General features: G+C 50.2%; 1 long non-coding RNA gene across 1 annotated transcript; it reads right to left on the bottom strand.

The window, feature by feature from the left end:
- Positions 1 to 43,945: 43,945 nt before the first annotated feature.
- LOC123614415 (uncharacterized) lies at positions 43,946 to 47,903 on the bottom strand. The gene is made up of 3 exons (XR_006721765.2): positions 47,762 to 47,903; positions 47,412 to 47,475; positions 43,946 to 47,158 (listed from the first exon to the last, which is right to left on the bottom strand). It is a non-coding gene; the product is annotated as an uncharacterized LOC123614415 (long non-coding RNA).
- Positions 47,904 to 71,769: the final 23,866 nt, after the last annotated feature.

Here is a 71,769-nt window from a genome sequence, read left to right as displayed (position 1 = left end):
CAATATTATCATAGACTATTTAGCAGGCAGATCTAAGGCTGCACTGCCCCGTGCTGCGGTGGATAATTCCATGACACTGCGTGGTAAGGGGTGTTGTTGGTTGTTTGAGTCTGAATGGCCCCTTGGGCTGGATCTGCTCCCTTGTTCTGAGAGGCTAGGAGCTGGCCCCTCAAGGAGTTTCCCTGCAGGGAGTGCCATCCTTATGAAAAGCAGATCTACACTGATTGGCCCAGTGATCACCCTTTACACATTTAGGACGAAGGCCAGGTGGCCTTTCTTGTTTGTTTGTTTTTTTAACATTTTTTATTGATTTATAATCATGTTACAATGTTGTGTCAAATTCCAATGTAGAGCACAATTTTTCAGTTATACATGAACATATATATATTCATTGTCACATTTTTTTCTCTGTGAGCTACCATAAGATCTTGTGTATATCTCCCTGTGCTATACAGTATAATCTTGGCCTTTCTTGTTTTTGCTTAACATTATTCATTGGCTTCCTTTTAACTGGCTTTTGACATTGCTTCTTATGCCCGGGGAGGCCACAATTAAAGCATTTTCCCATAAACCCTTTATTTAATTTTAAATTTGCCGTAGCCTGAGCCATCATATTAGCTTTAAATGACTCAGTACCTACTCCTTGGCATAATTTAATATAAACATTTAAGGAAGCCTTGCCTTTTAAAGGGCCCAATCGCCTTCTTACAGTCAGGATTGGCATTTTTATATGCAAGTAGCTGGAGAGTGATATCTGCAGCCTCAATATTTTTACTTGTCTTTTAATAGATTCTTGGAATCACGCAATAAATTCAGGATAGGGTTCCTTTGGTCCCTGTATTATTTTTTAAAATGATGTAGCCACCTGTCCATTGGATTCGATTTTTTCCCAAGCCCTCAAACAGCATGCCTCACTTGCTCTATGGCCTGATCGTCCATCGGAAGCTGATCTTGGACTCGTGCCCAGGCACTGAGACCCACTAGCGGGTCAAAAGATACCGGAATATTCCGAGCTTGGTTATCCATTGCCGTAGTTTCAGCATGGTCAAGCCACCAGGTTCTGAACTGTAAAAATCCAGAAGGAGCCAAAACAGTCCTGGCCAAAGTTTGCTGACCAGTAGGAACAAGCCGTGATCCCTCAGCCATACTTTGTAGGAGCCCCGCAGTAAAAGGGGAATTCACCCCCTAATTCTGAACCGCTTGTTTTAGTTCTTTTTTCATTTTAAAGTGGAACGGTTCATGAGTAGCCTTATAAATGCCATTTGGGTTATTTGGATCCACTCCAGGAGCCAAATGTTCTCTCACTACGACAGGTAGAGTCACATTAAGTGCCTCTAAGTCGCCCTGTTGTTTTGCTTCAAGAATTCCTTGCTGTATTGTGGGGAGAGAACTAGTTTTAACAAGTATGGTGTCTTTCATAAGAGTCTGAGGGCGAGTTGTTTGTTTTGGCAATGAAAAGGTAGGAGGAGGTGGCCATATATCCTCCTCCATTTTTGGGGGGCTGACGGCATAGCGGGCTCCTGAGGCATGGCCATGGCTGCTAATGGCTGTCCCTTTCCATCAGGTAGGGCATAATCAGGGGTCTCTTGGTCATCATCAGAACTAGAACTATCAAATTCTTCAGTTGTCTGCAATGGCTCCAGAACCGATTTTATGAGACTCCATGTTGGCGAAACAGTGACCAGAATCTGAATCCTTTTGCATGTAATTTCTTTAGTTCTGCTCCTGCTCTTTCCCAGTCTTGTAAACTTAAAGTGCCTAATGCTGGAGACCAGGTACAATGTTTATCAATTAACGTTAACAGTTCTAGTATCTGGCCTTCCCTAGTCCGGGCTCCTCCTGCCACGAGGAGCTGCCTCAACAGACAAACACATGGTTTATATTGTCCAGAGATTGCTAGATTTCCCACTATAACCCTGAAAATTTTCCCAAGACAGTCCTTACTAGCAGTGGGTTTTCGAGGCCTCTCCCTCCTCTCGGGGTCTTGCAGCACTGTACTTCCACTTTGCAGAAATGCCGTCCTCAGTTCAAGTCCCTGTTCGGGCGCCACTTGTTGCGTCCAGCACAGCTTGGGACTTGTCTGAGGACGGGCGATGCAAGATTTGAGAAACAAAGAGACAAAGTAAAGAGCAAAGATGGGACCAGGGGACTCAAGATCTCGTGGATCGAGAGCGCAGAAAGCCTGGTCAACATCATATTTATTAGGAGTATACAGCTCAGAAAAAACTGCGATCAAAGAGGTGAGGCTTTAGATATTCCAAGCGATAAGCACTAAGTTTTGCTTGCTAAGTGATTGGTTAATTCCCAGCCTATCCCCTCCAGGAACAATCACCCTCCTCGGGATATATAAGATTTATGAGTCTACCCTGTGATTGCCTCTGGGACATCTCCAGATAGCAAATATTTCCCCTGGGTCAAACCCCATGCTTTCATGCCAGAACAAAGTTCTGTTAATGGCTGACCTGGCTTTCCAGGACCGTCCATTGTTCACCCTAAGGAAACACATGCCCTCCTTCGTGCCCTTATGGTCAATCTCAGGATGGCTCCTTCCAGATTTTCTTTAGCATAATACGTGCTATAGGTCATCTACTGCGTAAAACATTAAAACAAAGCAAGCATGTGTGTTTTAAGCAAGCAAGTATGAATATAATATTTTAAGCTCATAGAAATTTAAGTGCAGCTTGTTTTCCAGCAGCTTGTTTCCCAGCACATACCTTCAAAGAACTGACAAGCTCTGGGTGCAGGGAGGTGGACAGGCTGGGGGACAACAGGAAATCTGACCATAAAGGTGCAGCAAATGGTGGTGGTGGGAGGGAGGTGCTGTGGGAGCCCCCAGCAGAGGTGACTCATTTCATAGCTGCAAAAGGTGAAGCTTGAGCTGCGATCTAAAGGGTGAAGGGGGGGTGGGGTGAGGATAGAGAAACCAGCTGAGGGGCACAGACAGGCTGAATGAACGTGTCATGAGCCATTGTCGGGGACGGGGACTTCTTGCCTCTCAGCAGCCTTGAACACAAGACAGGACGTGAGAGACACTGCTGGAGCAGCAGGGAAGGCTTCCCATCGATAGCAGGTCACTGCCCATCTCAGGTGGTGGCGTCTGTCCCAGTCTTTGCTGCCTCCTCTGCTTCCATCTCACCTCCTCCCACCAAGTCCCTTAGAATCTCTTCGGGGGCGCTGCCGCATCCCACTCTCAGTCATGTGGTATGAATCCTCCGCTCCTGAGGTGGATCCTGATTGGCTTAAGCCATCAGCTACCCCATCCTGCTGATGTGTGATTGATTCAAGGAAGGGCGCATGACCCAGCTCTGGCCAGTGAGAGGGGAGATGTTTGCCGGGGTTTCTGGGGGAAGGATTCTCCTGTCTCCTTGGAGGGAGCTCGGGGAAGGGACCTGCACTTTCCCTCTGGCTCCATGGAGTGAAGGCATGAAGGCCGGGGATGAAGGCAACCCTGGAAGAGAGAATGTCAGAGAAACAGAGCCCCGCTGGACCTACCTCTACAGGTCTCATTTCTCTGAGCCAGCAAATTCCCAAATTGTTTAGCCTGTTTGTTGTTGCTTTTAAGTGAACACTTTCTAACTAGAGGGACAGGGCATTTCTGGAGGACGGAAGTGGATAGAGCTGGAAAAAGAGCAGCCAGTGGTGTCGGGACCTGGCGTGGGGTGGGGGTGGTCAAGTCCCCTTTGTTTTTAATGTCATCTCCATGTTCAGTACTTGTGAGTCAAGATCTTTCCCCCAGAAAATATCCCCTGACATTGCCCTGCTCTGGCTCCCGGATGGCAAGTCCTGGTCAGATGGCTCAGTTCTGTCCTATCCCTGCCCGCTGCCTGACTTTGGATCTCACTGCAGTCACACCCCCTCTTTGGGCCTCTGTCTGTGATCCATACACCAGCCCCCGGACTGCACTTCCCAAGGGCAGAGGTGATGTCCAAGCCAGCCCTGCAGCCCCAGAGCCCAGGACAGGCCCGGCACAGAACAGGTGTCAAAGGGGCTATTGACCAATCAGAGTGGGAGCTGCACCTTCCTGCACTGACCTCCCGAAGTCAGGGTCATGTGTGATGCTGATGTGAACTGGCTGCTGCTCCTCTGTCTACCCCAAGAGGCTTGCAGAGGCCTCAGCCTCGTGCTAGAGCAGCAAGAAGAGACTGAGCATCCGGACTGCATGGTGGAGACGTCAGCTCACACAGGACTTCTAGTACAGCCACTCTTCTAGACTGAAGAGGAAAAAAAAATCACCCTGAAACTCAACCATTTGCTTCCCAGCTGCAGCTGACCTGGGCAGTCAAGCCTAGGACCCCCTCCTCAGTCTGTTCATTGGTAGTCGGGGGAGGGAGAGTAATAGTGAGGGGACAAGGCTCAAATCGTGAGATATATCAGTGGGGGTCAGCCCAGGTTTCTTCCTTTAAAACAGGAGAGCCCCCACTGGGTGGCTTGAGCTGCACCTCAGAGTACAGGACACGTGTCTGTATTCACAGGCAGGAGCAGAAAAGGCTGGGGTGGAGGGACCCACCTTCATCCGTGGGGAGAGGGGGCGGCCCGAGGAGCACAGCAGGTGGGTTGGGAGCCCAGGGTCTGGGGTGGTGATCTCAGGCCCGTCTTCGGCCTTTCTAGGACTTGGGTTCCTCTCGGGCAGGCAGGATGCAGGTAGAATGCAGAGAGGAAGAACCTGGGGTGGTTACAAGGTTAGGAAGAGCCCTCGTGAGATATCCCAACACTCATTCCTGTATTTATTCAGACCCAGTATCACCAACAAGGGGGCTTGCAGTTGCTAGTGGAGAAGACGGACAATAAACAGGGAATCACACGAAAATATGTACTGGCCCAATTGTAATAAGGGCTATGAAGGAAACCAATTGTAGATGATTAAAGGAGGGAGTAATTGACATTTATTTTCCATTTATCTTAATCCTCATCATAACCCAGCAAGGCAGGAGTTATCGGAGGAAGCTGAGCTCAGAGAAGGTCAGCAACTTGTCCAAGGCCACAGAGCTTATAAGTGGTGGTTGTGGAAGTATTGGGACCCCTGACAAGCTAGGTCTGTTCCCAGAGCCAACACTCTTGGGACCACATAGGAGTGGCCCTCACCCCCACCCCCACCCCCAGGCCAGCCGTGTTGGGAAGCTGTCAGCAGGGCTGGCCTGGAGACACTGACTGGCTTGGTTTGGGGGTGTTGTTCTTTTGCATGTGGCCCAGTCTGGGGCTAGATTTAGTGTCCAGGGGAATCCTCTCAACTCAACAGCCCTGAAGTTTCAGGAGAAGCTGAGCAGGTTAGGGTGGTCCTGCTTTCCAGCAATGGGCATCCTGTTGCTTGCTCAGTGACCTGTCCCATGGAGGGGGTGGAAGTCAGGGACTCCAGTCTCCAAAGAGCAGACGGTGGGCCTTCCATAGCTAAATCCCAGAACAGCTTTCAAGGAAGAGAAACCGTGGGTGAGTTTGTATCTTGCTTCTATCTCTTACAAGCTGTGCAATCTCAGGCAAATGACTTAACCTCTCTGAGCCTCTTTTCCCCCATATATGAGCTAGACTTACTCACGACAACTTACAGAGCCTATGCTATTGAGCATCACATAGTGGATTTCCTTCCCCTTTTCCTCTCAGCTGGACCCCATGAAGTGTGATTTTCTCATTTCTGCCCCTCCACTGAGGCATTCTAGAAGCCCCCACCTATGGCTCTGTGACCTGGGGCAAGTCGCTGAAGCTCCCTGGGCCTCCATCTCCTCACCTGTAAAATGGGGAGGATGAGGGTCCCTGCCTCACGGGCTTCCTGGGAGGCTGACAGGACCACCCACACAGAGCACTTAGCAGCGGGGCTGAGGCCGTGCGTCACGCGTGCCAGGTCACCTCGTCCAAAGCCCTCGGCCTCCACTGACAGGACAGAGCTTGGCCTCAACACGTTGAAACCATAGGTCCCTCCAATCCTAACACCGTCCAGCCTCCCGCTGCCCTGGGAGCCCCATGGCCCATGTTTCTTCTCCCATTTCTCAGATGAGGCCTCCAAGGCTCACTGAGGGTCAGGGCCGGGCTCAGTGCCTCCGCAAGGAAGCCCTCGGACAAGGGCTTTGGACGCCAGAGTCCTGCTCTCACCAGCACATCACAGGGTAGGTTCTGCCCATTTAATGACACCGTTACTTCTGCACAGCCCTCGGCCATGGCGGTGTCTGTTAAGCCCCTGTCCAGCAGAGGTCAGCGTGGGAAGGTCAGCGGGAGCCCAGTGACAGGGAGCAGCCAGGCCCCGCTCTCAATTAGGGCCTTGCCAATGGCCTTAGCATCCATCAGCGTCACGGCTCCATCTCCCGGGTGCCCAGGATATATAACACGTCCCAATCAGGGGCCGGCAGAGAGGTGGTGAGAAGTAATAATTGCCTTGGCAGGTTCCTGCAGCCAGATTTATCATGACATAAAGAAAAAAACGTAGCTCCTGGCAGTTAATAGGCAGCTGGCCTGTCTGTGCTTATAGAAATCCTGGGGTGGAGCGGGCGGGGGCTTCTACCCTACATTTGCTCTGCCCACGGCCATGGGCAGGGCCTGTCTGGCCCATCCATCTTCTTGTGCTCCAGGACCCCTGGTCTGAGAGGCCACCAACTCTGACACATTTCATAACATTTGAAAATCAGTGCCCAGGCCACAGATACCCATTTGGTGTTGTATCAAGGGGTCCCCTGGCTTTCAGTGTCACCCAGACAGGCCACGGAGCAGAGCAGTTAAAGGCCCAGGCTTTGGAGTCAGCCTGACTGGTGCAGCAGGGAGCACAGATGAGCCATCCCCACTGGGCTCTGACATCTTTCTGGGTGTTGTTTTTTAAACTATGCCTTTTGGAGGGGGCACCAAGATATAAGGAAAGAAGCCCTTTCCTGGCTGTGGGGCTTTGGACCAGACACAGACTGCCTGAGCCCGGTTTCCCACTGCTGGGATGGAGAAACAGTCACCCTGGGGTGGAGATCGGACGGGGTGAGCCCAGGATGGGGAGCACGCAGCCCGGGGCTCGCGCACAGCACCTGCTCAGGAGTAGCTGGCCAGGCCGGAAGGCTCACGTCACACCGCTCTGTGCTTGTCCATTTCTCCTGCTCCCTGAGCACCTGCAGGGCTGGGACCTCAGAGCCAGCACAGGCAGCACACACGTTTCCTGAATGGTCACAGGAATGAGGAGCCGGGTGGTGTCCGGTAAACCAGAGGTTATCTCTGAGGACAGAGAATAGGCAGAGAGGTGCCTTCAGACCCCCGTTCCATTCCTCACACCTCAAGGCAGGCGGGGGCTCACACCCATTGACTGGCTAACAGGATTTGTCCCCTCCTATTTGAAGACAATCTCAAAGCCCCTCATGTGGGAGAGAAGGGCAGAACCATTCTTTCATCCTCTGCCTACTTCTGCCTCTGCACACATGACTGACAACCTGGGTCACTGGTCAGTGCAGACCTGCTCCCAGAAGATCCTCTGCGCAGATGCTCTGCAGGAGCCCCGGTGCTCTGCCAGCCTCCTACCTGCGTGTGCCCTCCTATTTCTGCTGCGGGTAAGGAATCTAAGAGATCTTGTTCTTGCAAAATCCCTTAGACATTCTAGTGTCGTGTCATTTCAGTATTCACCAGGTCCTGCCATGTAAGTCAGTGCGTATCTTCTCTCTGTCTGTCTCTCTCTGCCTGTATCTCTCTTGCTCACTCGCTCTCTCTCTCTCTCTCCTTCCTTTCCCTCACCAACAATATGTCAGGACAATCTGTCCCCTCGCAGAGGGACCATCAAACAATATCGAGCAAAATTTCAACACATGTAACCAGACTCCCTGGCCTGGGTACATAAGCAAGGGCCGTCAATAAAGCTGCATGTGGCCGAGCCTTGCCTGGTTCACTGCTTTTCCAAATGCTCTGCATTTGCTCTGCTGAAAACAAGGTCCCTTAACGACGGGCATTTCATCTTTGCGGGAGGACACGGCTGCGGGGAGAGGGGCGCACAGGCAGGGCCGTGGGAGGCTGGGCAGCGCCGTGGCCGGGCCGCTCGTGGCCGTGGACTTGAGGTGTGCGCCTCACCGGGCAGAGCCTCTGTGTCCTCGTCAGCAGAGGGGACAGTGACAGCCCCTTCCTTGTTTGGAGGGTTCAGAGAAACGTACCAGGATTATCAGCACAAGAAATGATGGAAAGCTCTGCCCCCCAGTCTCACCTGTTGCCTGATTCCCCACTCGATATAAACACAGCGTGGGGCAGGACCACAGGAACTATCTGGTCAACCCCTTCAATTCATAGCCGAGGAAACTGAGGCTCAGAGAGGCAGGGGGGCTGGCCCAAGGTCACATCTGCAAGTAAGGGCAATGGGCTCCTGCCCCAGCCCCAGCCTGGTCCTGCACCGTCTCCGGCTGCCAGGTCCCGCCTCACTGCCCTGGGTGCCCCCTCCCCTCCCAGTCAGGCTGCAGCTGCACCTGGCTCTTGATTTTCCTGCTCATCCCAGAAAACTCTGATTGTGAGTCATCATCACTGGGTTTTAATCATCCTGGAAGCTCCCCAAGCACTTTCCGAGGCCATTTGTCTGTTCCATCTTCCTCACAATAAACAGGTTCAGAGTCATTAGTTTCCGATCACAAGAAACCCCAGGGCTCCTGGTGGTGTCCACATACTTTCACTGCTCTGACGACTCCTGCACAGGGGCTGGAAAGGTCCTTAGAGGTCAGGAGAGCACCCACTGCACAGGATGGGGAAACAGGCTGGGGTGGGCAGGACTTGCTTGGGGTCAGACTGCAGGTCAGAGGCTCCCAGCCCACTCGTCACCATTGCCACCTGCTAAGCCTTAACTACTTGTGAGACCCCGTTTCCCATGGGGTCGCAAAGGCAGGTTCACCCATTCCTCACCTACATTCCGCCCATAAGTGTGGAGGCGTCACAGGGATCTGTACAGCTCCCAGCTTCCCCTTTCTGGTCACTTCAAATAAATAACTTCATTGTTGTAAAATGGTTTGTTCTTGTTGCAAAAATGACACCAAAATGTTGAGTCTAAAATCTCTAAATGCACCCCAGGAAACACCATTAATAGAATCAGAAATATTTTGTGCCAGGCCCTGAGACAGGAGTCAATGCTGAGTCCAGCAGACCCTGCCCCTCCCATGCTGCTCTCCCTCAAGGGAGGAGGGCAGAACTGCCCCAGGTACCCAGAGTCAGAGAGATATGTACCACAGCAGCACATGCAGCAACTCCCGCTGGGCCCCAGGGGGTTATAAACAACATTTCATTTCATGATGCCTGAGGGTAGGGTTATTATTTCCATCTAGCAGGTAGGGAAACTGAGGCTCAAGCCTCTGGACACCAAGTTCCATGGCCCCCTCCAAAATCTATTCCCTTTTGGGTTCCCAGTTCACCCTCACTGACTGACAGCTGAGCTGGGCCTTAGGGTTGCAGAAATGGATGGCATGAGTGTGGCAAGAGGAGCTCCCAGTCAGGGGAGGAGATAAACCTGCCTCTCCCAAAACAGCCCAGATTAGACAGTGAGATGGTATCTCATAGGCACAGAAGACAGCAGGGCTCAGAGGACCAGCCTGGAGCCCCAGGATATGAGGCCTTCCTGTCTTCATCACCTCAGTAGAAGCTCAGTTATAATGGAAAGAAGGAAGGAAGGAAGGAAGGAAGGAAGGAAGGAAGGAAGGAAGGAAGGAAGGAAGGAAGGAAGGAAGGAAGGAAGGAAGGAAGGGAGGGAGGGAGGAAGGGAGGAAGGGAGGAAGGAAGGAAGGAAGGAAGGAAGGAAGGAAGGAAGGAAGGAAGGAAGGAAGGAAGGAAGGAAGGAGAGAGATTGATAAATTCTGACTTGGGCCAGGGGAGGAAATTTCAAGAAAGCTAAGAACATTGATAACTGTGCCCCTGCCTCACTGTGTGACCTTGGGCAAGACCCTTGCCCTCTCTGGGCCTCCGTTTCTCCTTCTGTAGAACAAGTGAATTGGTCATGAAGGACCATGGCCACTCGCCCTTCTGAGCCTCTTCCATTCGAGGCAGGAGGAGAGTCAAGAGACCCCAGCTGGTCCCTGCACCGACTGCAGCCACCAGCCTGACACCATCCAGGATTTGACAGGGTACATGTGCCTGCACCTTGGGATGGAACTGCTGGGATAGCACTGATGAGGATGCATGATGCGAGTAAGCAGCAGGACACCGAGGGAGACAGGGTGACAAATGATCAGTGCAGTCATAATCCGGAGCTCCAGACAAACACACAAACGACTGTGACCAGGGCGGTTATAACAGCCAGTGTTACCGAGCTCTCTTCTAAGCCCCTTTACTTCAGTTATCTCATTTACCCAACAACCCCCCAGATAAGTAGGTCTGTTAGTTAGCACTCTTTTATGAGAGACTAAATCCAAAGTGCTCACAGAGGGGGTTCAGTGTTCCATAGAACTGGGATGAGCAGAAATAGACCTGCCTCAGGCATGGCTGGATCCAGGGGCTCAAATAAGAGCACTGGATCTACTTTTTTTTAACATTGCCTTATTTCACTTCTCTCTGTCTGTGAGGAACTTGGGATAGACCTCTCTCTCCCTTTACTGCTGGAATTCTTCACGGGAAGGGTAAGGAGAGGAAGGAGGAGTCATAACCTTTGGCAACACCAAGCTTGCATCACCCCATCTGGGACTCCATACAGAAGAAAGAGCTAGTCTCTGCCCCAGTAGCCAGATATCAGATCCTGGCAAGGATTCTGATTGGCCTGATTTGCGTCACAGGCCCACTCCTGGGACCAGTCACTATTTCTAGAGTTCGGGATACTGGAATTGGTCTGGCTGGGCCTTTAGCTGTCTCAAAGGATAGGAGATGGGGTGGGGGCTGTGATTAGTAACCTGGTCTGGATCTCTTGGCCTGGGGAGTGCAGGAGGCTTAGTTTCCTAAAGAAAGAAGGGCTAGACACTGAGAGGAGACGGGAGAGGTAGCGAGGCAAAAAAGACAGCATGTGTCAATTACAGGATTGCATCCTACTTTACAGAAGAGGAAACTCTGTCTTAAAGAATCTAAGTAACCCTGGAAGACTAGTAAGTGGCAGAACAGGGACTCAGAAGGCCCTTCACGGACAACCGCTAAGCTACAGTGTTTCCCACGGACCCCACCTCTGTTCTGTCACAGCTCCAGCTCCCCACAAACCTGAGTTCCAAAAGGTTTCAAGCCGTCATTCCAGCCAGAACAGGACAGTTCTCAAAGCTCAGACACTCAGGCCCCTGGACAGCCCTGGATCTAATCTTCATGATGGATTTAATTTGAAGTTCCCTTTCTTCCTCCCATCCCCAGCCTGACCACGGTGCACAGAGCCGGCTGCTGCCCGTGGCAATTTCTTGTTGGCTAAGCAGTGCTGAGAGTGAGCTCATCACAGAGAATAGAGGCCAGGGTGGCGTTGTCGGGGGTCAACATTAGCAGGGAGATACAGGGAGCATTAAGGCGGCTATAGTGTGAGCTGTCTAGCGTTGCAGCACATTCTCCAGTGAAGCGCACAGCTCAGAGCACTCAGACACAATCAAAGCCTCTCCACCCCTCCCTCCCTCCCTCCTGTCCCAACCTGCTGCTTTCATTTAAGGGATGTTCCACAGCCCATCACAGCTGAGCCTCGGTCCAAACCCCTTCATTTTACAGGTGAGAAAACAGCCCTGAAATGCCTGGCTCTTGTTCAAGGTCAGAAAGTGAACTCAGGGTGAAGTAAGAACCTCCCAGGAAGGGCATATCTGGTGCCAGGCACTGTGATGGGCACTTTCATACCTTACTTAATCCAATCCTCAATCAGTAATGATTCTTGCTTTATTCGTGGGGAAACTGAGTCTCAAAAAGGTTACCTGCCTCTCTCAGTATCACCCAACTAGGAAAGAGCAGAGCTGATATTGGACTGATTTGTTTGATACAAAAGTCAAGTCCTGACCCAACTGTGCTGGTCATTGGTCCAGTTGTCCCTTTGCTCTCCCCTTGATGACTGCCATCTTTGTGATGCTGACCCCTGCAAGTGGCATTTCCCAGGGTCCCTGGACCACTAGTCCCAATTAGCTTTGGACAACGGGAGGTGCTAACAGAAGACTGGGGTGTCGGAGGTCAGGGAACCTGCTTACCTCTCTTTCTCTCACATCAGCGGCAGCAGCTGCAGTGGCCAGAGGCTCTGGCAGCAGTAGGGACTTTGGCGATGCCAGCAGCAGCTGCAGTGGCCCCATCTCCCCCAGGGGCAGCAGCAGGAGCGCTCAGTCCTTCTCCCAGTGTTCCTCTAGCCCTGGGCAGCAGCCGATTCTGAGTTCCTAAGCCCTGGGTCCCTTCCCATCCCTTTTTGTGCCTTCACACTATCAACTCTTCCACAACCAGTGTCTAGAACGACACTCCTCTCCGTGCGATCACTATTGGAGTTTCTGTTTTGCTAAACAAACGTTGGGTTTGCCTGAGATATGTCAATTGAAGGCAAGACTTCAGTAGAGCAAGGGGCCACTGCACCGCAGCATTAGCATTGGTACCAATGACGCGAAGTTTGGGGAGTGATGGCTACTTCTCACTGTTCCAGAAAGAAAATGACAAGCTTGGGACTTCTTTAAAGTCCAGATCAAAGTATCCTCAGAGAAACAGAGATTTAGGAAGGCCCTAAATAACATCTTACTTCTTGTAGCCACAGGCAAGACACAGCTGAAAATCAAGCCCCAGATTTAATCCACGGCATAGTGCAAGCCAGTCCTGCCGAAGGCAGAGTTACAACCTAAGTTGAACTTGACTCCCAGCCTTGCCAAATCCCATATGTGAAATCAATAAGGCATTGACTGAAAAGGAGAGGGCTCCTGAGAAGTGGAATAAGAACTCAGAGGACTCTGAGAACCATGAACCCCCAAGAGACCAGGCTGCTCTTCCTCCCACTAGGGCCCCAGGATTGAGCCTCTAATGATCCCCAAATTATCGGTGACAGATGCGGTAGCTACGGAACCAGTGACAAGTCCCAGTAGCCCAGACCCTCAGGATATTGGAGTAAATCTTTGCACCCTTCCAAAGATATTCCCATGGAGCATCAGGTGACCATGAGACGTTTGCATCCCATCATGAAGCAGATGTTATCTGAGCCACTGAGCCATAAATTTGGACTTGCATGACGATAACTTGTCACCAAATGGAAATGGTGTGTTCAAGTTCATACTCCGGTAGACCTCAAAGGCACAAGTAAGTTGTCTGCGCAAGCAGTTCATACTCTCCCAGCACCTGCTCCTTTAGTGGCTCCCTTCACTCACACTGATGATCTCACATAAGGCTCCTGATGACCAGTCAAATGACGGACAGCAACGAAGTCCCGATTGCTCACTGATTCTACCTGATATTCTGCATCATCTGAAAGTGGGTTTCTGCAGTGTTTCAGCCCCACTCAGAAGTACCCCTGAAAAATTGCAAGGAAGGAAAATTCCCCCTGTGTTCAGAACTTGGAGCAGCACATCTGTTTGTCTGAGTGGACAGATGGCCACAGGTAAAGATCTGTATTGGTTCATAGGTCGCATCTAGCAGATTGGAGAGGCGACAGGGGGTCACGGAAAAAACAGGATTAGAAATCAGAAGTACAGGTGTCCTCCAACACAGCTCAGCTCTTGCCCAGAGGAGGCCGCCGGACTGAGAACTGAGAACACAGGACACATGGGTTTGGCCAGGCGATGCTCTAGGAGGGGCGGTGCTCAGGTGAACCCAGCTGACCCAGCCCCGCCCTCCGGGAGTTACGTATGGTAAATGTTAAGTAGTAGCTGTACCTACATTTTCGTGCATGATCTCATTTAATCCTCCGAGGAGGAGCTGTGATGATGCTATATTACAAATGAGAAACTGAGGCTCGGGGGAGCTAAGCGGGTGGTCCCAGGAGCAGGTAGAACTTGCACTCATTTCCCTCTGACTCCCCATCCCGTGTTCTTAGCCCCTGTGGTATATGTGGGAAGTGATGTTTCCTGGGGCTGTGGGAATCACCTTTACATGGATGCCTGGTGAACCTGACCCTTTTGACCCTTCTGTTACCTCTCAGTTCCTATGGAATCAGTGCTTATGGGTGCCGCCTGGAAGCTGGGGTTTGTGATACACCCTTCACTCATCCTCCCGGCAGCTCTGCCAGTGGGATGTCATTATCTCCATTTCCCAGCAGAGGAAATCGAGGCTCAGAGGATGCCTGGGGAGAGACAGCAGGCAAGGGACAGAGGCAGAGACAGAGCTGCAAGGGTTGGACTATCCTCCTGTGTGCAGGTCTCCCTCTGGACAAGGATGCCACTGAGTCCCTTACATTCCACAGAACTGAACTAGACTCTCAGGTCCCTACCACCACCTATGAGCCCTGCAGGACTATGCTCCTGCCTGTCCGCCTCTCCCCTGCCCACCTGCCCTTGTCCCTGGGCTTTTTGCTACCCTTCAAATACACCACACCTGCCCCTCACTCTCCTTCAGCCTGGAGTGCCCCGCACCCTGCCCCAGCATCTCCGTTGTCTCAGTTTCTCCCTTTATGCACGTCTCTAGTAGAATATGACATCCCCTGAGAGCCTGCCCTGAACACTCTATCTGAAATACAGCCCTGCCTCCGGCCCTTGCCCTGCTTTGTTGTTCTCTGCAGCCCTTACCGTCACGTGCTTCTGTTCACTGTCTGGGTTTCACTGTCCTAGGCTGGGCTGCCCTAGAAGCAGAACTTGAGAAAAGGACACTGAAGCAAGTATTTATTGGGGAGTTGCAGGCAGCTCTGCTAGGGGTGCAAGGAAGTGAGACAGGGAGAGAAGGGGGCACAGTCAAACCAGCTGCCACGGTGGGCTCCCAGAGTTAGTCCCCAGGGGGACCCTGATGGACAGTCCAACTCAGCCTAAGGATTAGCCCACCTGAAGGGCGAGGGAGCTGGGGCATTTACACCCCAATCCCAGAGAACCGTTGGCTGAGAGCTGCTACCAGAGGCTGTCAATTCCCTGGCACATCTGGTCTGCCAACCATTCAGGCAAAGTGGCATTCCACAGTCCTGAGAAGAGCCTTCCTTCTTGGACTCTAGGACATGGCTGTCCTGCATCAGCCTTTATGGGATTCCTGGGCATAATCTGCTACAACGAGACAAAGCCTCAGGGAGTGCCTGAGCGCTGGGTGTGAGGTGCCAAGAGGCCAAGGACTGGGAGAGGGAGATGTTGGCAGGAGCCAAATCTACACCCTCAAGTGGTTCTGAGGGTCGCTCCTCTGGCAGTTGGTGACAGTTCCTGCTCTCCCACCTGGCACCAAGAGGCTGTGTGACCTTGTGCAGAGCCCCCACTGGAAATCAAGGGAGTCTGAGTAGATGACCCTCCAGCCTCCTCCCACTAGCTCCCAGGCATTGTTGTGGCTCTGGACATGCTCAGAGCTCTCCTGGGCGCTGTCCCCTCCAGACCTGGGGCTCCATCAGCATAGGCCTGAGTCTTGCTGCTCTCATTTCTCTTCTGTCCAGACTGCCCCGCGGCTCGGGCCTGACACCACTTGGAAGGAAGCCTCCCTGGCACAGAGCCCACAGGGTCACCAGGGGCTGTGGCCCTTCCAGAATCGTGAAAGCAGGGCTCCCACAACGGCAGCATGGGTGTGTGACCGAGCAAGACGGATCGGAAAGTCGCAGCCATGGCATCCATCAGCCGGTAGGAACTGAGCGGTCATCCCTGTGCACACACGGGACCAGATTCACCAAATATCAGACGCCCCCCAGGGAGTCTAGACCAGCAGCCCTGCCCCTCCTGGTTCTGAGCGCTGGAGGCTGAAGTGCACGGGGCGAGGTGAGTGCCCCCAGGTCACAGGCCAGGCAGCACCAGGCCTCGGACGAGAACCCACCCAGGGCTCCTGACTCCCACCCTGGGCACTTCCACAGCGTCCGCCACCCGACGCTGCTCTGGACACACCAGCGGCATCTCCATCACTCAGTGCACCTCCTCCTGGAGCCATGTCTGTGTCTGATTAAATAACCACCCAGGGGAGATGATGCCACCGTCCCCAAGAGGAGACCCCACGCATGAGACGAGGACTACCACCCCCACGTTCCCTGCCAGTCCTTAACCTCCACGCCAGGGAAGCTAAAGTTCACAGAGGTTCCTTTTTATCCTCCAAGAATGTTGTCTAATGAGAACCAACTGGCATTTTCTGTACTTAACACATAATAACTAGTCATATAAATCTAAATTGTCCCTATAAATCTATATTAAATCCCCATGTTTTAATGTATTTAGGACACATAATTAATAAAGTATTAGCACGAAACCATTACTAATCTGTTTACTTCAAGCCGACTTTCATTTTCAAAGCCTGTATTTCTCTGCAGTGTGGGGGTGGGAAGAAGGAGGAAACGCAGGGTCCCATGGGCACTCCAAAGCTACCTGGACCTCCCTGTGTCCAGCCACTTCCATTCTCTGGGTCACCTCCCTGCCTGATGCCTAAGGAGAAGGTAGCAAGAGAGACCTGCAGGTGGAGAGAAACCGGGGGAGAATCCAGCTCAGCCAGGAATGTGCTGTGTGACCTTGGAAGTGTTTCTTGCCCTCTCTGGGCCTTAGTTTCCCCTTCTGCAAAATAAGGGAAGGGCTAGATTGCCACAGAGGGCCTTTTCAGTAACTATGGGGAGGGAGTTGTGGGTGTGGGGAGTTTGGTCCACGACTTTTGAGCAGTGTGTGACCTTGGGCAGCTGACTTAACCTCTTTGTGCCTCAGTTTCCTGGTCCGTATACTGGGGAAAGTGACAGCACCTACCTCACAGGGTTGAGGGATCTGGACCTCTTTTCAGGTGAGAAAAACAAACCTCTTTTTTTTTCAAGACACTTTCTGCCAGATGCTCTGTCACTAGCAGGCAAACACAGTCCTAACCAATGCAGATAGACCTGGATTCAAGTCCCTAATTTGACACTGATTAGCTGGGTGACCTTGGGCAAGTTGCTGAAACTTTTTGAACTGCAGTCTTTTATGAAACATAATTCCTTTATTATTGAAGTGGAATTGACAGTCTTTACCTCATAGGTATGCTCCATGAGGGGAGGGACCGACACTTGCTCAGTGCACGGCCTGGTACAATAGGAAAAACTGCTGAATGTGGCAAGCGCTTACCAGCTGCAGACATCAACCTAGGCAGTCTGCATGAATCGTCTCCCTCAATTCCTATCACATCCCTTTAAGATAAGTACTAATATTAACATCCCTTTTTTTGACAAATAAGAATACTGAAAACAGAGAGGTTGAGTCACTTGCCCTGGGACACACAGCTAGCAAGCAAATGGCAGAGATGGGATGTGAACCCAGGCAGTCAGATCCCAGGGCTCACACTCTTAACCACTGTGCTCTGCTGGCCTGGCATCTAGTAGGTACTCAATAAATGCCTGCTGAGCAGACGAATGAACACATGGAGAGCAGTGCTGGAGGACACAGGGGCTTCTGATCCAGCTCCTTCCATCAGTGCCTTGGCTTGTGAGGGGCCCCTGAGGAGACCCTGGACCCAGTGGGCAGTGGGCGGAGCCCCTAAGCCCACTGCCCCCCCACACACATCCCTACCCCACCACCACCCCCACATCCCCTACCCACACACATCCCTACCCCACCACCACCCCCACATCCCCTACCCCCACACATCCCCAAACCCATCCCCACCCCCACCCCAATGCACACACATCCCCACTCCCCTGACACACCCCCAAGGCTACATCTCCCCCAGGCCCGCAGGCCCTTAGGTGTGTCACCGGCCCATCCCAGTGCTCAGACACCTCCTTGACTCCTGTGATTGAGACAACACGATTGCTCTCATGTTCACTTTCATTACTTATTGATTTTCTCTGCCTTGTCTCAGCCATGTCCATTTTTATCTCCTTAGAGTAGTAGAAGCCATTCGGGGGAGAAGCAAGAGAGTATAGAATTCTACAACCACAAACAAGGACCTTTATTAATGGGGCCGTTGCCCCTGACGGGGCGAGAGAAGGGGCCCACACATCACTCTGGCCACCTGTGCTGGGCTGGGAGAGCCCGAGGCGGGGGCTGTCATCCAAGCTCCCACTGAGGGGCGGGGTGAGCTGGGCTTCCGGGAAGCCCCTGGTGAAGTCCCGGGTCTGGGTCTGGGATGGGAGTGTCGTCTGGGGTGACCAGAGGAGAAGGCCCTGGGGGTGACTGCAGGGGAATGTCCAAGGGGGAGGTCGAGGGGAGGTGGGGGTGGGAGCCTCAGCAGAGGTCAGACCAGGTCGGGGGTGACAGGAAAGGAAAAAGGAAGTGAAGCCAGAGGCCAGATCCTGATGGAAGCAGAGACTGAACTGTGCTCCCAGTGCCCAGGGCCTCATTCACCCTCCCTCACCCCCTAAGGAACGTGTCTCGGGCTCCACCAGGCAGGGTGCGTTAGGCTGAACCTACAGTCTGAGTCCCCATCCCCAGCACTCCCTCTGAGGTGAGGCTGTTGGGGGGTCAACCTCTGCAGACCCCCAGAGGGAGGTCCTGGGGGAGCCCTTCCTGGAGGAGAGAGAGCACCGTGTTGAAGGTGGAGGCCTGGGCCCACCTCTGGGTCCACCATCTCTTACTATGGACCCTGGGCAAGTCCTCACCTCCCTAAGCTGGGTTTCCTCTTCTGCAAGGGGAGAATAATAGTACCTGCCTCTGGGAGGGGTGGGGGAGGGCGGGTCACGGGCTCCAGGGTATGAAGCGCCTCACACAGTGCCCGGTGTGCACAGGATGGCGATGGTGATGATGATGGTTGTGAGGCTGGATTAAGTCAGGCTTCTCCAGAGAAGCAGAACCAGTAGGGTATGTGTGTGTGTGTGTGTGAAGAAAGAGGAAGAGTTAAGGACTTCGCTCACATGGTCGTGGAAGCTGACAAGTCCACAACGTGCAGGACCGGCTGGCAGGCTGGACCCCCCGGGAAGAGCCCATGTTTCAGCTCGAGTCCGAAGCCCCATCCGCTGGCAGAATTCCCTCTTCTTTGGGGAAGTCAGTCTTTTTTCCCTTAAGGCCCCCTGCTGATTGGATGAGGCCCACCACACTGTGGAAGGAGATCTGCTTTACTCAGAGTCTCCATATTTAAATGGAACTCTCATCTGAAAACGTCTAGACTGGTGCTTGACCAAATCTCTGGGCACCGTGGCCTAGCCAAGCTGACACACAAAATGAACCACTGTGATGGTGATGAAGGTGATGGCAAGGACAACGGCGATGATGACGGTGACCGAGGAGGAGGAAGAGGGTCAGGCGGTGCACCAGGAGGGCCATCTGTGTCCAATGGCTGGAGGAGAAGACAGAGACGCAGGACCCGCTGGTACCCATCCCTGCAGACCCGCAGGCTGCTCTCTCCACCCCCGACACTGGGCCTCACTCAGCATCCCCGTTCCTGGGTCTCAGAGGACACCAAGACACCCAGGAATCTCAGGGCTCAGGAGTCACCTCCTCAGGGTTTGGCCTCCCAGCCCCCTGCCTGCCCTGGTGGGTGGCAGCTCATGTCCCAAGGCCGTCAGTGACCCCTTGCCTCGTGGTGATACTGCTGTAGGGTGGCCACAGGGTGGCAGGGCTGAGAGCCAGTTCCTCCCGGCCTCTCTATTTAGGGACCTAGCTTGCTCCCACCAGAAAAGCAGATGGGGCTGACAACCTAGGGATGCCACACCTGCCCCCCACAATCTGTACTGCTACCGTCCGTTGCTACGTTGAAGATACAGGAAGCGCGTGGCTCTTCTGAATTCCCTCAAGAAAGACGTGGAGGCCAACTGGGCTGATCTTGAGGTACTAGTACTGTGCTTCCTTCCAGGGAAGGTCTAAGGGCAGAGGCTGGGGGGACAGGCGTAGGCAGAGCGTGACAGGTGTGAACACGGTGCAGCCGGTAAGGCTCAGCCTCGTCGGCTTGTAGTGGCAGACCGCAGCAGCCCTGCGCTGAGATCAGCTTGCTTCGCTGATCTAGTTAGCAGTGAGGATGATTAAACACTACACCCCAGCATGAGCCTGCTCCCCTGAGAGCCCTCAACTCTCCTCCTGGTTACGTATGAGATAGTTCCTCTCGGCAAGGCCAGAGTCAGGGAGCCGAAAACCAGAGACGGAACTGTAATTACCAGTCTGATTACTCTGCGGGAGTGAATAAAAAATAAAATAGAAACCATACGACCCCCCACCAACAAATAAAAGTAATTGACAACATTCTGAATTATTTCTTTATTTCTGCTCTATTTAAAGGAACAAGGGCCTTTTTATTCTTTACTCCTTCCCTCCTCGTAGGGTTCCACTTACTCATTAAGGTCATTGGCTGAGCACCTACTTGTGACAAGCACGTGCTGGGGGCAAGGAGAAGTGAGACAAAGTGCCCACCAACCCAGGACTCACAGTTCTTGAGGGACATGGCAACAGTCACAAGGACACCTCGGGATGGGATCAAGCATGCCACGTACAGGAGGCATGCGTGGGAGGATAATGAGGGGGACTAACTCAGACAGGGGTCTTAGGGACTGATATTTAAGTTGAGACCCAAAGGAGCTTGTCACCTGAAGAGTGGAGGGCAGAGTGAGCTATGGAGCAGTAACAGCATGTTCAAAGGCCCTGGGGTGGGAAGGAAGGTGTCAGAGGGACTGAGGAAGGGCACTGGGGCAGGATGTATGAGTAAGAAGGTAGCACAAGGAGGAGGAGAAGGCAGCAGCCAGACCCTGCAGGGCTTATGGCGTTGGCCAACAGGACTGAGTTTATTCAAGTTTCTTGGTGACATTGAAGAGCTTTAAGCAAGGAAGTGGCTTAATACATCTGGGGCTGTCGCGATTGCCATGATTGACACTGTGTGTAGGGCCTGATTGCCTCCTCACAACCCAATCACCAGGAAGGTCTGCAGCCCTTGTGTGGAACAGTCTGGAGCCATCTAGAAGAGGCAGCACAGTGTAATGGGGAGCAGGGACAGAAGCCGGACCTGCAGCTACAAAAGCCGCTAGGAATCGACAGAAATTGTGGCAGAGGTTTGGAAATCCCTGGGGCTCAACCCAAGAGTATTGAGGTCACAAGGACCTCCTGGATGTCTAGGACAAGACCCCCTCACTCTGTACAGCCTCCCAGTGTGGGACGTGTTCAGTGCAGGTCATATGTGCGGACGACCTGACCCTCTGTGTTTCACATAAAGAGTATGTCTTCTCCCTGAGCAAACCCATCTGTCCCAGGGAGCCCGGGGAGAGCAATTTCCTCCCCAAGACTAAGCTGGCGCAGCTTCGGCAGACAGCGGGGGAGAGAAGAGGAGCACCCGACAGACCTGGGCCAGGTCCCAGCATCACATCCTAACTGTGCACATGTGGACAAAGCTCTCCCCTCCTTTGAGCCTCAGTGTCTGCATCTTCGAAAAGAATACGTCTAACCACCACCTGGGGGTATTATCCTATTCAGAACACACATAGGCGCATGCACGTGCATGTGCGGGCACAAAACCACATAATACAAAATAAAATAAAACTAAAAAATACCTTGTGATCTAAATCGTCTAGCCCTGCTCTCTGAGTGCCCAGAACCAGGGCTGGGGGTGGGGGCAGAGAGTGGGGAAGGTGACATCATGGGCTGTACAATTTTCAGCCTGGAGAAAAGGTTGTCCACAAAAGGGGTTTTTCATCCTTGTAAATATTTCAGCTGCAGCCAGGATTGTAACCTAGCAGGACCCCATTGTCATCGGCGACCATCTGATATCTGTAATGGTGTTTGTAACTGCCTAACTGTATAATGGTTTAAAGGGTTTTTTTTCATGCTCTTGCTGACCAGGGTTAAGCTGGAGAGGAGGGAGGCTTGGGTGGCCCACCCAACACCCTCATGGTGCTGGGGGATCATGCTCAGTGCCCTACTTTTGACCCCAGTGCCCTCCTCTTGACCTCAACACCTCAGAAACAGCAATTGGGTGTTTCTGCATCTTGTTGTTCATAACTTGCCACAACTGCCATAACTGCGTATGTCTGCAGTTGTTTTTGACCCCTGTGGTTTCCTTGTATCCTGTTGTTCTAAGCTGCAGGCTGAAGCCTGCTTAAAAGGCTAAAAGCACTTATTAACCTGACTTTAAAATGCATAAGTTTTTCTCTAGAGCTCTTTTCCTTTGGACCACCTTCCTATGCACCCTTTGTTCTAGGTACAAAAATATAAAGAAAGCCCAAAGCCAGAGATAAACTTCATACCCAGAGATGAACTTCATACCCAGCAGAAAGAAGGGGAGCCTTGCATCTGCAAAAACAAGAACAACTTCACAACAATTTGTTACCCTGTATAACTGGGGAAATGCAGTGCCAGGCCTGTAAAAGGCCCCACGAGGGAGCCAGTTTGGCATTTCTGCTGTGACATCTCCCTCTTGGAGCACCCCCTTTCCCAGGCACTCCCGTCTTCTTCTCACTCATAATCATTTACTGAGCCGAGCAGCTGACTGAGCCGAGCAGCTGCTGTAGACACCGGGCTGAGCTGGGGCAGCTGGCATGGGTGGAGGAGGCGCCATCTATGGCCAGAGACAGCAGAGATTCATCAGACACCTGGCTTAGAGGAGGGTAGGCTGCCCTGAGGAGGGAGGAGGGGATGAAAGAGGCCTCCATAAGCAGAAGTGGAAACAGAATCCATCACGGACCCTCCCACCTGGCTGCCTCTGGTGTGCCGTCACAGCCAAGTCTGTCTCCTTGACCCCCTCCAGTGATCGGCTCTGGAACACTCACCTTGAGAATTCACCTGAGTGGGTGCAGGTTCCAGACCCTCTGATCTGCAGTGGGACCCGTGCAAGCAGGTTGAAAGTTAGAATGTCCTAGGATAGGACGGGCTTTAAAATATCCAGATCCTGAAGTGGGACCCAGGCCTCAGTACTGCTGAAAATCCCCAGGAGATTCTGATGTGGAATCAGACTTGAGAACCAGTGAGTTATACCAACTGCCTCACTGTACAGATGGAGAAACTGAGGCTGCGAGGGCCTTAGCACTGCTCCTCCCTGGGGTTTCCTATCCCAGAGAAGCCCTGAGAAGCCCCCTCTCTTTCATCACTCCCTCAAAGTTGAATTAAATCATTCCTGTCCCCATTCATTCACCAAATGTACCCAGGCCCACTGTGCGCCACCCTGCACCTGGGACCCAGCCGTGACCGAGGCAGCCCCGTCCCTGCCCTGTCACCGCGGAGCTCTAGCAGGGGAGATGGGACAGGTGAGTGCAGAGGTGATGAAGCACAGCTGTGCTGAGGGCCGTGCTTGGCGCCCGGAGCTGCAGAGCAAGCAGGGGAGGGGAGGGCCCGGGCGAGGGGACAGAGGTGCAGGGGCCCCCGGAGGTGGGGAGAGATGAGGGTGCTCCTTTACAGAGGGAGGCCCCCAGATCCTTAGCACTGAGACTCCTCACCAGCTTTACCGTGAGCCTGGGTCCTCCTGACCACACTCACCTAACTGAATGCTGTGACCTCATGTCCAGTCTCTAAAATACTGTGATTAATGCAGCCCTGGACTGGCCCCACCCACAAGCCGGGCTGTGCCCTTAGACCCCTGTGCTTCCTCCCGCTGACCACCACCCCCTGACCTTCTCCTTCTCCCCTTTCCCAGCCTCCCTTGCGGCCTGAGATCCCCCGCTGGGTCCCCCACTCCTTCGGATGTTGAGGGTCTCCTGAGCGTCCGTGGGGACCTGCCTGTATTTAATCCCACGTTGAGAGGCCACTGGCACCTCCCAGTCCCTTTGGGGACAGTGTCCTCCTGGGTAATCAGGCATCATCACCCTCACAGGGCCACCAGAGCCAGGGGAAGGTATGTGAAGCCCTGACACTGGCCCTGCTGGGGCGGCCCAGCAAGCAGAAGGAGTGTCATCCTGTGAATCTGCAAGGACTCCGGCGGCAACCCTAAGGAAAGGATGTCCTATCCCATGAACCTCCGTCCTCAGGCAGAGGGGCCCCTGCCCCCCATCCTCCAGTCCCAGATGCGGGCCCCCCTGGAACTGGGCTGTGTGACTGGGCTGTGGTCAGAGCCCAGGAGTGTGTTCTGGAAGCCCTGGTAGCGGCCAAAGGTGGGGGGGGGGGGCCTGGGCTGACGCAGCAGAGGGGTGTGGGCTTCAGTCAAATCCGTTTTCTCTCTGACGCTAGTCCTGATGCTGCCTCTGGTCCTGGGTGTGCCCAGGCCAGTAACTCTGAAAACTCTGGGGGACAGGGGCCGCCAGGGGATCCCACAGCCCTGTGGGCATCTGATCACGGTGCTGCTGCTGCAGTGACAAGGACCAGGCTGATAATCACTGTGCCGGGCACCGCGCCACCTCTACATCCTCCATCTCCCGCATTCTCACAACAGCCTCGGGAGGAAGGGTCCCATTTAAGGTGGGGAGACGGAGACTCAGAGAGCCGCTGTCACTTGCCTGTCTCCAGTTTGGGTCCCTCTTGGCTCTGTTGTTGCCTGGAACCTCCCAATTTTCCAGCTGACACCACCTCATCTGTAAAATGTAAAATCTGCCTATGTTCTGAGGGTGGCATGGAAATGGTGACGGTCCCTTTTAGAGGAAGTCTGTGGAGGCGGGTGATGGAGTACCAGGTAGTCCAAGGCCAGCCTTGTCTGAGGCGTCCATTAGGGAACAAATGCGGCCCAGCTGCAGACCGGCTTGGGATGCGCTGAGGAAATTGCTACAAGGACAATGAAGTGAAGGGAGAATCCATCAGCCCGGGGCGGGTGGCGGGGGGGTGCTGCCCGCCGCTTCACAGCTCGGCTCATGAGGGTGAGCGATAAGGCGTGGGGAGGACGGGGCCTCCCAGAGGCTCTTCCTAAGACAGGAACTGCTGGATTCAGATGATTCTCCTGATTCAAATTTGTCCTAGATTTGGAGATCCAATTCCAGGAATTTTTTTTAAACTGCTGGCAATAGAGAATCTCTATTTCTTGTGAACTCGAAATGGTAAGGAGGTCAGTCTGGAGTTGTGGGGGTCTTTAGGAGGAGAAGGGCTGCCTTAAGTTCAAGCCGAAGTGGTCTGGGGCACCTCAAACCCACTTTGAAATGATAATGATGATGATGATGATGGTGATAATAATAGTCCTATGAAACAGGCATTATTATTCCAGCTCTACAGAGTGAGAAACTGAGACACAGAGAGGTTAAGTAAGATGCCCAAGATCACACAGCTACTAAGCCCACAAAGCATCAGGGAGGTGCAGTGAGGCCAGGGCAGAGCAGAGCCTAGTCACGGGCTCCTCGGGTTCTGGCCTCACTGCTTTTCCTGTCCCACCACACATTTAGAAGCCAGGTCTTGCTGTTCCTCAAATATACCAGGTGTACTCCTACTACAGGACCTTTGAACTTGCCTTCGCCTCTGTCCAGATAGGAACTTTTTTTTAAAATGGCGTTCTCGTTTTCTTACTCAGGTCCTGCTCAAGTACTCAAAGGTCTTCTCACTAGGATGATCATGGATCGAGGAGGGCTGCCCTGAAGAGGTGGCCCTGAGGCCAATCAGAAGCCTGGAGGTCACTTGTTGGAACATGGTGGAGGGGACTCAGATGCTGATGGAGGGTCTGGCCAAGATAATAAATAAATCCTAAAATCTTGTGATTCTGACTTGAAATGTATGGTTTTAAGATTCTATTAAGTGATGATTCTAGGACCGAGAGGGTCTAGGACTCTGGATTTTGGGTCTGTTGAGTGCTAAGGTGCTCAGATCTCATGTGTGCGCCTTTGCTCCTGGAAGAAGGGCCCTCAGACTCTTCCTTTCGTTGGGAGTAGGTTTTCCTTCTTCCTCCCTCCTTCCCCAGTGCTGTGTGAATGTGGATCTTTGTGGCGTGGAGAATGCAAATTTATTCGGCAGTTCCAGAGTGAGCCGGTTGCCTTATCTGCATGTTCCAGTTTCCAGAGTAAATATTAGAAGACAAGTCTGCGGAGATTTTTCTGTGTGTACACGAGTTAATTCCTCCAGCCGGGGGCTTGTCCAGACACGGATTTTAACACAGGGCGTCACTCCCACACTCACTGCGAGACAGGGCTAGTGACTAGGGTTGCATCGAGCCCAGCAGAGGAAGGAGGGCCCCTGTCTCCTGAGGAAGGGAGTGAGAGGGGCCTTTGTGTGCAGAGGCTTCCAGCTGAGGTGGGACTCGGGGGAGGGAGAGGAGCCCTAGCAGGTCTGGGCCCTGTGCGCGTGGATGGGGCCATTCTCTGCAAGCATCTGGGGTCTCTGCGTGAAGCCCTGGGTCTGGGCTTACCTGGGGCTGGTGCTAGAGGAGCTCCCCAGCAGGGCGGGAGGGGCAGGGCAGCCCCCACCACGGGGTCAGACCCCAGCTGGGCTCCGAAGTCGGACAGCCGGGGCAGATCTCACCAGCTCAGCCATGTGACCTCTTTAACCCCCGTGGGACTCAGTTTCCTCAAAGGGACCCATGGCCCTATCCTCCCCATCTGCCTGGTGGTTCTAAGAGCTAGAAGAGACCACCAGGCATGGGGCACATAATGAGCATCCGTCCTGCAAATGCTGGATTCCTCATAGATCCTCATAATGCCTGCTGGGGGCCGGACTCTGTGAAGCACTTTATCCAGGTTCCATCCTCACCCCAGCCCAGGGAGAGGCGCTGTCATTACCCCACTCACAGAGGAGGAAACCGAGGCACAGGGAGCATAAGCAAGTTGCCCAGTGTCAGGCAGGTGGGCTCCAAAAACCTGTGAACAGATTTAAAAACATTTAAGTTTTTCCAGCAACCTTCCTAGCTGGGTGCGCCCAGCCCTGGCGCCCTATGGCCTGGCCCTCGTTCCTCTGTGACGAAGCTTGGGTCATAGCTCAGTGACAGTGGGATGCAGTTGATGCCTCCAGGCCTCTGCTCATGCTGCACCCTCTCCCTGGAACACCCCTCCTCCCTCGTTCATCCAGAAAACTCCTACTCACGCTTCAATGCCCAGGCCAGGCACCGTGTTCTCTGTGGGCAGCCCCCACCCACCCGCACTGCGGCCTCCTTTATCACCCGGAGAGGGCTGCAGCGCAGGCAGACTCCTGTCCTCAAGATCCACTGCCCTCTCTGTCCCCTCGTCCCTTCCGTCCAGCAGCATCACTGAGTTTGACCTCTGTCCAAAGGCTCACCTTCTGGGAAGTATAATTGCCCCCATTTCAGAAAAACTCCCACTCACAAGGTTTTGTAATTTCCTGAGGCCACAGGCAGCAGGTAGCGGCTGGGGAACTCTGACCCCGCTCCAGGCCGCAAGTTGCCCCATGAATGGGGTGAATGGAGAAAAGGTTCCCCTCGGGAGGCCAAGGTGCCCCCTCCCCTCATCCACGTCTGTCACCCCTTCCTACAGCCTCCTTCCTGTCGCAAAGCACACCGATGCTGGTTAGTCATGCTCGTTAACTATGAGCGTTACCTGAGCTTTACCAGGATACGTCTGCACACCAGGTGATTAACTCAGAACAACGGCGATACTCGTAGAACATATTAATACCCTAACTTGGAGGGAGGCCTTTCGATTCTTTTTACTCTTCGCTTAGAGACTCTCCAGTGGCTGGTGGCTCAACTTTCATCGATTAGCAAACCCTTAAAAGTTTATGACAAGTTGAAATTAATTGGCCGCAGTGAGAGGTGGGTTTGACCCTGGGCACATTTCCGTGGCCCAGACAAAGTGAGCCTGGAATGAGGAAAACTCTATAAAGGAAACACCAGCCATGTGGACCCTGGGGCCATGTCCCTCGGACGCTCTCACGGGATCTGTCCAGGCCGGGTTCAGGCCGCCGTCCTCGTTCACCTGCACCGAGGCCCCAGCTTCTTGACTTGCTGGCTCCATCCTACCCTCCTCTCACAGTGACAAACTGGCCGGAAAGCTGCCCTGGCCCCCTGGCTCCCTAAAAGGACTTGGCCTGGCACCTACCCTTGCACCTATCAGCCCACAGTGGCCCTGCCCAGCCGGGCTGGGCACACCCAGAGTCAACACCCATCCTGTCTGCAGAGCTGCCGGTCCCCACAACCTTCCACCTGACCCGGACAGAGGGGCCGGGAACCACATGGGAGTGAAGTCACTTTCTTGACACCTCCTGGCTTCACATTCCCTGCCCTTTCCTCCATCCCACTGTGGGCAGGGCCCAGATGCCGTCTGTCCCTGGTTCCAGCATAGCCCACGCGCAACACCAAGTCACGCGGAGACACAGGTCTGCCTGCACCGGCATGAGTCGTTCAGACCTGGGCCAGCCTGGGGAGCCAGTGTGGACCTCCTAGGCCTCAAACTCCCTCTTCCCCTTCTCTGTCCCCTATGGTCCACACCACCTGGCTCTGCGTATCACCTGCAAACTACACAACTCCAGGTGAGAACAGGTCTGGATCCACAGGCAGAGGCACCAGAAAGGACTCTGGCATGGAGGCCAGGGGCCTGCGAGCTGGTCCCAGCTCCACTACTGGCCTTGGTACCAGATGATGGTGACGGGGATGACAGTGATGCCACGTGTCGCTGGAGCACAGAGCTTGCTGGTACCGCCCCAGGTGCCTCACACGCATCTTCTCTCCCCACACAACAACCTGTGCGAGAGAAGTATCCTTGGTCCTGTCTTCCAGACAAGGAAGCTGAGTCACAGAGGAGTCAAGTGTCCCGGAAGTTCACAGTCCCAACCACGAGGGCAGCAGCGCTCCAGGGGCCTCATGCCTCCCGGTGTCAGGACAGGGATGCTGTCCTGACACAGCCTGAGACCACCTCCCTGCTGGCAGTTGGACAGGAGCTAAAGCCTCCCTGTTGTGGTTTTTTGTTTGCTTGTCTTTATTGAAGTATAGTCGATTTACAATGTTGTGTTAGTCTCTGGTGTACAGCGTAGTGATTCAGGTACATGTATATATTGTTTTTCATATTCTTTTTCATTATAGATTATTATGAGTTATTGAATACAATTCCCTGTGTTATACAGTAGGACCTTGTTGTTTATCTATTCTGTATATGGTTTGTATCTGCTCATCCCAAACTCTGAATTTATCCCTCCGTCCCTTCCCCTTTGGTAACCATAAGTTTGCTTTGTGTCTGAGTCTCTTTGTGTTTTATAAATAAATTGATTTGTGGTTTTTTTTTAGATTTCACATATAAGTGATATCATATGATATGTATTTCTCTGTCTGACTTCACTTAGTATGATGATATCTAGGTCCATCCACGTTGCTGCAAATGGCATTATTTTACTCTTTTTTATGGCTGAGTAGTATTCCATTGTATGTGGACCACATCATCTTCTTTATCCAGTCATCTGTTGATAGACATTTAGGTTGCTTCCATGTCCTGGCTATTGTATATAGTGCTGCTATGAATATTGGGGTGTATGTGTCTTTTGGAATTAGAGTTCCCTCCAGATATATGCCCAGGAGTGGGATTGTTGGATCCTACAGTAAGTCTGTTTTTTGGTTTTTTGAGGGATCGCTATACTGTTTTCCATAATGGCTGCGCCAAACTACATTCTCACCAACAGTGCAGGAGGGTTCACTTTTCTCCACACCCTTTCTAACATTTATCATTTCTAGACTTTTTAATGATAGAAAAGCTCCTTGTTGACTTTCCCAGCTGATCTTCTGCTCCACAGTTTGGCCTGCTGGCTGCTCAGGGCCTGTCTCTCTCTCAGCCCCAGATGCCTTTCATGTCTCACCCAATTCCCTTGGGAGGATGTGTCATGTTCAGTTAAGCATCCAAACTGTGGACACAGACAGGTACCTCGGCTATCCCGGGAGGCTCTCCCGGCACCTCCCTCACAGCTGCATGGGGGAGGCCAGGCTGCAAGGGGGCCTGGGCCCGGGCAGGGTTAGGCGAGCCCCAGAAATCCAAGAAGTGGCTCCCTGGAGATCCCCCGAACCCCGTTCATAGATGCTGAGGGCTGGAGAGGGCTAGGTGGACCCTGACTCCAGGCCTGAGGCCAGATACTCCTTTGCTCCCTTGCTTCTGTCCTTTGTCTCAGCTTCTGATCCATCGGCCAGTTCTGAGGTTCTCCCTCCAAAATACACCCCACTCCAGCCTTGTCTTTTTATCTCCCACCCTGGTCCAGGCCTCTCATGTGCTATGGCCTCCCCTGGCCCCGTTTCCACCCACCCCCAGTTCCAAACCACGCCCCCTCAGAGGGGTCGGATTATGTCACTTTCTGCTTAAAAGTCACCCCTCGCCTCACACTAAACTTGAAGTGCAAGCTCCTCACAACGGGGCCTGTGGGACCTGGCCCCTGCCTGCCTCCGCTCCTTTGCCCATGCTGTTTCCTCCACCAGGAACTCCCTTCCTCCCGCTGGCTCATCTCCTGGCCCGCCCCTTCTCATCCTCAGGAGTTAGTGCCAGTGCCATCTTCTTCAAGTTATCTGCCCCAAGCACCATGCTGAAGTGGCACCTCCCCTGTGCTGGCGGTCCCCAGTGTCCCCTCCAGATCCTTGCTCCACTTGTCCCCTTGCTCTATGCTCCCAGAGCAGTGGGGGTTGGGGGTGCTGACCGTATCGTCCACTTCAAGGGGGCCCCTGCACCCTATGGCTTCCAGGTGGGTTTGGTCCCAAGGAGCCCCAGCAGGAGGTCAGGGAAGGAGGGGAGGAAGGTCAGGGTGTTTATCCCCCAAGTCCCTCCCTGAAGAGCACGAGGGCTGGCTCTGTCCCCAGACAGGTTTCACTCTTATCAGATGACCCCTCCCCACAGCCCCCCCGACCCCAGCTCTCTTCATCTCTGGGTTCAGGTCATTCACTGCTCCTCCTCTCGCCCTATGGAGCCTAAGGCAGGAAGCAGCCCCTCTTGTGGGGTTTCCTTACTCCATACTCACACCTTTGTAAACAGTCTCCTTTTTAAACTCTCCTCAAATACCTGATTTGACCATCATTTCATCCATCCCCTGCTAGGTCTCCAGCTGATATGCTGCCCACCCCCCTCAATTCCATCTCACCACCCTGTTCAATTGCCCCACAGAACTTCTCACCATTTGAAACAATTGCTTGTCCATTATTCTGTCTCCCCACCAAAATAGACGCTCCCTCTGGGACAGGGGGACTTATTACATCACAGGCCAGAGGCATAGAGCAGACACACGCCTGCACCTCCTAACAGGGCACTCAGACTTGCAGGAAAGCCTAGCCAGTTCTGTGCAAGTTCCTTGTGAAATCACACTGACTTTTAAATGCCTTCACATGGCATTTCCCAAACTGGGATCAGGTGACATTCATTTGGGAGGTGTTAACAGTTGGCAACCTTATACCGACAGTCAATATTGGCCTGGTTTTTCTCATTTCACTGAGAGCCTGTGACAATTTTATCCCAGGCTGCATGACATCAGGTTCAAGTCTGTGCACTGGCTCCGTCAGAACTGCGAGACCCTCAGCCACTGTTCTCTCCAGACCCCAAGGGGCTCAGTGTGACCACGAGCTTCATTTCATCCCCCTGCACCCAAGTCCACACCTCCTGCCCAAACTTGCCCCTCCCTCGTCTGTTCCAGGCTTGGAATTCTGGCCACACCTGCCCCAGACTTGGGATCCGTGTGACAAAGGCAGACAGGGTATCAGCCCTGGGTCAGGAATTCAAATCCTGGCCTCTGTCCTGTCACCAACTCACTGTGTGACCTTGGGCAGGTTGCTTCCCACTCTGAGCCTCAGTTTCCCCAACTGCTCCTGCTGCTCCTTCAACCTGGGGTTCCCTTCCCTGTGAGCAGGTTGGATCAGACACTCTCCTAACCCACTCCCTACTCTGCCCAGCGGCACAGATCCTGTTGACAGTCATCTCTCCTTGGGAGGTGAGAAAGGAGGGAAAAAATATCATCCTATGACACATAATTACCATGATCAGAAAGCAAAAGGCACAGCCTCACGCTGGTCACCGACAGCCTGACTACAGGGATGTTTTTGTTCCTGGCAGTACCAAACCGCCTTGTTGAGCAATATGAAACCCAGAAACCATAAAAGCTTGGTCCCTCCTCCGAGATGTGAGTTTGAGGATTAACTAAGCCAGTGAGAAGGAATGAAGCACCCCTTTGATGACACAGCCTTGGGGACATGACACCTGATGACAGGAGAGGGGATATGGGAATGGGGATCGAGCATCGCCATCACCAGCATCATCGTTGTCATGGCAACTGGCATAAAATAACAGCTTACCTCTGTCCCGAGGGCTCTCTGTGAAGTGACTCACCTGACCCTCATCACAGCCCTCTGAGGAAACAGTGTCATCACCATCTCTGCTCCCCAGGTGAGGGGAGCAAGGCTTCAAGAGGTCACGTCACTTGCCTAAAGCCACAAATTTGTAAGCGACTGTAAAAAAAAAACCATGATAAGACTGGACTCACCACAAGCTTATGCTGTTTGTTCCAATGATGCACTGACACCAGCATGGCTCTCACTGTCCCTTTTGGATCAGACAACCGAGACAAAGGCCCAGCAGATGTTAGAGTCAGGGTCTAGGAGGGAGGGCGTCATTGGTATCACACCTGTCACCTAGCACACCTGTGTCACTGGCACATCCTGGCATCTGGCCCAGGTCCTGAGGGCCAGTGTGTTGTGACTAGAGGAGGGCTGGAGGAGGGACTGTTGGCACGTTACTTTCCTCGTCACCAGGGAAGTTGCCTGAGCTGCCTTCGCAGACAGGCAGCTGTCTGTGAACATTGGAATCTGTCCCAACGTTGATGGGCTCCCACCTGGGACAGGCTGGTCCCCACCCCTGCCTGCCCTCCTTGCCCTCTCGGGCAGAGGAGAGCATCTCGGCAGTGTCGGGGGCCGCGAGGTCCCGCCACGGGGGTCAGTTGATTCCCCCAGTAGAAAACCAGGAAGCTGTCAAGAAAACAACATGGCATGACATCAATGCTGCATGGGCGGAAATGTCAGGGTCCCTCCCCCAACTTTCCTGACTTCTCTGCCCAAGACCTCCCAGGCCCAGCCTGGGGTGAGCGGGCTGGTCAGACAGGTGCAACAGGACTGTGGGTGCTCCCCACCTGGAGGGAGGTTGAAGCTGTCCGGAAAGGCTGCCCCAGGGATAAAAATAATAATAAATTAATCCATCCTCTTACCACTGAGTCCCAAATTCTGATGATGAAGCAGGAGGAGGAGGAGGTCTGTGTAAGGGTTGAATAAGGTAAAATGTATAAAGTGCTGGGGGGCAAAGCCGGACCAAGGGCGCTCATTCAATGAAGAGCCTTCAGCCTCAGAGCATGGACAGGTCACTCTCGCCCATCCCTCATCGCTGCCTGTGCGTTCTTCAAAGGCAGTTGTTCCTCCTATCGGACAGAATCATTCAAGTTGCAGGGCGTAAGGCTGGTGGAGATTTCTAAGCATGAAGCCTGAACTGGGTGGTCCTTGCACAAAGGAATGATTCTACAGTGACAGACTCTCCGTACCTGTACGCCGGTCGGACAGCTGGGGCTGGGGAGTGGAGGGTCAGCATTACCCAGGGGTGGGGATGATGGGGCGATCTTCCCAGGATCCTCAGACCCAACCACGTGGGTGGCCTCTATCAGCCATTTGCGACATTTGTCAATAAGCAACAGTTCCGTGAGGTCAGTATGGTGGTACCTGTTTCACAGGTGAGGAGGGTGAGGCTCAGGAAGAAAAAGGGAGGAGCCCACTCTCTCTGAGCTCATCAGGGGTGCTCAGGACTCAACTCAACACCCAGGACTCTGACATTTCAGAGTGCACAGAACAGGCCCCCCATGCTGGATAGATTGACTAACCCAACGGCCACCAGCGAGATCTCTTTTTGATGCTTCTGAAAAGGCACCTCCCCTCGCATCTGCCATGTGAGCCCAGGGAACTTCTAAAAATGACGAGATTAGAGGAGGAAGTGGACAGGCTCCCCACGACCCCAGTCACAGCAGCATTCACAAACGCCCGCCCACCATGAGCAGGAGGCTGTGCCTTCACACACAAGGTAGACAGTGTCTTCACATCCTGAATGTGGCATAACACAGGCGTCCCTGAAAAGCCTGGAATAGATCCCGCCAGTACCTCCCTGCCCTGCTCAGGCACCTCTGGGGCCTCAGCGGTGACACTGCTCCATTTCATTTCCATCAAGGTCCTGCTGTTTTAAAGAGGACTTTAAATAATTCCCTCTCCTGGCAAGAAATGTATGTCCCAAGGAGACTGGTACAGCTATGAACAGACGAACGAGAGAGGTTCAAGATCCCGTGGCTGTCGGACGATGACCACAAAGTGCCCTCCCCTTCCTTCCACCCTTCAGGATGTCAGTTTCCAATGACTTAGCAGATGTCACCACAGAGCACCAGGTTGTGTACAGTGCTCTGGGCACAGAGAGAAAATTAGGTCATGTTCTGTGCTTGAGGAGGTCGCAGTCAGATAGGGGCAGCTGACCCACCAGCATCACATACCATCCCACCAACAAAGCCTCAGACAAGAGTGACTGCCATTCCATGAGCACCTCCTGTAGACAGCCCTGCTGGTTTAATGCTTCTAAGTGCCAGGCCAGGTAATTCGCCCTACCTTACATTGGCAGGTAATTTTTTTTTTACAGCATTATTGATGTTTAATTTATATACACTAAACTATCTACATATTTAAAATGTAAGATTTCACACCATTAACATATGTATACACCCATAAAACCATCACCTCAATCAAGATAATGAATGATGACCTCTTTATGTCACCTCGTGCCATTCAGTAATCCCTCTCTCTGGCTCCCTGTCCCCATCTGCAATTACTGACCTCCTGTCACCATAAATTAGCTTGTTTTTTTCTAGAGTTTTATACAAATGGAATCTCAGAATGTCCGCCTTCTTGCACTCAGCACAGTTATTTGGTGATTCATCCATGATAAAGCCCAGATCAATAGTATGGACGATTCGTATTCCACTGTGTGGATACAGGTACCACCAGGTTTCACCCGTTCGCCTGCTGATGGATGTCTGGATTGTTCCTAGTTGGGGGCTATCATCATAACGCTGTAAATGCTCATGTGCAAGTCTTGGTATGGACATGCGCTTTCATTTGTCTTGGGAACATTCCTAGGAACAGAATTGTTCCCTCATACAATAGGTGTGTTGTTAACTTTTTAAGAAGCTGTCAAACTGTCTTTCGGAGTAGTTGTTCCATTCTGCATTCTCACCAGGAACGCCAGAGAGCTTGATTTCCTTCACATGTTTGCCAACACGTGGTATGTTCAGTCTGTAGTGTTTTGGCCATTCTGACAGGGGTGGAGTGGTCTCTCGCTGTGGTTCTAATTTATACCTCCTCAGTGACTACGGAAACTGAGCATCTTTTCTTTTGCTCATTTGCCATCAGTATATCCATGTGTCTGGTTCTTTGTACAGCCAGGATTCAAACCCAAGTCTGCCAAAGGCTGACTTCTAGGATTGGGCAGAACATCGTTTACCCCCAAAACCACAAGAAAAAAGCAAACACAGACTTTGAAAAGATTCCCTTTGGTGTAAACCATCTATTGGGCCCCTTGAGAATCCTGTATTTCCACGGTCACGTCCAGTGCTGAAGCTGGCATCCTCACTCCTCCATGCATTCTGACCCCTCTGCCTGTGATGTCTTATTCACTTAGGAGTCCTTGGTTCGGGCAGGTGAGATGAGGACCTTGAGGGACCAGGGTGGCTACAGGAAGGGGGCACATCAGGGCTCCCAGTTCCTGCCTGGCCTGGGGGTGGGGTGATGAGTGTGGAGACCTCAGAATGCTTACAAAGACAGTTACGAAGACGGACTTGACAGAAGCATGGCCCTGAGGACAGGAAATGGTGAGGCAAGTGTGGCTCTGCTCTGTGCTATGAGTTCTGTCATGTGGGCGTTACCCCAGATGGCCATGACCATGGTCGCTGTGGTGGTGAGGGTGGTGGCCATTATCAGAAGCTGACTAGACTTGACCCCTCAGGACACTGCTTGCAAAGGGGGCGCTCCCATGTGACCGTGTCTAGATACCTCCCCATCAACACCTGGATTAGCCCTTCTCTGATCAGCTGAGCCAGGTCCCTGCTGAGCTTCCCAGGCTTTCAGTCCAGGCTAGAGGGGGCTTCTGCAGTCTGCTCAGGAACCACTGCACCCAGGGCTCCCCTGGGCCATCAGGGGAGAGACTTCTTCTTGTTGTCACAGCAGGTCTGGCCCTGGGCCCCAGTAACTCAGTACAAATCCAGGAGGCATCTGTTATAGGGCCACTGGGGTTAGAGAGGCACGTGTTAAAATTCCAGGTCCTTCCTGATCCTCAGTTTCCCTATCTATGAGGCATGAGTGGCAACAGCAACACCATAGGATTGGGGGAGGTGAAATGAGACCGCAGGGAAAGTGTTTGAAGCAGAGGTGGCCCGGGTCTGAGCTGCTGCAATGAACTTCTGGCCCTGTGACCCTAGGCAAGTTGTCTCACTTCTCTGAGCCTCAGTTTCCCCATCCATAAAATGGGGAGAATAATATTTTCCTCTTAATTTCATTGTAAGAGGTCATCACACCCTCCTGATTCCTACATCACTCACCTGGGCGACCCTAGGGACACTGACTCCCCCCGTGTCCCCTTTTCTTAGGTCCTCAGGGGAGGCCACCCTCAGGTCCTCCCTCCCTGGGAACCCCAGGCTCTGAGCAAAACCAAAGGGTCTCCACGGTCCTGTCTCAGAGCAGACTAGGCGGCCCCACACTAGAGCTGTCTTGATGCTTTACTAACTTCTCATAAAGCCAAACAGCCTGTCATAGTTAGTGTTGTCTCCAATTTCTTGAACATCATTTTAAATGCAGTCATTACCCAAAGGTTCCAGGTGTTTAGAGACACGTCCAGTAATATGGCTACTGCCTCCTGTGCATACAGAACCACGTGCTCCCGGGAGCCCCTTGGGTGCTGCCAACGTTTATGTAAAACCAAGACAGTTTCAGTCGTATGAGGGAAAGGACACTGAGCCACAATGGGACAGCCAGATGGGCCTGGGCAGGCCAAGGCCAGGGATTCCGCTGGACCCGGGTATGTCCTGGCAGGAGAATACATCACAGGGTTAAAGTGACAAACTCCTCAGCCAGCCCTGGGGATCTGAGTCAGTTGATGTGGGCCAGAGCCCCAGAGGTCCGCAGAGACAGCAAGTGAGAACCCAAAATATGAGGTGAACAATTAGCGGCAAGAATTTCCTGACACTTACAATGGGCTGGGCACTGTTCTAAGATTTTTATATTTATTTATTCATTTAATCTATCCATGAAGCATAGATTCTATTAGTGTCCATAATTAGCAGAAGAGGAAACTGGAGTAAGAAACATTAAGGAAACTGTTCCACATCCTGTAGTTGGTGAGTGACAGAGCTGAGATTGGAACCCTGGGCATCTGGCTTCAGACCTGCACTAAAGCACTGTTATGAAGTCCAGAATTCGTAGCCAAGTACAGAAGGTAATCCATAACATGGCTCCATCTAATACATGTGTGTTGGTTAGTTTCTGCTGCATAACAAACTACCCTGTAATGAATTGGCTTAAAACAGCAATGAGCTCAAGAATAGTGGCCATGGTGGTGAGGATAGAGTTTATGCATGGGCTCAGCAATACAGACATCCCCTTATCAAGGCTGATCTTGCCAATGCTATTGCTGAGAGACTAATCTGCCAATAGCAGAGACAAACATTGAGTCCCTGATATGGGACCATTCCCTGCAGGGATCTGCCTGTCACTTGGTGGCAGGTTGAGTACATTGAACCTCTTCACCGTGGGCTGGGGCTGCGAGTACCTGGAAGCACCAGAGTTGGCCTATCCAGCAGGAGCAAGAACACAAAAACCAGAACCAGGAAGAGAAGGCCGCTTCCTCCTGCAGTGTACTTCCAGTGCCCTCTAATGACAGACCTTAACAATATGCTGACTATAAAGAGTAAATGCGGAAAGAGCCCAGTCCATCACTGCAGAGCAGGCACTAAAGATGAGTTTTGAAGGGAGAGACAGCAGATCGATAACTGGTACAGTCCACCTCTTTGGCTGCTCGGCTTCCATATGCTTCTACACACATTTGAACACCACAGACAACAAACTATGTTACTGTAGCTTGACAAAATGCAGCTATGGTTTGGGAAGTAAAGAAATGCTCACCCTTCCCCACAATGGAGAAGCACGTAGTCCCAACTGTCATCGCATAACATCATTGACCGTAGTCACTGCTGCTGAAATTCAGTGATGGTTCTACTGTAGAGTCTGTGACCTAAACACTAAACTGTAACATGAACCTCAAACAATTTGCACATAAAATAAAAATGGGAAGAAGGGGAGCAAAGAAGAAAATGCTTGATATAAACAAACACATGCTTAAAACAAACAAGGAGGAAACATGCAAAGCTATGACAGTCCTCAATTCTACAGCTGGTCATGGGGCCATAGTTGATGGTCATGGCTTCCTTCTGCAACTACTCCTTTTATATTTCCATTGCCCTCAGTTGAAATCTCTGGTGGTCAGGATTCTTTACCTGGTAGTGTGTCCCAAACCTTAATCTCTGAAGGATCTGAGTCTTCATTTATTTCAGCTTTTTGGGTTTTCCATTAAGCTTTGCTGTGGAGCATGGAAGTGCTAAGAGGGGACCCAGAGAATCCCCTGCGTTCCAGATGTGGTCCTCCATGCCCTCACTGTGTAGCAGCCACCCATGTCCCCCTTGGTAATTAGAATAAATAAAGCATCTCAGATAGTGGATTAACCTTCTCTTGGCTTGTTGGTTTAGTGGTGCAGGAGCCCAAAATGGCCAGATGGCAATGTCATCTTCTAGTTCGGCAGGACCACCATTGTTCTCCTTGTTCCCCCTTTGTTTCACTTGAGGACCAAGCTCTTCAAACCTAAGGAACTCAAAGTTTTCAGGACAAGAAGCAAAACTTCTGAGTGTTACTAGATGTAATGGTGAAAGGAGACACTCCCATCTCCACCCCCTGTCTCCTGAACCCAGGTGTCCTGGCTGAGGGGGAGACAGCACCAGGTAATGGTCTTGGATTCAAAACATATTCTGCACCCTATAAAAAAAGAACTGCATCTTTTCAGAGTGTTGTCTCCCAGTTGGCTCCACAACTGAGCCTTCAGTATACGTTCCACCTTTCAGTTAGGCCAGCCACTTCCAGGTATGGGTAAGACCAGGTAATTGGACATGAGATAACGTCTATGCTTTCCTTACTGTGACATGAATTCCCTGATCCCACGGAGTACTGCGAGGAACACCATGATAGTGGATAAGGCATTCCAGGAGTTCATGGATGATGATGCTGGAAGAGGAATCATGGGCAGGGAAGGCAGATCCATCTCCAGAACATGCACCTATTATTATGAGGATGAGTCTCCATCTCCTCTGACAGACACCGTGCAATCCAGTCCCCATGCTCACAGCAGCATCGGTCACCCCCTAGTACCTGCCCACCAACCTCAGCTTCCCTGAACCCTGGAGGGTTCTTCCTTCTAGCCTGGAAACTGTGGTGAGCAACCCAGTGGACTTCTCTGCCCCCTAGTGGCTACAAGCACACATTCTCCAACGAAGTCTAAAGCTCAGCTTTGCACAGGGGGCCCCTTTCTGAGAGTCTCCTTTGGGTACTCTCCCCCAGCCCTAGCGAATTCTTTGAGTTTTCTCCTCAACTCTGTAATCACTCTCCTATTGGAGCAAATTATTTTTGTATTAAAATTCCCCTGTCTAAGTTACTGTGTGGTTCATCTCCTGATTAGACCCAGACTGACACAGGTACCACCTTCCTAGTGATACAATGAGGAAAGAATGATGTAATTTATATATAGCAATAAGCTTGTGGAAGTCACTCAAGAAATATTTGCAATTCTTATCTTGAACTAGAAAACCTATTTATTTATGTTGCAGTGTATCCAGTAGGTTGGAACTTGAGTTGGTGTTTTTGCTTTGGGTGTTTTTTGTTGTTTGGGGGTTTTGAGGGACGTTTGTTTGTTTGTTTGTTTTTGTCCATAAAAGAAACTATTGAACCATGGACATGAAGGATGGCAAGATTTAAAGTGGGTGATTTTTCTAAGTAGCCAAGGGCCTTCTTGGAGGGAATACGCAAGCAGGTCAATTCCTGTTCTCTGAGATTCAAAGATCTTAAAGCACATCAGGAAGGTTCAGTTTACTCTGGCTGATGCCCATGGTAGGAAAGGAAGCTAGTCCCCTGAAATTAGACCTCCACTGGGGGGAAAGAGGAGGAAACACAGGCTTGCCCACTGAAGCAAGTCAAGTGGATAAAAAACTAACAATGGAGAATGTGTCCAGAAGGGGATGGGAAAAAAAAAAACAGTTCTATCATACTGCCTAGCACATGATGGTTTCCAATAAATGCTAATTAAATGGACAAATGGATGGATTCTGGAAATACAACTACCCTAGAAGTTACCACAAATCAGGTATGATGTTAATCTTTGATTTGTCCATGAAACAAGTTTTGCCGAACTATTTGGAAGAGTCAGTAAGAAGGTTAAGGAGACGTTTGTTTTGTTTAAAGGAGTACATTATTTTCTGAATATTTTCATTCATAAATTCACTAGCCTGAAAAGAGCTTCAGTGGTCACCTGGGAACACAGTCTCTTTTAACAGATGAGAAAACTGAGATTCAAGTGAGGAAAAAAGACTCATACAAAATCATACATTAAGTCACAAACAGGTTCAGACAAGGACCCAGCCCTCCTGCTTCTATCATAATTATTTCTGAGGGAGTCAGGAGTTCCTCTTATAATCCACTTGTAGGCACATAAATAGACACAACTTTTCTTGAAATCATTCTAGTTGCAACAATAATAACAATTTTAAAAATAGTAACGGGAAATGATTTAATCTTTATGACAACCCTTCTGGGCACTATTATCATCTCCATTTTAAAGCTGAGGAAACTGAGGTCCAGGGAGGCGAAGTATTTTGCCTATGGTCAAATAGGTTACCAATGGTAGAGTCAAGATTTGAACCCAAGAAGTCTGGCAAGGTGCACCCAAAGCATTTGACTTGGTAGATCCACTTCTGGGACATTCTGCTAAGAAAAAGATTATGATGCAGGGAACAACACATTTAAAATGAATGACACCATGTTTCTAAGAACACAGACCTATTCTTCTGACACAGACCAGGCATGATATGCCTCCACAAACCAGAAGATTTCTGCTCCTGGTCTGCTGAGGCGGGTGTCGCTAATGGGGTTTGCCTCTTGCTCTGAGGTAGAGCATTTCAAGGCACAGAATCTCGTCTTTGTCAGAGTCAGGACCAAAGACCTGTCTCCCTGATCCTCGGGCTCACACTCCCTAGCATCCAGCCTCAGGGCGATGTGACACCTTGAACACCTTGCTCAGCCCCAGCCTGGCACCTCCGTGCATCACTCATTCATAGCACGCTCCTCAGTATTTGTAGAAAATCAACATGCAAACAGAGAAGAAAAGGGAATGGGAGGAGGCACATTTCAGCCTAAAAAGATTTGTTTTGCAGGCAGGCAATGGATGACAAAGGGCCGAGCTGGCAGGGTTGAAATTGCAAAAAAGTTTTTAAGGAAATGTGGCAGCCTTGGTGCTTAATGGGGGACCCAGGCTTGAGGACACAGGGGCAAAACTCCTGCCTTCTGTTTCTCCCTGGAGGGAGGATGTGTGTCAGGGATCCTGAAAACATTTCCCAGCAGGAGAAACTGGGCTGGTCTTGCCTTGTCTCCTCAGCTGGTTTCCTTTTTCAAGACATTAAGGAGGCTCCTAATGCAAGTTCCCTACAATTTCTCCATTCTATGATTTCCCCGGAATATTGTTTTTATTTTCTTTTCCTACCACCTTAAATGTCAAGCATCTCTTCTCTAGAAGCACTGAACTGAGGTAAAGATGATTAGGAAACATTTGTATCCCATTTAAAGATAACCTGGAGTGAATGGGAGTAAACAGACCTACTTGGAGACTTCAGCTCATTTCACTTCTCCTTCCTGGTTTCTGCCCTCTTGCTCCCACTTCTCACCTCCCCAAAGGCTGCCCTGGGAGCTCCTAGCACAGGGAACATTAGTGCATCCTCCAGGGCCTGCCTTCCAGAAATCGAGTTCCCACACTAACCCTGATCAGAAGCAAGTTACCGTGAAAGGCTCTGATTTCCTGGGAAATTGAAGGAAGGGGCCTGGTGGGCAGCATGTGGGGGCCCTTCATGCCTTGGAATGAGATTCCAGCAACATCTCCTCTGGCAACAACTTGGATGTCACCCGTAGTCCCCTTGGAGCTGACTGATAAGATACCACACTTCGAATGGGTCAGCAGTGGGATGTAAAAATCAGCTGACAGGAGCTCAATAGAAACTTATTAACTTTTAATGCAGAGCAGCCAAGCCTGCTTAAATATTTAAAAGTACAATTCATCACTTGAAAGACCAGTTAGGGCTGCAGAGAGAGATGCTGGTCTTCTCGGATCTTCATTACCGGGATTTTAGCTACCATTGCATCTTGCCCTAAGTATTTATTCATAATAATACTTCTCACTTATTGAGCACATATTATGTACCAGGCACTATGTGATGAATTTCACATGCATGATGCTGTTTCATCTCCATGATAACTTTGAGAGGCAGAGGCAATGTTGATCATTTTATATACGAGAAAATACAGGTTCAGAGAAGCCAAGGGTGCTGCCCAAGGTGACCCAGCGAGTACATGGCAGAGTTAGAATCTAAACCCAAGTGCATTCGATGCTAAATCCCACACTTTAGACTTTTGCATTGGTTGTGATGGAGCAACGGGTCCTGCACGTGCCCCACCACCACTGCTATCAGCAAAGGAAAAAATGGACAAGGCACATGAAACAGCAATCACAGACACTGCAGAGCAGACACCGAAGAAGATTTCTGAGAGATGAGAGGCAGGTGAGTTGAGCCCTAAAGCACCCCAGCTTCAGCCTGCAAGCTCTTTCTGGGTCAGCACAGGAAGGGGAACCATGGGTAGAAAGGGGCCACTTCACCTAGTTGAAGAAGCAGAGCTGAGCTTGGGGAGACAGAGGAGACTAGAATCTGCAGGGAGAGTAGCAGAAAACAGACAGCTACGCAGAGAAAAATCTCCAGAAGTCTGTGTCTGTTGCTGAACACTAAACTGTAGGCAGAGGGTGGAAGTCCGTGGGGCCAGGCAAAGAATGACCGAAGAGCACCAATCTCAGAGTTCACGTGGCTGCGCAGCTTGAATCTGACCACGTGGAGGAGAGACACCTCACTGAACGTTTAGGGTAACAAGTGACGTCTTTCAAGGATAATGCCTTTTCATGAGGCTAAATTAGCCCTCAAGTAAAGGCTCCTCCAGCCCCATCGTAACAGCTCTACAAAACAAGCCCAAAGGGATCAAGCTGACTTGCAAGTAACTTAACCTCTTGCCAAAACAACTTCAATATCCTTAAAGAAAGATAACGAAATTCAAAAACAAAACATTAAAAGTGTTCAGCATACAACCATGAGCCACCAGACATGCCTATATAATTACATTAGATACAACCATATAGAAAAAGGGTTAGTTCTCCCACTTAGGGGAAGGAAAAAAAACTGGAAAAAATAAAACTGGAGAAAAAAATGATTTATCTATATCTGTAGATGGATGGTTTTTATATATATAATATATATAGTAAAATTTTATATATGTGGTTTTTATATATAAAATATATTTTTGAATATTATTTATATATAATATATATTATTTATATATATAAATTTACAACCTTAGAGTAAAATGTGCACATAATGAAGAGAAAAATGAAACATACTAAAAAGAGTCAAAAAATATGAAAACGAATGTATGTATGTATATGCATAACTGGGACATTGCACTGTACACCAGAGACTGACACATTGTAATTGACTGTACCTCAATTAAATAAATAAATAAATAAATAAATAAATAAATAAATAAATACATACATACATACATACATAAATACATAAATAAATACATAAATGGAGTCAAAAAGAGGCAAAATGAAAAATTCACTAGGTAGGAGTTGCAGCAGGACAGACACTGTAGAAGAAAGGTTGAGTATACATGAAGACATAGCAATGAAAACTATCCAAACTGAAGCATTCAGAGAAGAAGATTTAGAAGAAGGCTCAGAGCATCAATATTCCATAGGACAATATCAAGAAGTCTGCTGCATGTGAAACTGGAGTTCCAAAAACAGGACAGAAGTGCAGAGAAACAGTTTTTGAATGGCTGAATTTATTCAAAACTTTATGAAAATTATAAAATTATAAAAATGCATAGATGCAAGGGTTTTAACAAACCCTAAACAAGATAAATGCAAAGAAAACTGCACTAAAACACATTATAAATACATTGATGAAAAATCAGTGATAAAGAAAAATGTTAGGCAGATAGCAATAAGATACATTATATACAGGGAACTAAGAATAACGACAGACTTTGTCAGAAATAATGCAGGAATAAGCAAACAAACTTGGAATGACACATTTGCAAGACCAAAAGAAAAGCAAATGTCAATGTATAATTCTATATCCAGAGAAAATTTTCTTCAAACACGAAGGCAAGATTAAAACTTTCCCAGGCAAACAAAAGCTAAAGAATTTTTCACTACCAGACATGCACTACAGGAAATGTTAACCCTAATTTTGACCAAAACATAATTAAACAAAAAATCAGTAACAGATATCTGTATTCAGAAACAAAGCAATTTACATCTAAATAATACATGGGTTTATTGAAGAGATCACAAGTTAAATTTTTTAAATATTTTGAGTTGAACGACAATGAAAATACATAACCAAATTTGTATATTTTTAAGTCATAAAACAACACATAGAGGGAAATTTACACCTTTCACTGCTAAGATAGGAAAAAAGGAATAAGATTACAATCAAAGCTAAAAGAAAAAACAGTAAATTAAATCCAAAATAAAGCGAAGAACAGAAAAAAATAAAGAGTGGAAATCATGTTCTGATAACACATAATAATAGAGAAAAATTAATAAAATCAAAACCTGGTTCTTGAAGAGGGCTAGTAAAATTGACAAACCATTAGATACACTGATAAGAAAACAGGAGCGAAGTCTCAAATCACAAGTACCAAAAATGAAATAAGGGACATCACTATAGATCTTATCAAAACTGAAAGAATAGTAACTGAATATTATTAATAATAATATGCCATTAAATTTGACAGTTTAGACAAAATAGTCCAATTCCTTTAAAGACACAAACTACCAAAATTAACACAAAAAAGAAAATCTTAATCATCTTGTATCTATTGAAGGAATTAAATTTCTTATTAAAAATTTCACACAAAGAAAACTCCAGGCCCAGATGGATTCGCTGGTCTATTCTACCTACTTTTTCTCTTTTAGATAAGAAATGATAGCAATCTTACACAGGTTCTTCTGGAAGATAAAGGAGGGAACACTCCACAACTCATTCCTTGGAAACAGTTTTACCTTGATAACAAAACCGAAGACATGTCAAGGAAAGTCAACTATAGGCTAATATTCTTGTAAATGTAGATGCAGAAATCCTTTGAAACACATTAGCAAATCAAATTCGGAAATACATAAAAAGATAGGGTTTATCTCAGAAATGCGAGGTTACTTTAACCTTGGACCAGTTCCCTCAACAGCCAGCGCACATTGTCACATCCATCCCATTAATGGTGATAAGCAGTGAACTTCCCCGGAACTCCCACCCTCTTCCCCTCGTTCCCTCTACAGGAATTCCTGGAGGCCCTGGGCTAGGCTCATATTAGGCAGCGAACGTCTGAACTGAATAAAATCCCGCTGCTCCTTTAGTACCTTGTCACGCAGTGTAGACGCATGGTGCAGCTGTCAGGAAGTGTATGAAAGAGGAGAGGAGTGAGAACCAAGGGGAGGGGAGGGAGTCATTCATTTGGGGGCCCAGGGGAGAAAGACCAAGGGAGGCCGTGGAGAGGGAGGCATTTGATTTGGGCCTTGAAAGACCAGCAGGTTCAGAGTATCCCATCACATGTCATTTAATTGATGTGCCTCCAACTATATATGTTCAGAAATAAATAATTTTTCACCAGCAGTATAAGCAGTGTATACTGATTTTCCCCAACATACTTCTGCATGAGTGTCTGATTGCAAAAGATCCTGAGTGAGTTTGTGTTTTCTCAACTCAGCCTTAGCAGCAGGTGGCAACTTCAGAACAAGAGCCTCTGTGGGATGTTACGCTATGCATTTGCCAGGAGGAAAAGCTTGGAGGGAGGGGGCAGTCTGGGCAAGGGGACCAGCAGCAACAAAGCACAGAGGCGTGACAGGCATGTAATCTCCAGAAGGAAGTCGGAGGGGGCTCCTGAGGCCGGAGCACCAAGTATGGGCAAGCGATGGAGAGGGAGGGGCAAAGAGCAGACTTTAAACTCCAGGGTAAAGAGTGTAAAATGTACTCCAGAGGTCAGAGGTGCTCACTGACCTGCTGGCCTTGGCCTTGAGATGACTAAGGAGCCAGAGCGGGGGGGGGGGGGGGGGGGGGGCAGGGCCAAGTCGGCCCCTCCCCACTTCAACCCGGAAGCTCTGCTGCTATGAGTTTGAGCTCTGAGGGCTCCATGTCAGGTCCTATTTGAGAAAAAGGGAGGTGAGCCTTAATGGTAATATAAAAATATATATAAAACCTTTGAGTAAATTACATTTAAGGCCCCTTCTGGCAGTATAGATTCTTGGCACACAAGATGCAGGCTGAGGAAGACCAGTCTCCTGCACACAGAGCTCCAGCCGCCGGGATGGAAAGTTCTGGGCAGCAGGGGGCCCCAGAGCCTAGAAACTGCCACTGCTGATTAGAATCTCACCACCCTCCTTCAGGGGCAACTGGAGACATCCAACTGGATTATACCATCCTGAGGGACAGGGCGGTGCCCCTTTCAGAACCAAGGACCCGCTGGGACAGAGTAGATCCAACAGGGACACCGCCCGTATCACCTGGTTGGGGCTTTGGATGGAAGTCAGCCCACCACTCGCTGCAAACTCAGCTCCCATGGTGGGCGCAGTAAAAATGCTGCTGTTAAGGACAGTGTTTTCACTTCTGGGGCCCCGGGCCTTCCCCTGCCACCTTCTTAGTGGATTACTTCGGGCTGAGTACCCCAGGACAAAAGCCCTGAATCACCCTCCCAATAACCCGCCTCCTGATAGATGCTAACTCACTGCAAGAAGCCAAGGGCCCTCACTACAGGGAGTTTGCACAGAAGTGGAAATATCTTTAACACCCTATTGATGGCCATGCCCCCCATTGCTCGGTGACACAGCTGAAACAGTAAAAGGCATTGATTTTCCAGAACCGAGCTGTGAGCTCGCTATCAAGGAGGGTGGGGGCCACAGTGCAAGAGGGCAGTTTTACAATGAAATGATGGTTATTGTTCTCCTGGTAGCGTTTTTCCTGTGCCTCCATGGTGGACGGCTCTCCGAGTAACAGCAGATTTGTATTTCATTAGAACACTTTAGTCAAAAGATCAATGATGCTCGGGGAACCGCTCTGCTGGTCCACAGCGGGGGATGAGCCTGGTGAGAAGCCTGCAAAGAACCAGCTAAAATTAGGCAGCTGCTGACAGACGCTGGATTCGCAATCACAGCGCATCGATTTCCAGAGTGACGCTGAAACCCAGTGACTCTAATTGGGCTCCTTGTTTTGTCCTTGTGAAGAGGGACCTTTCATAATGAAGTGGTGCTTCTTTTGTAATGAAGTGGTTCCCTCTCTGGGGAAATGGAGCTATTTGAAGGCAGGCTCAAGATTTGACAGCAGCCCCTAAGGAAAATCAATACTTACTCGCCCAGCTACTGACCGGCTGAGTGACCTCTGGGGTCAGTCTCTCTGGCTCCATTTTCCTTGTCTGTAAAATGGGCACAACAATGAAACCTCATCAGAGGATTGCTCAGAGATTTGATTATTTAATTCATGCGAGGTGATGGGCACGGGCCTGGCACAAAGGAAACGCTGTCTGGTGACCATTATTGTCCTCATTAAGCATCATTTACTCCTGGACACTCACTGCACGCCCCACATGCACCGTGTGCCTCCCAGACCTCATCTCACTCAGTCCTCAAAACCACCTCGCAGGGCGCAATTTCCATTTCAGGGATGAGGGGACTGAGGTCCAGGGAGCCTCAGTGAATTACCAAGTGGGTGATGAGGTGGCAGGTCTGGGTTTCAAGCCTGGATCGGTCTGATGCCTCCCGCTACTCTTTCTTCTTGCTACTCGAAGTATGGTCCTTGGACCGGCAGTGTGGGCATCACCTGGGAACTCGTTAGAAATGCAGATTTAGGTCTCACCTCAGACCTGAGGGATGAGAAGCCGTAGTTTTACAAGCCCCCCGGGGGCTCCTATGTTCCTTTCCCTCTGAGCAGCCTGCCCTGACCCCCAGAGCATCAGCCCACCTCCTCATCCAGCTCAGTTCCCTCTCTCTCCCACAGCACGTCCTCCTCCTCTTCCTCTGTTCTTCCTCTGGCAGCCACCCGGCCACGCCATCTTCCCAGGGCTCCTCCACGCCCAGGCCCTTCTCATCTCTGCCTGACAACCTGCTAGCCTCTTCCTCCCTCTGGACTCTCAGCATCTGTACACCTGTCAGGAAGTGGCTCCTCTCGAGACCCCCTGCCAGTTCTCCTGCTGACACTGGTCTGTGACACTGACTCCCCCACCCCCCAGCACCTCACTCCTACTTCCCCACCGTTCTCGTGGGTTTTCTGATAGTTTTGAGGGGCAGCACAGTTCAGGGAGAGGAGGACCAGCTTTAAAGTGAGACAGATCCGTGTTTAAATCCAGGTATTTCCAAGCTCTTTGCAAGTTATTCAGTTGCTCTGAGCCTCCATCTCTTAGGATAATGGTATCTTCCCAGCCTACTGGGATAATAGAGGGTGGGGTGGAAATAAACTCATTCCTTCACTGTAATAGTGAGCGGTGAAAGCGGACCAGACCAGGGGGAGGGCCCGGGGAGGGCCCAGGGAGGGGAGGCTGGGGAGAGTTGTCTTCCTTCCTGTCCTGCTCTGTGCCCCCGGGCCATCTCTAAATATATCCAATCTGACCCCCTGCCAGGCACGTGGTAGGACTGCATCCTGGCACTCTTTGGCTGGATGATGTGACCAGTGCTGGCCAGTGAATTGTGAGCAAGAACATTACAAGTTTCTAGATCCAGCATTTAGTTGCTTATGTGAGACCTTCCAGAGCTCACATTTTCCTCTGGCACACATGTGAGGTGGTGGCCCCTCTGTCACCTGAGGTCCCTGGGTGACCACAGTAAGCAGAGCCTCCCCCACCGACATCAGTTGCCCTGATGATGCTGAGCGGGCCAGGGATGGGCCTGGGGTGGCGATGGGTCAACTAGCCTCTCGATTTCAGCACCAGGCACTTGCTTTGTACCAGGCCCTGTGCTGGACACTGGGGCACAAAATGAATGAGACAGACCTTGCCCTTGGGAGCTTCATAGTCTAGTGGGAAAATAAGGTGTAAAATAACAAAGAAAAATGAGTGTAAAAAAGCACATGATAAACAGGAAGGCGCTAAGGATAGGGAGAGACGGTGTAACACAGGGGTTGGTAGCGGGCTGTGGACAGCCTGCATGCACAACACAGCTCTGCCACTTCCTGGCAGTGTAACCAGGACCAAATGGCTTAACATTTCTGTGCCTCAGTTTTCTCATCTGTCAAATGGGGTGGTTAACAGGCTTGCTTCATTGGTGTGTTGTGAAAACACTGGCACTGTTCACAGAAGAGTGACTTACACAGTAAGAGCTTAAAAATATTATTTACTAGAATTGTACATATTAATATCTTATGTTTTTATAATGGACTTGGAGACAGCCGAAAAGAGGACCACAGGATGGTGAGGTGATTCAAAATTACGTCACCATCAAGGATGTGTTCAGTTAGCTATTGCCATCAAAAGCCTTGGGAAGAAGAGTGACCCCAAAAGTCAACAGCTTGAAATGACGGTCCCAGGAGTGGGTGTGAGAAGAAGCTGGAAGGAGACTTAGAATCCTGAACCTCAGCTTCAGCTGAGCCACTCACTAGCTAGATGGTCCTGGGAAAGTCACCTCCCTCTCTGAGCATCAATTTCCCCCAGGCCTCCTCTAGTGTCTCTAGCGATGTTTATAGCACAAATGTTCGAGAAGCACAAAGTTCCTGGGACCAAGTCAGGCCAATGACTCAGAAACCTAGAGAGCTGCGGATGGCACTCATCCCCAAGCAAGCGCCTTCGATGCCCCAGGCACGCTGCTGTATCACAGGGAAGAAGGCAGCACCCTCACCCCCAGGAGCACACACCGGGGGACAGAGGGGTCATACAGGGGAGAAGTAAACGACAGAGGAGAATGGAAGGCAAGGATTCCTGTTCATTTTTGTTCAACGCCAAAGCCCCAGTTTCTAGAACAGGGCCTGGTGCACAGAAGGGGCTTATTACCTTTCTGATGGTCATTGCTGCTGCTGGTGCTTTGACAGATGGAGGCCTGGGTGTTTGTTTTTGGAGCACAGAGGAACTGGCCAGGCCTCGGAGAGGATCAGGATGGACTTCCCATTGGAGATGGTGTCCAAGCTGAGGCCTGAAGGATCAGTGATCATGAGCCAGGGGAAGGGGCCCCCACCCCCGATGCTGCCCCAGGTGGTGGAAATCACACACGCATAGGACAGGGGTGAGAAAGAGCTTGCGCCTTCCAGGAGCTACCGGCAGCTCCGTAAGACTGCAGGGAAGCTAAGGTGTGCTCAGGTCTCCACCGTCAGTAACAGAGCTGGGATTTGACCTGAGAGAGTCCAATTCCTGAACCAGTTCTCATTTTATCACTAGTAGACTTTTCATATTAAGATTACTAGATGGAGACAAAGAAAAGAGACTTACAGATGGTTGAATCAATGACCGAGGGCCAGAGCTGTAGCTCAAATCCAGTCTGATCCCAGCACACACATCCTATGCATTATGCCATCCTGCCTCCCTTGGCGCCTACATGGAGATCACCTGTTGCCTGTGAACCACAGCCTCCGCTCAGACCCGAGGGCAGGGCGTGGGTCGAGGTCTCCCAGGGCTACAGGACGCCCCGAGCCTTCCTGATGGGCTCACAGCCCCACAACCGGTACCTTTAAAGGAAATGTCCCACTGGCCTGGGGGAACCAGTTGCTAAGTTTCCTCTCCTTGTGTTGGGACAGGTCAGGGCGGGGCCACCCTGCAGTGCCAGCCGGTGCCTCCCAGTCCCATGGGACCAGCTGGGCAGCAGAAGCACCAGATAGATTCAGCATGGGTCCCGCCCTGGGGAGTGGTCATGGGAGCCGCAGGGGATGGTGAAGGCTATGGAGGCCTTCCTTGGCAGAAGCCAGAGTAGTCTGTGCTGGCCCAGAACTTTACAGTTTGCGAAGTGCTGGTACATGCACACACCTCCACCGGAAGATAAAAACCTCCCTCAGAAGCAGGTGAACTGACAAGCTGATCCTTGTTTGCAGACCCCACCCTAAAAGGGGTGTGACCCACTTCCCCAGCCCCACTCTGGCCTCTCCAGTATTGCTCAGAGTCTCTGATGTGCCCAGCAGGGGTAGTTTTATACCTGGTGATGGAAAGAAGATTTGGGATGGCTGGGTACTGTGAGACCCCTCTGAACACCCCAGGAACATTGAGCAAAGAGCAAAAGGAAGACGGAAGAGGGCAGGTGTCCCCATGGGGTACGGCTGACAGGTAACTCTGTGGACACCTATAAGGTGTGTTTTCACCTGGGTCTCCCAGCATAGCGGGGGGAGACGTGAAGGAGGTCCAGCAGAATGAGACGGCTGAATACACGACACCGGACACTGGACAGAGAGTCAGCCGGAATTTGTCTCATATGCTCAGAGGTCGAGGAGGAGGATGCCGCCTGCCATGCAGGGCCACACAGGGGTTGCACTTGAGAGCAGAGTGAACCGGCAGAGGTTGTGGGAAGAAAGCGTTGCAGTAATAAGGGGAAGAGGTGATCACCCCCGCAGCCCCTTGTTGCTGTGGGAGGATGTAATTGGTTTATTTGAATAATTCTGTGTTGGCAGGGAACTGAAGCCCATTAGGCTGAGGACCAAGTGGAGTGTAGCTAGTCTGGCCCATAGCAGAATTAAATGGGTGAGGGGCCTTTCCTGCTGGGTTAGGGGGCAGATCTGAGGACAGAAGGGGAACCCATAGGGCCCTGTATGGCTCAAGGATGTCAAAGTAGCACTTGAATTTTGGGGTCTTACAGTACACACAAGGTCCAAGGTCTAGGGCATCTGAGATGTTTTACAGGAATTAAATTCGAAGGTCAAGTTCATTGCAGCAGACACTGTCAGTTCTCCACTCATATCCCCACGGCTCACCCCAGAGGTCACCGTCAGCTTTGGTAGTCAGTTCCCATTCCTGCTAACAGCTCCCTGCCTCACATCCATGTGTCTGTCTTTTTAAGGGCTCCCTATGTCTGCAGAACTGGCTCCGTCCACGGCCAGGGCAGGACACTGCCTCAGGAGTCAGAGGCTCCAGGGCATCTCTCAATTATCTGATAGACCCCTAAATTAGGGGGCCCACGGAAGAGTGGGTTCTTGCCTCCCTCTGTGAAAGAATTCAAGGCAGAGACAGAGGAACACAGTGAATGGCTGTTTTGTTTTTATTGCTTAGAAGAGAGGAAAAAAAGAAAGGTGCTCTAGCAGGGAGTCGTCAGCCAAGACGACCAGTTGAGACAGCTCCAGCCACGACTCAGGCCACGTGGCCTTTATGGGAGGCTTCCACCATCACGTCTTCCTTCTGGGTGTGATGGAGACAATCACCTTGTCTTCAGTCCTTGTACGGACTTCTTGTTTCTTCTCTTTGCATCTGCCTCCTAAGACTTAGATAAAATTGGTTTCTATTCAAGGCAGAGGCAGGGGTATGATCCTCGGGGCAATAGCCTTGGTAACAAAAGGAAAGTTGCTTTTAATTAGAATGTCAGCAATCTGGTGGACCCAGAGTGCCCCCAGAAAATTGTCTCCAAAGATTCTACTCAGCCATAAACAAGAGACAGGAATTGGAGTGCCTTAGTTCCTGCAGAAGAACTTAAAGATATTATTAAGTTCAGACCTGCTAGGTATCACCTCAACTAATGAGCAAAGACAGAAATCAGGGGTAAAACTCTAAGCTAACCTGACCATCAGTGGGACAATTCCAAGATGTGTTCTACAAAATGTCTCTCACAGGCACGCAGGCTGGTTTTATCTCCAGTTATCCACAGTGCTAAGTGTGGAGCTGGCTGGCACACTCTGGAGTCATAAAACCCCCACCCTTGGGCTCTCTGTGTGCCTGGAGCCTACTGACACCTTAACCCCCACTCCCTACCACAGGACCATCTGCATACTTGCATTTCTGCAGAATAAAAACATCTCTTGTTGTGTGTTTACCCTAAAAAAACTCATCACCCCAGGAGACAGCCCGTCTCACAATACCCTAGGGGACAGGTCTCACATCCTGCCCTTGTCAAAGTGTAAAACCTATTGTTCAGAGCCATCCCTGACAGATCTTAGCAATCAGGTACCTGTGCATGAACTGATCAGGCAGCCTCTACTCCTTGTGTGCGCAGCTCCCTCCCCCTAGTAAGAGACCCTGCACACCCATCCTGCGCTCTTCCTATGTGACCTGCTGCTGCCTATAGCAGCGTCCCTATTAAACTTTCCTAAACTTTTCTCGGTCTCTGGTAATTCTTTACCAAGCCGCGTGTCACTGTCACCATGTTGTGTGCCCACAATACTAACCTGCTCGTTAATGCATATTACACTGACCTTCCTTCCTTCCCTCTCTCCCCTCCTCACTCTCCGACCTGGTGTCATCTCCGAAATAAAGAAACTGCACTCAAGTTTTTAATCCCAAAATCATCTTCTAGGGAAGCCAGACCAAGATAGTCACTCGTGTTTCGCAGTGCCTGTCACATCATTTTTCATCTAGCGGAATTTTCATCACTTGTCACTGTAGCTGGAGTGCACCTCCCACTTTATGGACGGGGAAACTGAGGCTGAGAGAGGCTGAATGAATTGCCAAAAGATCAGCCCCTGTCCCTGATGAGCCAAATAACTCAGACACAAGGTCTTGGAGCTTAGAAGAGAAGAAGCAGCTTTATTGTTTTGCCAGGCAAAGGGGACTCACAGCGGGCTGGTGCCTTCAAAACTGTGGCCCCACCTTGGGGATGGGACAGGGTGGTTACACAGCCATAGCTCAAACAATGAAGCACTGATAACAATCAACAGAATCATTTTCTTCTCCTAAGACTCAGAGTGGCCTCATGGTGTCTCCAGGTGACCAGTTCTTTAGAGGCTAGTGGGTGTCACTCTTTTCATCTCTTTTCTAAGTGCCCAAGGCGTGGTCTTCTTGGTAATTCAGCCTATATTGTAATAGTCCCATGACCTTTTCCCTGGAGAACCACTCAGAGACCAAGCATGATTATTACTTTCGATTACTGGAATAAAGTAGGAACAGTAATAATAGCTTTAGTTTTAACAATCAGCCTGGAGCTGTGAGTAGGAAGCGGTCAGTCTGGCTTGCTGGCCATTTTAAGGGCAAGCGTAAGAACAAGCGATCTGTTAGCCTAAGTGCAGCCATTTTATTAACTCTCTTTTACTCTCTCTGCTCCAAACTCCCCACGTTTGGTTTGTTTGGCCTCACTGTACGTCCGGCACATGAACTTGTGTTCGGTAGGAGCTGGTGGAAGAGCCGAGCCCAGCCCAGAGCGCAGGCCTCCAGTTCCAGTGCTGCACCTGCCGCCTGGAGCCTCTTGGAAACAAAAGGAAATCACTGACACTAAGATGTAAGAGACCCCGTGATGGGATCTGAAATGCCTGCGCCCAGATGCTCCGCCCTGCCCATCACAAGGAATTTAAGGAGAATGAAGATCCTTACTCTCCAAAACGACTCTCACTCCCTTTGTTGTGGTGCCTGAAATTCCATCCTGAAAGTCAGCACTGAGATCTTTTAAAATGTAAACATTCCTGGGAGAGGGTGTTGGGAGCCGTCTCAGAGTGTTCTGCCTCATAAAGGGTCCAGTGGTGACCAGGGCTCCAGCTCAGGGCTCCTGCCTCCTGGTGTCCGGCTGCTTCTTCCATCCTCCCTACTAACAACGTTAACAACTGCCTGCCATTTCAGTCAACAAAGGACATTGCAGCCGGCAAGACATCCGCCACTGCAGCCGCTTCCACCCCCAAAAGTGCACCCTGAGGGGATTCAGGATGGAGAAAAACAGGATTCTGGCCCTAGATAGTTAAGGTGCATATCAAAGGAATCATTTCAGTGAGCCTAGAGTCTTTCATCTTCCCATCCACAGCAAAGCACTAAAATCGTCAGCTTGAGATGTCTGGGTTTTGTGATTAGCAGTAATCTTTTGATGTTCAACCAGTGGTTGCTTTTTGGGGTTTTTTTTCCTCCCTCACCTCTTTGGAACAGTTTCTCAGAGCTCTCTGAGAGGCTGGTTCCCGGGCTACAGTTCTCAAGAATGGCCCAAATAACATATAATTCTCAACTTTTAGGTTGTGCTTTTTTTTTTCAGTTGATGCAACAATACCAAGTACCCATGAAGCATAAGCCACAGGTGGGCGCAGTTTTAAACTCTCTGCACACAACCCATTTGATCCTCACAACCAGCCTATGAGGTAGGAACTTTTCATAACCCCATTTTGCAGGGGGGAAACTGTGGCACAGAGAATAGGAATGTGACACATGGGGTTACACAGCTCATAGGTGATGGAACCAAGATTTGAAGCCAGGCAGTGAGTTCAGCTGTGGTCCCCTCTGTTTTGCACCCCAACACATAACTCACCTGGCTGGGTGCTCAGAAACCTCAGCAACACCTCTGCCCCCAGTTCTGGCTGCAACTCCTACCCCAGCAGCAGAGGGTGACCGGCATCCATTATTGGAAATGAAGGCACGAGGCCCATCAAGCTGATAACTATCTTTCCATTGTCCTGGATGGCCAGCTTCTCCCCCACCCCAGCTGGGGGCCAACCACTCCCTTTGTAGCTTTATGGGCACCTTTAATCTCTGTGATCAATGTGCCAGCAGAGCAGCTTCAGAACCCATTGTATATGCACCACAGATTGTGTCCATCACACCCAGAAGGAAGACGTCATGGCAGAAGCCTCCCATAAAAGTCCACGTGACCTGAGTCATGGCTGGAGCTGTCTCAACCAGCCATCTTGGCTGAGACTCCCTGCTAGAGCACCTTCCATTTTTTTCCTTTTCTAAGCAAGAGACAGAAAGTAGAATGTGGGTTGCCAGGGATTAGGGGAAGGGGAGAATAGGGAGTTAATATTAAACAGACATAGAGTTTGGTTTTACAAGATAAAATGGGTTATAAGGATGGATGGTCGTGATGGTTGCTTAACAATGTGCAGGTGTTTAATGCCATTGCACTGTGCACTTAAAAATAGTTAGGATGGCAAATTTTATGATAAGTGAACTGAACGGCTTTTTTTTCCAGAAATGTAAAAGGGTACATTATTAGTTCCAAAAGTGAAGAATCGCAAACAGGGAGCTAGCACCACACTGCCAGGCAAGGATATAGCTAATTCTTAGGATGCTGCATGCAACTAAGACAGGATCAGTCACACACCTGTCATACCTCGAGGAAAATCATGTGCACAGAGGAAGGATAAACCCAAGAAAAGTGAGTTTCAAGTATTGACTATTTCAACTTAACAGCAATAAGAGCAGAAGACAAAATCTAAATTACCCTTTGAAAGTACCAAACTAGTATCTTTCACAGAGAATTTTAAACTGCTTTACTCTAAAAGGGGAAAATTGTGGAGGATAACAGGTCCTAACAGAAAAAAAAAATAAAAAATAAAAAGCTACAGAACCAGAAAGGGACGAGGATGTCATATGCTGAGGAGCTACTGTATTCCTAGCACAGGAAGGGGAACTTTAATATAAAGTTCTTAAAATTCACATTCTTAAAACGCACACACAAACCATGTGGAGCAGAGATTATTATTCCCAAAGTCCAGCTCTGTACCTGTTCCACAAATATCTGGTGCAAAGTGGACCCCCATTTTACAGATGAGAAAACTGAGGTTCAGAGCAATTAGGTGATTCAGCTACAGCCCATTGTCAAAGCATCTTGGACTTCTGGGGCATCAGCCAGAGCCTGATCCCAGCTCCAGCACTTGATTGCAGGGTATCAATGGGCAGGTCGGCATATTGCTTTGAGCCTCAGTTTTGCCATCTGTACATGGAGTCAGTAGCCCCTGCTGATGCCAGGCCTGGTACAAAGGGGCTCAGAGGGTAGGGGGAAATTGTTCGTCCTTCATAGACCCACGATTTGACTCTGAGTCCATCTGTGCAGAGCTAGGCTCATCCCTCTGGTTTGACTGCTGGTGGCAACACAGCGGAACCTACGCTGTTACTATCCTCCTGAAACTTCCCAGGGAGAGAAATGTGGTCATTATTCACATGGGAGTGTGACCAGGGCATCTGACCAACAGATTTGGCCTTAAAAAAAATAAAACATAAAAGCAAGACTTTGGGCTTCTATGTGATAAGTTATGTCCCCACAGAGCAGGTGGCCCTTTCTTAGGGCCAGGACCACAGGGAGAAGCCATGCTCAGCCCAACAACTTGCTGCCCTATGTTGTATCAGTTACACCCATTCTGTACTTACCTTGTGCAGGCACAGTGTCAGTGGCTCTGATTTAATACGCCCAACAACAGAAGGTGGAGAAATTATTGCTGTCTCCACTTTACAGGTAAGGAAACAGGCATAGGAGAGAGAGGTAACCTGTTCAAGCTTCCATGACGGCGGAGCTGAGATACAGGCTGGCACAAGTTACAGATGCACGCAGAGAGCCCCGGACGCTGAGCCCATCCTGCCTGGCTGGCTCCTGATGGTTTCCTTTCCTCCACCTGCTTTCTACTTGCCTTGACATCAATCAAGTGCCCAACCCTGGCACCTAGATTCTGTCCCTGGATGGTTCTTCCAGGGTTCCCAAGCTCTCGTGGAAAAGTACAGACCCTTCAGTGTCAGAGAGACCTGGGCTCCAGTCCTGGCACTGGCTTTTATCAGCTCGGAGAGCTTGATCGGGGGAGGCCACGTAACCTACCTGAGCCCCCACTTCCTTATCTGCAAGGTGGGACAGGGAAAGCTCCTTGCACTGTGATGCCTTAGGAGAGGGAACTTGCTTGGAAATGCTTCACGTAGCATCAGGCAGGTGGTCAGCTCTCCACATAAGCTCCTTCCCACCTTCCCTGGCCCAGACTGCACCATACAGGCAGCCCTTTCCCCAGAAGGCAGAGGTGATCCCCGGGATGGATAAGGCAGGCACGGGGCCTCCGGGACGTTTTAATGAGGCTGATGAATTCAGAGAAAATGCGTGAGAGAAGTTAAGGAGCAATTCAAATTCACCAACTTATCTGAGTACAATTTTGTGTCGGGATGGTGAAAAGCACTCAACATGTAGTATCTCATTTAATCTTCACAAGTCCAACAAGATAGGTTCTATTATTGTGACCTTCCATAGGGTGGGAGTGGAACTAACAGACACAAAGTGACTTCCCTGAGGTCACCTCTTGGTACTTAGTGGAGTCAGATTTTGAACCCAGGTCTGCAAAGCTCGTGGCTCGTAAGCCTCTGGAATTAACTACTCCACTGGGCTACCTCCATCAGCCTGAGGCCAGTGCCTGAAATGCCACCATTCATTCCTTTGAGAAGGAATGAGATAAAAAAGTGTGAAAATTCTACCCAATGCCTAGGACTGAGCAAAACTTCCACCAAAGTTTTGTTGAGAAACTGGTAGATTGGACGATGCAGACACAGAACGCTTGTCAGCAGCATTTGAGGTTATACCTTAATGAACTGGGGGAAAAAACCCACAATTTTGTTTTGGTGTTTCAAGGACCTCTGAGCTCCTTGGCTGCTCCTGCAGCTGAAACCCAAGGAGCTTACTTAGCCAAAGTAACTACTGCCAAAGTAATTACTGGGACTCCCAACCAGGCTTTGCTTGGCAGAATAAATGCTGCAGGTCAAACCACATGACTAAAGACGGTGTTTGGAATAAGTCTCGTTTCTCTTGAGGAATGAAAATAAACTACCACCTACCTCCATGGGGAACAAACCTCACTGACATGCCACAGAGGTAGCAAGGCCCCATCTATCTGTCCATAAAAAGCATCATTTTAAGGTGAGTTGTAGTCAATGCACTTCTATTCTTTGGGACCAGGTTAAGTATGGTAGCCAAATGAATCTGGCACTCGTGTTGAACGGGACATCGTCTGCCTTTATAAGGGCATAAGCAAGATGTACTCATTATGCCTGGATTCAGGGTAGGTTCCAACGCATCATTGCTCTGACCTGTCAGTTACTACATGCCAAGTCAAATGTAATGTTACATTCAAAACCACAGAGGAAAGAATTGAGTTCCCAAGAAAACAGCAAAAGCTTAACAATGTAAAACCTTAGATTTAACTTGGCATTAAACTAGCACTGCTTTACCGTAACACCTGGAGGCCCTGCCAACGTACATAAAGAGAATCACAGAAGGTTTTGATATTACCAAATATTTTAATGGCTTTAAAGATGTGGTGAATCAAAATGAACCATCTCCATTCCCCTAGCCCAGACTTATTCTCTAAATCAAGGCAAAATCCATTCTTATTTTCAAGGTAGAGCTTTCATAGTTCATATTCCTTAAGCCCCGATTAATAACATCAGATCATTCACTAATTTTGGCTGCTGGCTGTCCTTTCAGCCTTGTAGACAAAATTCCACAGATTTAATGTTGCATCACCTTCTTCAGACGCTCTTCAAACCAATCAAATTTGACATTCTCAACATTGTCTCTGTCAATAAAATCTGGCGTGGAATTAAGTAGAACCGACGGGGACCTGTTGTTTTCCTTCTCACACTGGACAACCAGAAGCCACTTGATTTGCATTTTAAAAGATGAATCGGAAAAGGGAGGCTGTTTCTCAGCCTGAGACTCTCAACAGTAGAGATGGAAAAGGAGGGAGAGTGAAAGCAAGAGTACATTGACTGTAGACTGCAGGGCGCTGACACCTCCCTTGATGGCTTTTGCCCTGACGGTGGTTCCAGGGGTGGGTACCTTTGGGGTGCTTCCCTCTGAATAAATCTGCTGGAGTAGGAGCAGTGCCAGAAGGAGCAGCCCCAGCTGGAGCAGGCTCAGCAGCCCTCTTTCCATGTCTGCTCTGTCTGTGCTCAGCGCTCTGCGGGCTGAGAGATCCCGAGTTTCAGACGGCAGTGGCGGCAGGCGGAGGAACAAGCGCTATCTCCAATCTCGGATCTCCCCAGGGACCTTTTATACCAGGGAGCATCACTACGTGGCGCCACCTCTGCCCACTGCCCACTGTCCGCCCCGCGCATGCGCCCCAGCCACCCGCCGGCACCGGTACCTTCATCCTCTTGCCTGACACTTTGCTTTTGAAACAAAACATGTATAAGCTGTTTAGAGTGCCTGGGCTCTATTACTTAGAAATCTAAGTTTCCTATTGTCTTTCTTTCAAGTAACATTATTTTTCTCCTGGTCCTGGCCCTGGTCCTTGAAAGTGATGCAGGTTTGTTGTTCATAGTTGATAGTGGAGGATATGACAAGAGGTTTATACTCGGAGATAATCACTGCGGATGCTTGGTATGTTTTTATGTAGTACATATACATGTCTCACGCTCAGTAGAGGCTTTGGACCCAGAACTTTTGCTTAACATCTATCATGAGCATGCTCCTGCCATTAAAAGCTCTTTGGAAAGATAATTTAATTTGTTTCTTTCAAAAGATCACACGGCGAACTGTGTGTGTAGAGTTTTATCCTCATCTTGTTTCATTTTTATTCTTCTGGAGTTGTAGAGAAGACAGAAAATACGCCACGGGGCTAGCCTTGGTTGTTCTAGGTGATAAGATTTTTGTATTTTCCAACTTTCCACACTGGTTAGATTTGTGGAGGTTGAACTAGTTGTTTTTTGTTTTTGAGGAGTGGGGTTGGTGGAATTCAAGCTAGAATAAACCAAAGTGGAAATTGCTTCTTAAAAAATTATAGATAAAAGTTGACAGTGAAAATTCAAGAATAATAACAGGAAGTTTGTGGGTAATAATGGAGCACTTATAGTCTAAATGGGAACTGATCCTCTTTGAAGGACTGGAATGGGGTTAAAAATAATGCAATCACTGATGTCTGAAATTGGGAGTATAACTTACAGCATGACATTTAATAGAAGTTTTTTAAGCCCTTGGCTTGGATTCTCTTTTCAGCTTGAAGAGAAACCTTAAATTTACTCAATATCCTTTGTCCTTTGTTTCCAATAATGAAAATATTTTCTTTATATCCCAGAACACTAAAACCTACTTTTCCTTTGTTTTTCCTAAGCCACTGCTTCCTGCCTCTTCAGGAATCCAATTCCATTTTCTGAATCTCTAGAGGAAAGCCTGAAGAATGCTCATTCTTTTTGCCATTGGAGAGTTGTGCCCACAAGAACTGGATTCCAACTTGCTTACTTACTCTTTTTAGGGGGATAAGTAGGTTTATTTTATTATTATTATTATTATTTTAACTTAAGTGCTGAGGATTGAAGCCAGGACCTCATGCATGCTGAGCACACACACTCTACCACTGAGCTAAACCCACCCCACTGCTTGCTTATTTTTGCAGAAAGCGATACAGAGGTCGTGGAAGACGTGCTGAAGGCTGGAGAGACCACTGCATCTCAGTTGGTGCCTACGTCCACTTTAGTCCACAGTCAGACAAGAGGTGAGCGCAACGAAGTGACTTAGGGTGTTTCAAGGACAAGATTCCTCATAGATATAGCTTTTCCCAGGACTTCTTTTGACTCATTTTTAACAAACACATTAAATCCAGCTGTCCACGCCCAGCCACCTTCGCTTTTCTAACGACGTAACAGGGAGCCATGATGCATATTGTAGTTTTTTTTTTAATTATAGTCAATTACAATGTGTCAATCTCTGGTGTACAGCACAATGTCCCGTTCATGCATATTCATACATATATTTGTTTTAATTTTTTTTCCATTAAAGTTTACTACAAGATGTTGAATGTAGTTCCCTGTGCTATACAAAAGAAACTTTTTAAAATCTATTTTTATATATAGTGGCTAATATTTGTAAATCTCAAACTCCCATATTAATCCCTCCCACCCCCTTCCCCCAGTAACCATAAGATTGTTTACTCAGTCTGGGAGTCTGCTCCAGCCAAACTGAGGGTCTCCTCCAATGTGCCTGGAGCTTCCCCCACCCCACCCTGCCCCCAACACATTTGCATTTGCAGCCTCTCCACTCAGATGTCCTCCCTTTCAACAAGGAGTGAGCATATCTTAGTAGGGGTGGGGTGGTTATCGCCCCATAACAGAAATTTCTTACTCCACTTACAGAATTCCCTTTTAAGAAACAGAACCTAAACATGCCAGAGGCTTTCTTTCCTCCTCTCCTTCCCAGCTTGGATGCAATCACGTGATGAGTTTCCTGCAATCAGATGCTCTCCAGCCCAAACTTTGCAAGGAAATTTTCCTCTAAATTGACCAGAGTGAGTTTGTACTGTGTGAAATAACAATCCTGACTAGTAGGAAACAGTTCTGCCTGTTCAAAATTTCCCCATCTTTTAGGACTGAGTTAAAATACTGCCTCCCCTAGGAAGCCTTCTCTGGTCCCCACAGCCAGAAGCGATCTCTCCCTTCATCCAGTTTGCCCCTGGGTTTTATTTTATAGCTTTGCAGCTCTCTGAGAGCAGATAAGAGTATGGACTTGGGAACTATGGCCTGAGTGCGACCCCTAGCTTTGCCACTCACTTGCTGTGTGACCTTGGGCAAGTTACTAAACTTCTCTGTGCTTCATCTGTAAAAGAGAGGGATAACAGCATATACCTCACAGGACTGTGGTGAGAATTATCACATGTGTCCATGAACAGCACTAGGGACAAAGCCTGGCCTATCATACACCATGCAGGTGTTTCTGTCACCTCCACTCACATCACTGCCACTGTCACCTGTGGTCCCCAGACCTGTAAAGTGCTCCCCACATCGTGTGAGTGCAGAGTTGCCCGTCAGGGACACGTCTGTCATTCCTGCTGGTGGCTCACAGAGCAGTTCACCAGCGTTTATTATCAGCTTTTCCACAGCTGACCTTCCCTGGCACCGGACCTTCACTGGCACCAAGTCCTCTCAGGCCCCCTGAAGCCATCAGTGTCCACCCTTTTCCTGCCGTCTCCATCGCAGCTACCCTGGTTTCATCTGCACCTGAACCAGTGCAGAAGCGTCTTAACTGATCCCCGCGTGCCTGCATCTAGATGCTTCTGAAGACCCTACTAAGCTCAGAGGAGACACACCAGCTGCATTGTTCTTGCCTCCTCTCAAACCAGCCCTTTTAACTCTTTAATGAGGGCCTGCAGAGAGTCTACACCAGCCTCGGGCTGGACCCAGACCTCGTGGTTACAAATCACTCATCCCCATCAAAGGCTCCCATGTCCTCAGCCAGCGCAGCTGACACAGATGAGAGCCTTCCGCGCCTCCCATGGGCTCCTTTCTACGTGGATGGATGTGTGGGAGTTGGTGGAAGCAAAGCAGAGTGAGCCCGGGCCTGCGGGAGGGCCCAGGGCAAGAGCAAGCGGAGGCGGGTCCCTGAGCACCTGGCTGGGCAGCCTGTGACCATGAAACACAGACTCGGGAGGAAGTGTCTTTTCCAGCTGGGACAAGGCCCATGGGGGGCACGTAGTCCCTGGAGGCGGCATTTCTGGGTGGCTTATGGGGCCAGCGGAGCCCAGGGACTGACCCCAACAGGCCTGGGATTGAATCAGCTCTGCCATCTCCAGGCAGGGTGGCCTTGGCAAGTCCCATGGCCTCTGAGCCTCGGTTTCCACACCTGGGTTGGGGTGGGTGGGGCTGGAGGGGGCAGGGCAGGAGCTGGGCTCCCAGAGCCTTGAAAGCCAAGCTGAAGGTTGGGGTTGTTACTCTGAGGTGCTTTAACCAGCTGGGGGACAGGAGGGTTTGCCTTTCAAACAGACCACAAGGACCTTTATTTCAGCCCCGCTCTGTGGGTGGTGAGGACAAAACGGTAAAATGCTGCTGAAAAGCTCAGACCGGTGATGGCTCAGCAGTGTCCTGGGAAATGGCAGCAACTGTCCTGGGGTGGAGGCGGGTGGAGGGAGGCCCGATGAGCCGGAGGGCCGCAGCCCCTCTCAGGTGTCGGCACTGCACCCAGCACCTCACACATCTCACTGTGTCCTCACAGTCCTGGCTCTCAGCCAACACCCAATTCACAGAGGGAGAAACTGAGGCCCAGAGAAGGGCAATGGCTTGCTAGGAGAGAATTGTCCTAATGAAACAATTAAATGGATCATCTCAGGCAAATTACTGACATGGTGCCTGGCGTGTACCCAAGTGTCCATAAAAGGGTTTCTCCTCAGCATCCCTGGCCCTTTCAAGGTCACTGTCACTGGTTTTGGCTGCTGAGCATCCTTCGGGCACCATAAAGACATCACTGAAATGTGGGTGGAGGATGAGGGCAGTCAGCCCTCCCAGTTCTGTGTGGCCCCATCCTGCTGCCTGCCCAGCTGTGACCCAAGCCTCTGGCTGATGTACAGCCAGGCCATTCTCCACTGGCTCCTGGCCCCCAGGTGTCTCCTGAGGCCTATTGGGGCAGAAGTCGGAGCTGGTCCCCCGCCCGACACTGGACCCAGATCCCAGGGAGGGGCAAGTGTCAGCCTCAGCTGCAAGGGAGGGGGACCAGGTCCAGAGCAAGGAGGGCTTCTGCTCCCAGGCTGTACAGGGAGCAGGGGATTCCCACTGTCACCAGGAATCTGGAGAAGGGAACAGGGTGGCAAGGGGCCTGAGAATCAGGTCACGAGGGCCAGGTTGGAGGAATTGTGGGAAGCCCTGGTGCTGAGGAAGGACTTCAAGGAGCTGCCATGGGTGGACCCTGGGACCGGCTGGGATGCAGGGAGGACCAGAGAGGCTCATGGTATGGAGATTCCCTGGAGCTTTGAAGCTGTCTCCCTGCCCAGGCTCTTCTGCTCAACAGGCCCATGTCCCTGGGGGAAGGCAGGTCCTCTGCTCCTTGAGATTGCTCAGAGGACACCCACCTCCCTTATCTCCCAGTGCCTTGAGGAAGGAACCTGTGAAAAGTCTGCTGCTGCTGGTGACGGTCTGGGAGACAGACAACTTCCAACGGCTGACCGGTTGACCGTGGTTTACTGTGGGGAAGGCATGGTTTTCTAGGATGGGGAGGGGGCCAGAGCAGTACTGCTTGGAACCACGCAGTCCACCCCTCCTCCCCTCATTTTTTAGAGGGGAAACTGAGGCTCCAAAAGGAGAAGTGTTTTCTCAAGTTCCCACTGCAACTTGGAGACAAGACATCTCTTTTTCTCTCCTCCTCTCGATTTCTCTCCCCCTTTCTTTCTCCCCATGTTTTGTTTTTTGGTTTTGGGGTTTTTTTCTTGCTGTCCTCTATCTGTGTCTTGCCCCAGGTCACACAGAGGACCGTGTTGTGTGTGATCACAAGGTCCTGGGAGTCTGTGGACCTGAATTCAATTCCCAGCCCCACCACCTCCCGGCCATGTCACATGACAGGGGTCTCAGAGTTTCTTGGAGCCTCAGTTCCTACCTCGGAAACAGGGCTAATCTGAGAGCCTGCCTGGTAAGATTCTGGGAGCTAACCCAAAGAAAGGGTTTAGCACTGCGGCTGATCTACTTTGTGGGGAGAGATAGGCGGAGGGGAGAGACAGACAGACAGACAGACCAACAGAACAGAGCCAGAACCAGGCCTCCTGACTCCTCTTCCTCGGCTGCCGTGATGATGAAGTGATGATAGAGGACCCACTCTTTGTTGGACCTGTCCTAGATTGTACTTAAAGGACAAGTGAAGGTGATGGGGTCACAGGGGGCGGGGGTTGGTCTTCTGACCAAAGGAGAGTGCAAGGTGTGCAATGATTGCATATCGGTGTCCAAGTTTTTGCAAAGCTAGTTGTAGAGAAGTGGGAAGCAACACCTTGCTTTTGGGAACAAATCCTTCTCTGACACCAGCGTGAGGACAGTCCTCCACCAGCCACTGAGAAGCCTGGCCCAGGGGCAGCGGGCCCATCCACTGCTGGTGTTTTCTGGTGGAGCAATGGGATGAAAAGTGAGAGGGGTGGGTGGGGACTGTCTTATATCAGGTGGTCAAGGAAGGCCTCTCAGAGGAGGTGACATTGAGCTGAGATGGTCATAGACTCTCAGGACTGATCCTCCAGCCCAGAGTCACCACCTGGAATCCTCTTTGAATATGGAGGTGACATGTTCAGGTGAGAGGGCAGGGCAAACACGATGCTGGCACTCAGGCCTAGAGCCAGGGCCCATCGGGACTGAGGGGGACGGAGTCCTGGCAGAGTGCTGAAGTGAGGCCCAGCGAGGGCAGAAGCTACCCAGCTCCAGTGACTGGCAGGGCCACACCCAGAGTGGTCAGACCTCCTGATCTTTCACGAGAAAAGGAAATCGAATTTTTACGTGATAGCCTAATTTTTAAACACTGGGCCTGTACCTCTGGCCCCTCCTTTCTCTCCCACCTTCCTTCAGTCCCTTCCGTGCAGAATGTTAATTTTCAGAAATCTTACCAAGCTTCTGACATTTACACTTTGGAAAGAGAATATTTTCTATTTCTCTGTCCCAGGCTGCCGAGTGAGATTTCTCTGGGGGTCATGCCTGCCCTTCTGGAGGGGAAGTACCAGGACAGCACTGGCTTTTTGGAGCCACTTACAGCCACCAATATTTATTGAGTACCTACTGTGTACCAGGCCAAGAAGGTATTATCTAGAAAGGCAACCTACCAAATGGAAGAGAATATTTAAGAATCATATATCTGATGAGGGTGTTAATTTCCAAAAATATATACAGAACTCATACAACACAATAGAAAAAGAAAAATTCCAGTTTAAAAATGGGGAGAGTCTCTGAGTAGATATTTTTCCAAAGAAGACATACAAATGGCTAACAGGTACATAGAAGGTCCTCAACATCACCAATCAACAAGGAAATACAAATCAAAACCACGATGAGCTCTCATTTCACACAGAATGGCTACTATCAAAAAGACAAAAGATAACAAGTGTTGGTGAGTCTGTGAAGAAAAGGGAACCCTCCTGCACTGTTGGTGGGCATGTAAATGGGTGCAGCCACCCTGGAAAACAGTATGGTGGTTCCTCAACAAATTAAAAAACAGAACTGTCATATGATCCAGCAATTCCACTTCTGGGCATTCTTTCTAAAAAAAAAAAAAAGAAAACACTAAGTCAAAAATATATGCACCCCTAGGTTCATTGCAGCATTATTTATAATAGTCAAGACATAGAAGCACCCTGAGTATCTGTCAATGCTTGAATGAATAAACAAATATATATATGTATCATAATGTGTGTATACATATATATTATATCTCATAGATTCAGAGAACAGATTGGTGGTTGCCAGAGGTGGGGGGTAGGGGGTGGGTGAAATGGATGAAGGTGGTCAAAAGGTACAAACTTCCACATATAAATAAGTCCTGGGGGTGTAATGTACAGCATTGTGGCTGTAGTTAATAATTCTGTATTGCATATTTGAAAGCTGCTAAGAGAGTAGATCTTAAAAGTTCTCATCACAAGAAAAAAAATTCTATAACTACGTATGGTGACGAATATTAACTAGACTTACTGTGATGATCATTTCACACTATATACAAATGTCAATCCATTATGTGTACATCTGAAACTAATGTGATATTATATGTCAATTACACATCAATGTAATTAATTATCAATTTTAAAAAAAATTATCTAGCCCAAAATGTTAATAGTGCTGAGTCTGAGAAATCCTGATCCAAGCTTCGAGGTCTGTGAGCTTACTGGTGCACTGAAGGATGTGCAGGATTTGGGCAGAACCAGAACTGGGGAGGGGGCATCCCAGACAGAGATAATAACAAGAACAAAGGCACAGAGTTAGGAACAGGGCATGTTTGAGGGGCCAGGTAGTGGGGCTGGGGTAGGAAGCTCAGGTCCAAGAGCAGAAGGGACGAGCACGGCTGCACAGATAGACTTAGCCCGTGTGGGTCGGGGGTCTTCTGTTGTAAGTGAAAGAAAACCCAGCTCATCGCGGCTGAGCTTAAAGGAGAACCCATTGGCTCATCTGAGTGAGCAGTCCAAGGGTGGGCAGGCAGGGATGGGAGGAGAGCCTGACCAAAGGAAAAAGTGCTGACCAGACCCAAGGAAAAAAAGATATTCATGAGATTCAACACAGACGGAGAGCTGACATGCGTCTGACACTGTTGTAAGCCTTCTACCTATGTGATCTCATTTCTTCTCACAACAACCCTAAGAGGGGTTGATTATGATTACCAGTTTATGGATGAGGCAGCTATGGCTCAGAAAGGTTAAGCAACATACCCAGGGTCACACAGCTGGTAGTAGATGGCAGAGACTAGATTTAGACTACAGTTTCAGAGTTTGGGACTTAAGCACTGCACTGCCCCACCCTCCTGCGTGGCTGTCACAAGCCTGATCATGGTGGCCTGGCATGAGAAGCTAAGTGGCTTCCTCCAGCAAGAAGTGAGGAGCTGTCAAATGTAGCAAGGGGTGAGGCCACCTGAGCTGTGCATTAGAAACACACTCAAAGGCAGTGTGGGGGCAGGTCTGGTGGGGAGGGGAAGGATTGGGCAGTGTCGGAGCAGTGTCCAGCCAGGGAGGGCATGACTCTGCAATGGGGAGGGTGGGGAGTCCCAAGGGAGATGCTCACTAAAATCCCCTCGGCCACTTGGCCTGTGCTGGTGGAACAAGGTAGATACAGGGCCAGGGCTTCAGGATGACTGATGACCCAGCTCTGAAGGTGCCTTTGGGTTTGTATCATTTTCCAGTTTATGCCCCTCGCTTCTAGCAGGTAGAAACTAGTCAGTGTAGGTCATCCATCTCCTGCAGCCTGGAGGGAGGGGCGGGGGCCAGCTGCAGGGAGGGCAGTGGCGGTTCTTTCCCCTGCTGGCTGGGGAGGCAGCAGGCTGTCATCCTCCCTCATTACTGTCCACCAGGAATTCTGTTCCCAGGAACTCCGAGAAGCAGAATTTCCAGGGGTTGATGGAGAGCCATTGGCCAATAAGGTCCCTTCCTCAGTCGTAGAGGGGCTCTGGAATGGCAGGCTCAGCCTCACTGCTGGGCTCAGGTGTTTTATCTTGTCCCCTCAGATCAAAACGCACCAGTGACTCCCAACTCGTCACCTCCACCCTCACCACCTCAGAGCTGGCTAGTGATCAGGGGATTCAGTTTCCACAAACACTCAGCTCCATCCCTGACCTGTGGCAGGAACCAGGGAAGCAGGGAGGGAGGGCAGGAGGCAGATGCTCCGGCATGCCCCTCCCCTCCTGCCCCGCCCAGGCACCTGGTACGCCCCCTGCCCTCTCCCACCTAACAGCCACAGGAGCTGGAACAGCTGTGAAGCTACTGGTCTCAGTGAGACTGGCCCTCGCAGAATGGCCTTTTCAAGGACTGGATGTGCTAATTCTTAATCCAGAAATATCTGGAAGCTAGAATCCTGAATGTGGCCTCAGGATCCCATTGGATCCTCAGGGTCGCTCTGCCCCTCATTGGTTCCTTGGAGAGAGCTCAGTCTTTAGATTAAGGGGCCTCCCTTGGCCATCAGGAAACAGCCTGGGCGCGTGAAACTTCCAGGTTGTGTCCTTGAAGGGAAGGGCCCTCCCATCCTCTCATCCCCACTTCCTTCTGTCTCACCAAGTGGATGGGGTCAGTACCTAAGGAATGCAAAGCAGCAAAATGGAAGGAGTCTCGTCCCCAACACAGTGGAGCCATCACACGAGCCCTAGAAAGATATACACTTCCATCCTGTTGAGGCCACTGATGTGTTGAGTCTTATTAACCACATCTCAGTAATACACTGATCCAGGCACTTAGCAGCTTTACACAGTAGCTGAGCATTCTCTGGAAAACCTATGCTGAGGTCCTGTGTGTCAGCTACCTCTTGGCGCATAATAAAATAGCCCCAAACTTAGTGGTTTAAACAATACTCTTTCATTTAGTTCACATTTCTGAGAGTCAGCAAATTGGGCTGGGCTCAGTGGGCAGTTCTCTCCTTCTGCAGGTTGGCTGGGGGTTGGCTGGCTGTAGGCTGGGACAACTGGGAGCCATGGTCTCTCATCCTCCAGCAGGCTAGCCCAGGTGTGGGTTCTGAGCTGGTATAAACATGCACGACGGCACATGGTCTCTGGCACATCACTATTTCCACTGCATTCTATTGGCCAAAACAAGTCAAGGGGTGGGGAAGAGATTCCACCTCTTGGTGGGAGGAGCCATACACTTCCTCAGGGAAGCCCTCCAGGATCTAATCCCATCCCCCTGCCATATGTTCTCAGAGCTCCTGCACAGCCCCTCTGGTGAAGCTCTTTACATTTTATTCTTATGATTTTTCCAGTGTTCTGTCTTCCTTACTTGACTGAGCACCAGGAGGACAGAATTCTTGTTTTCTTCACTGCAGACTGGCCAGTACCTCACTCAGTACCCGACTTGTAGCAGGCGCTGGGTATAGGTGCTTGTGAGTGATGAACCAACAAAGGAATGAATGAAAGGGACAAATGCAGCTCTTGGCCACGCCCATGCCCCCACCCCACCCCACCACTGTGGACAGAGGACTTATGCATCAGCAGGGCTCAGGAAGCTCCTTTCACGCATTTATTTTCCACCCTCTCGCAAAGGTGTGTGGAGCCCCCAACCCCCGGCCTGAGCCAGAACTCCAGGGAAGCCACCTCCCATCTCTGTGCCATTGGGCAAAGTGCTCCACCTCTTCATGCCTCAGTCCATCTCAGCAACCACCCACCCTCCTGCCCAGAGCATCCTCAGATGATCAGTGATCATACAGGTGAGAGCTAGAAGCTAGAGCAAAATGGCAGCTCTTGTAAGGCCTGGGGGAGGTAAATTTCATGAAGCTCATGGCACCATGCCTGGGATGAGGGACCACCATCCATGTTAGTTATCATCAGGGTTAAGAAGGATTCAGAGCCCCAGCATATCCTCCTCCAGTCAGGAGTCTCACTGGGCATTGGGGGTCTCCTTTGGAGATGCCTCCTCCCAGACAACCCCTCAGAGAATTCCCCACCTCAACCCATTCACAGCTGCCTCAGGTCGGGCACAGCCATCCATGGAGCAGGGGAAAGGGAAGGAAAGGAAACTCATGATACTGATGGGGATGACGGTTATGAATGGGTGGATGTCCAGCCACCTATCCATCACCCCATCCCACCGAGAGAAGCTTTGGGCATGGGGACCCAGGAACCCAGGCATTCTCACCTCAGGGCTCACTCTGGCCCCCACTACCAGGCCTACTGGAGTCATCAAATAAATTCAACATTAGGAAAGGGGAACAGGGATGGAGGATTCAGCAGACACTTCCCTGAAATTCAATAGTAATAAAAGAGAAAAATGGACCAGCTGACTCCAGATAACCAGCCCCAGAGAAGTAATTTCTCCATCCTGAGTGAGGATGCTGGTGGCAGAGACACCTGCCCAGGTAATTCATCAGCTGCAGATTAATGGACCCCTCAGAACATCTGCACACGTCTCCATCGGGTTTCTCAGGACACTTTTATTTAGATTTCATCAGGACTGTTTTTCTCTGTTATCCCTGAGCAAGGAAGCAGGGACCTCACTGGGGGCACAATTGAATATTGATTTACCAACAATGACTCAGAGGGAAACATTCCATTCAAGTGAACCAATTGTTTCCAACTGCCCCGAGACCCCCCCAGGGCCTTGGTTTCCCCCATGAGTCACTGAGCTGCTGGTTTCACATGAAGCAAATGAGAGCCCAGCTCACAGGGAATAAGGCTGTGTTGTGTAGAAAATGCCTATTTCCTCACCTGTAAAATGGGAATAAAGACATGGGCTGACAGACTCTCCCATCTCTTTTTAAATGAGCATAGGTTGTTGTTCTTGTTTTTGTCCTGAGAAAATAAAGCCTTAGCAAATCTATGAAGAATGAAGTCATGCAAAATATGTCTTCTGACAACAATGGAATAAACGCGGAAGTCAATGGTAGAAGGAAAACTGGAAAATCGGCAAATACCTGGAAATTAAACAGCATAAACAACCCATGGGTCAAAGAAGAGATTGCGAGGGAAATTAGAAAAATCTTACGACAAATAAAAATGAAAATACAGCATATGAAAACTCATGGGATGGAGCAAAAGCAGTA

This window comes from Camelus bactrianus, chromosome 13 (genome assembly GCF_048773025.1).
Source record: "Camelus bactrianus isolate YW-2024 breed Bactrian camel chromosome 13, ASM4877302v1, whole genome shotgun sequence".
NCBI lineage: Eukaryota > Metazoa > Chordata > Mammalia > Artiodactyla > Camelidae > Camelus > Camelus bactrianus.
The sequence above is the reverse complement of the archived record's forward strand: the minus strand, read 5'-3'. Positions and strand labels throughout refer to the sequence as shown.